This window comes from Helianthus annuus, chromosome 6, assembly GCF_002127325.2.
Source record: "Helianthus annuus cultivar XRQ/B chromosome 6, HanXRQr2.0-SUNRISE, whole genome shotgun sequence".
In the NCBI taxonomy this organism is placed as follows: domain Eukaryota; kingdom Viridiplantae; phylum Streptophyta; class Magnoliopsida; order Asterales; family Asteraceae; genus Helianthus; species Helianthus annuus.
In genome coordinates this window covers 106,833,072-106,905,160 of record NC_035438.2, presented here as the reverse complement: position 1 = coordinate 106,905,160, position 72,089 = coordinate 106,833,072, and the positions used below count along the sequence as shown (strand labels likewise).

Sequence of the window (72,089 nt, the reverse complement as noted above, 5' to 3'; positions counted from 1 at the left end):
AGAACAAGGGCTGGTTCGGTCAGAGCTTTCCAAAAGTAGAAAGAGTGACAATGACAGGACTATTTATAGGCTCCAAAAGAGGAAAGTGGTAACTGATCGGCCAGGATCTCCGTTCGGCTGGGCTGCTCGATCGAACAGCATGTTCGATCGGCTACTTGTTCGATCAGTGATTCCTGTTCGATCAGGAACCCCTTTTCGAGTGTTTCACGACGATTTTCGATATTTCGATTTCGATGGACGATGATACGAATACGATAGAGTTCCTAGTCAAATTACTTTCAGTCCCAACTACTATATCTAACATACAATCCTCTATAATTCACGTTTCGATATCGGTTTCGATTGAGTTTGATTGCTTTTCGAGTTTCGATTCGAGTTTCGATTGATTCGATTGAATACCACGCAAAACATAAAGTAAACACGCACAAGTAACACATAAGGCACACACACATGTAAGTATTACCACACCAGTTTCGCATAGTTCGAGTCTCGAGTTCGATTGATGAGTCGATTAACTTGATTATTGATTGATTAACTTTATCGCATTGTTGCTTCCTACTATTCACAGTCGTAAATCGGTCGCATTGATTAAACATTCGATCATTTCATTTAGACAACACTTACTCCACATAATACAAAAAGTAAAAGGAAACATTAACAGTCAAAGAAGTCCGAGTTGACTTGGACTTTGACTTTGACTTTGACATTCGAAAACACGGGGTGTTACAGCCTCCCCTTGTTTAGGGAATTTCGTCCCGAAATTAGGCTCGAAGCTGCACATCACCGTGAGTCGTTTACCAATTTGATGCTTCAGATCTATTTAAACAATTGCGGGTACTTGGCCTTCATGTCGCTTTCGAGTTCCCAAGTGAACTCCGCGCCTCGCTTGCCTTCCCATCGAACTTTCACGATAGGGATGCGTGAGCGCCTGAGTTGCTTGGTTTGGCGATCCATGATTTCGACAGGCTTTTCCACGAAGTGTAAGGTTTCGTTGACCTGAAGATCGTCGAGTGGTATGATTAGATCATGATCAGCAAGGCATTTTCGGAGGTTAGACACATGGAAAGTCGGGTGGACGTTACTGAGTTCCTCCGGTAGTTCGAGTCTGTAGGCGACTTTTCCGATTCTTTCCAGAATCTTAAAAGGTCCAACATATCGAGGCGCTAGTTTCCCTTTCTTGCCGAATCTGACTACACCCTTCCAAGGAGATACCTTTAGGAGTACGTAGTCGCCAACGCCAAATTCAAGGGGCTTGCGTCTTCTATCGGCGTAACTTTTCTGTCTACTCCGAGCTTTCTCCAAGTTGTCTCGAATTTGGTGGATTTTGTCAGTCGTTTCTTGTAGAATCTCAGGACCGGTTAGTTGCGAGTGACCGATCTCGTGCCACACAATAGACGATCGACATCTCCTTCCATACAAAGCCTCGAATGGTGCCATTTGGATGCTGGCATGATAGCTCTTGTTGTACGAGAATTCGACTAGTGGCACCTGTTTGTTCCAACTACCACCAAAATCTATGACACACGCCCGGAGCATGTCTTCAAAAGTACGGATTGTTCTTTCAGTCTGCCCGTCAGTTTGTGGATGGAATGCAGTACTCAGATTAAGCGACGTACCAAGAGCTGCTTGAAAAGTTTCCCACAATCGAGAAGTAAACCGAGCATCACGGTCAGAGATGATGTCGCGAGGCGTACCATGATTACAAATGATCTCGTCGGTGTAGATTTGGGCTAGTCGTTCCACCTTGTAGTCTTCTCGTATTAGCAAGAAGTGGGCTGATTTGGTCAGACGATCAACTATAACCCAAATACTGTCGTGACCTGATGGCGTGGGCGGGAGTTTCATTATGAAATCCATAGCTATACTCTCCCACTTCCATATAGGTATTGGCGGTTGTTCGAGTAAGCCAGAAGGTCTTTGATGTTCAGCCTTGACTCTTGCGCAGGTTAAGCAACTTCCAACGTAAAGAGCGATATCACGTTTCATACTCGGCCACCAGTACTTGTAACGAAGATCCTGGTACATTTTATTGGCACCAGGATGAATATCGGGACTTGTGGGCTTCATTCATGATAATCTTTCGCAGATCAGTTCGCCTAGGAATCCAGATTCGATCCAGGTAATAGAATATCCCATCTGCCTTGCTTACAAGCTGAGCTCCATCGTGGTAGATTCTTTCTTTCTTTAAAGTGCATTCATTAAAACACGCATGTTGGGCTTCGCGGATGAGGGCTTCGAGATTATGCTGGGCTTGAACGTTTCGGATACTGAGAACATAACTCTTTCTGCTGAGCGCGTCGGCAACCACATTCGCCTTGCCTGGGTGATAACGAATCTCACAGTCGTAATCGTTGAGGAGTTCTACCCATCGGCGTTGACGCATATTTAGTTCCCTCTGATTGAAGATATGTTGCAAACTCCTGTGATCAGTGTAGATTGTACACTTAGTGCCATACAGGTAGTGTCGCCAAATCTTTAATGCAAAGACAACTGCGCCTAGCTCGAGGTCATGGGTTGTATAGTTCTTCTCGTGGATCTTGAGCTGGCGAGATGCGTAAGCTATAACCTTGTCTCGCTGCATGAGGACACAACCAAGACCAAGGTTGGAAGCATCACAGTAGACAATGAAATCGTTGCTTCCGTCGGGTAGCGTAAGAATCGGTGCGTTGCACAGCATGTGCTTGAGGGTTTGAAAGGCAGACTCTTGTGCGGTTCCCCACACAAAAGGCTTGTCTTTATGAGTAAGGGCGGTAAGCGGCACAGCGATTTTGGAGAATCCTTCAATAAATCATCGATAATAGCCCGCTAGTCCGAGAAAAGAACGAACTTCAGACGGGTTCTTAGGCGTAATCCAACTTTTGACGGCTTCAATCTTCGCGGGATCGACGTGTATTCCCTGACTATTCACAATGTGACCCAGAAACTGGACCTCCTCCAACCAGAATTCACACTTGGAGAACTTGGCGTAGAGTTGGTTCCCCTGAAGTAGCTCGAGAACCAAACGTAGATGTTGTGTGTGTTCGGTCTTCGATTTGGAATAGATCAAGACATCGTCAATGAACACGATGACGAAACGGTCCAAGAAGGGCTTACACATGCGATTCATCAGATCCATAAAGACCGCGGGTGCGTTAGTTAGGCCAAAAGGTATAACAACGAATTCGTAATGGCCATATCGGGTTCGAAAAGCGGTTTTGGGGATGTCTTCCTCTTGAATCCGCAATTGATGATAGCCTGAATGTAGATCGATCTTCGAGAAACACTGGGCACCTTGCAGCTGATTAAATAGGTCGTCGATTCGAGGCAAAGGGTATCGGTTCTTAATGGTTAGCTTATTCAACTCCCGATAGTCGATGCACATCCGGAACGATCCATCCTTCTTTTTGATGAAAAGGACTGGCGCGCCCCAAGGAGAGGTGCTCGGGCGAATAAAGCATTTTTCAAGTAATTCCTGAAGTTGGTTTGAGAGTTCCCGCATTTCGGATGGAGCGAGTCGATAAGGAGCTTTGGCGACGGGGTTAGCTCCAGGAATAAGGTCAATACGAAAGTCGATATCACGACTTGGCGGTAGTCCAGGGAGATCATCAGGGAACACCTGAGGAAACTCACGGACCACTGGGACGTCTTTGACTTCGGCTTTCTTTTTCTTTTCCTTCTCCGCTACTACAATGTTGGCCAAGAAGGCTCGGTATTCCTTGCGTAGATACTTGTTGGCTTGAACGCATGACATAAGCTTGAGACCTTTCGACGCTGTTTCACCGTATACACATAGAAGATCACCATTTGCGAGCGAGAATCGAATCATCTTTTCAAAGCACACAACTTCAGCATGGTTTTCGCGAAGAAAGTCCATGCCTACTATGACGTCAAAACTTCCGAGTTGCATCGGAATAAGGTCGATTGGAAAGATGTGATTGTTGAGCTCGAGAGTACAATCACGGAGAACAGAGTTAACGAAGACAGTTCTTCCAGTAGCGACTTCGACTTTGAATGACGAGGACAGATAAGAGTGCTTACGACTAAGGAGCTTCTCGAATTCAAACGACACAAAGTCGTTATCGGCTCCAGTATCAAACAAACATGATGCATAAATACCCACAAGGAACGTACCATTAACCACGTTGTTATCCGCCTGAGCCTGACGGGCATTGATGTTGAAGGTTCGAGCATGGGCTGCTTGCGGCTGTTGCTGAGGCTGCTGTTGTTGCTGCTGGGGCTGCTGGGGCTCTTGCTTAACCACCCTGTTCGGGCACCTATTTGCAAAGTGGTTAGGATCACCACATGCAAAGCAGACTCGAGCATTGACTGCGGGTGCTTGAGCTGCTTGTTGGCCTTGAGGGGCGGGGAGTAGAGCTTGGTTGACTGTAGCTTGCACTGGGGCTTGACGGGGACCATAGTGACAGTTCGCAGTGAAATGACCGTATAGATTGCAGTGAGCGCAAAAGCGACAGGCTAGACCCACTGGATGGTGATACGAGCATGTCGGGCAGAGCGGGTGAGGGCCTGTGTATGCACGCTTCGCTGGCGGTGCATTGATCACTGGAGCTGAGCGGTGGTGCTGTTGCTGCTGAGCTGGTACAGCTTGTAGAGGAGCAGCAGTTGTTGCGGTAGCACAGCTCTTGTTGTTGGAGCTGTTGTTGTTGTGCTTCTTCTTTCTTCTTGATGACTTGGAGGATTGATCAGTGGCGGTGTCAGTGGATGCTGTTGCGGTAGCTTGGTGCAGAGACTTGGTTTGGTTATCCCAAAAGCCAGACTTCACTCGCTTATAATTGATCTCAGCGGCGAGTAGGTAAGTCTCTTCAATCGTTGCTGGCTTGGCGGCGTGAACAAAGTCGGCTATGCAATCGGGCAGAGCTCGAATGTACTTCTTGATGGTTTGATCTGGGGTCTTGACCTGATCGGGACATATGATGCTAAGCTGCTTGAAGCGAGCAGTGAGAGCAGCGTTGTCTCCATCCTTCTGCTTGATGGTCCAAAACTCGTCCTCCAGCTTTTGGCGTTCATGAGGAGGGCAGAATTCATCGATCATAATTGCCTTCAACTCCTCCCATGTTAGCTCGTAAGCTGCATCATTTCCGCGCTTGTTTCGTTCGGCTGTCCACCAGTCCAGAGCACGGGACTAAAAGACGCCTGTAGCATTGAGAGTGCGAAGATTTTCAGGACATCCGCTCTGGCGCAGAGTGACTTCGACTGAGTCGAACCAGTGAAACATGGCGGTAGGGCCATCTTCTCCGGTGAACTCTTTGGGTCCGCATGCTTTGAACTGCTTGAAACTGAAGGCAGCCTTGTTTGCATCTTTGGGAGCGTCTGTTCGCGATTCCTCAGACGACTTGCTGGCGTTCTCATAAACGTTGCTCACAGCCTTTGCTACACTTTTGGCGATGATGGCGGCGAGACGCTTGTCTCTCTTCTCCTGACGGGTCAGGTGGTGTCGGGATCCAGACGACGACATGGTCTGCAACAGACATCGTCACGAGACTCAACACAACAAAATCGAATCTCACCTCACACGTCTAGACTACTAAAGCTTAGGAACACGTCGAAACACATATCACATAAACACATAAGCACATAACCACAGGTTCACGTAATCACAGAAGCACATAGGCACGTAGAGCATAGAGTCACATAAACACAGAAGCACACATAGGCATCTAATCACAGAGGCAATTAAGCACGTAGTTCTCCTATAAGCACATAGAGTATTCTGACTGCCTCAAGATCCTATCATTCAAAGCTCGCGTGTTATTCGTATATAGTACATCGAGTAGTTTCGTACTATTTGTATAGCATGTCGAGTATAGTATAGTATAATCGTAGCATAGTATCGTCTAGAACTGTAGCGACTTGTTACCATTTTGAGATAGAAGAGCAATGCGAGTCGTGTGTGTTGATCAAAGTGGTAGCAAAAATTTAGCGAATCATCAAAATTAAACACAGGTAAACACACATAAAACACATAAAATCATTGAATCATCAGAGTCTGCGGTTGCGGGCTCAGAATCGAAACACATGAAATCGAGAAATAGATTGTCTGCAGCTACTAGACATCGACTACCCAAAGCGATTCGACTATTCGCAGTAGACTTGTCGTCACTTTTTGACTTTCAGGTTCGTGCTTCTGCCTCGATTCTTGGGCATTCATCACGCATTCCTTAGGTCATACTTGTGAGTTCAGGTCGTTGGAGTCCGTCGAATACCTTGGTGAGATGAAAATAATATTCGGAACAATTTGCCAAGGTTAGGGTTTCACCCGTGGCTTAGCAATTTCTTCCTTGTTTTAAGAAAATCTAAGGAGAATTTTCATCAAAATGGGGATTTCACTCCTGATTTGGTATAATTCTCCTCGTATGTTATTGAAAATATCAGGATAAGCATGAGTAAATGGATAAAATCATCATAAGTCAGGCAATTCAGTCGGGAGTTTGCGGTTTTCACTCCTATTCCTGACTGAATCGCTTGGCCTTAAACTGGAAATTCAGGTGCAGTGATAGTGAAGAATTGCAGAATAGAGCACATAAGCTTGGTCTGTTGGTTCCTAACTATAGACTAGGTCTCCAAGACAGCGACCCGGACTAGGTCGTGTCTAGCCTAATTCCCTATAGTTATGGCTCTCATACCAATCTGTCACACCCCAACCGATGGCGGAATCATCGGGGCATGGCACTGAGCGAAACAGATTGTTCAGAAGTTTCCATAACAACTATCTATATAATCCAGTTAAAGATACGTCCCATACCGTATCCTAAATAAACAAATACATTATTACAGATAACATCCAAACAAGTAGTTCTGTTCCGACAACTCAGATTTAAGTTAATACAAAACATAGATATTGTTCAAATGCTCCTAAAGACCCAGCCTGACAAGATCTACAGACAACTATGCCCTAGTTGCTTGTTCCTGACAGACAACTATTTGTTGGGGGCCTCTAAAGCTTTATTCTAGCTCCACTTCCCTAGCAAGCAGATATCTTAAACACCTGTCACATACGTTAAAATAAAGTCAATACATAAAATGTAAAGGTGAGCATACAAGTTTAATAATAGCATATAGAGTTCGAATAGTTTACGCATAACCAGCACATACACAGAGGGAAATGATGCATGTTAATTATCGACATGGACCTATCGATACCAACAACTGGGGGTTGACTGTCCGAGACAGTTCGCAATACATGATTACCACCGTAATCCATGCAAGTAATTGTCCTTAACAACCCCCGTGTGAACGGGTGCTGAGTCCAAACTATAGTACTACGTTGCTAAGGCAGGTAGACAGCATTCCACGTGTAAACATAACAACAAGCATACATTTAGTCACGTAATACATGCAATCGGTTAGCGTTCAAATAGTTTGAATAGTGTGTTCGATTGTGATTTTGATAAGTAACGTATGTAACACCCAAAAGTGCTAAAGCAAAAAGGGTTCGAGTATACTCACAGTGATTAATTATGGATTGAAGGGAGCGCTGAAAGTAGGGTTAGCCTGAATAGTTCGATAGTACAACAATGAGTAACGCGGAAATGTAAACAAGTTTATGAATGGATCGAATAGCCTGGCCGATCGAACAGCAGGTTCGATTGAACGGGCTGTTCGTTCGGCTTGAAAGTCCGTTTGGGCAGTCCTGCTCGATCGGCTGGTAGGCTCGATCGGCTGGACCATCCGAGTGGATTTTTTCTTCCTCTGATGTGTTTGTGTATGATGGTTTGAACTTTTGAAGTTTTCGTTGTAGCATTTGAGAACACTGAAGTGTTCTTACCTTTTAGGTCGATCGATCGAACGGTCTGTTCGATCGGCCGGCTTAACCGATCGGTTAGGAACTTCAGAAGTAGTCCTCAGCAGGATGTCACTCGATCGAACCGCCTGTTCGATCGGCTGGCATTCCATACTACGAATGAGTTGCAAAATCGATTAAGTGTTGAAGCATAGTATCTCATGATCCGAAGAGTAATGTTTACCAATCGAGTAGCATATTCGATCGAACACCACTTCGTCAATATCATACTTCATGAAGTTTTGAAAAGTGGGACCATGTGCTAGCCGATTTCGATGGACGATGATACGAATACGATAGAGTTCCTAGTCAAATTACTTTCAGTCCCAACTACTATATCTAACATACAATCCTCTATAATTCATGTTTTGATGTCGGTTTCGATTGAGTTTGATTGCTTTTCGAGTTTCAATTCGAGTTTCGATTGATTCAATTGAATACCACGCAAAACATAAAGTAAACATGCACAAGTAACACATAAGGCACACACACATGTAAGTATTACCACACCAGTTTCGCATAGTTCGAGTCTCGAGTTCGATTGATGAGTCGATTAACTTGATTATTGATTGATTAACTTAATCGCGTTGTTACTTCCTACTATTCACAGTCGTAAATCGGTCGCATTGATTAAACATTCGATCATTTCATTTAGACAACACTTACTCCACATAATACAAAAAGTAAAAAGAAACATTAACAGTCAAAGAAGTCCGAGTTGACTTGGACTTTGACTTTGACTTTGACATTCGAAAACACGGTGTGTTACAGTGGGGCTCGCCCGTACCCGATAGATCTACCCCCTGTTCCGTGGTCCTTAAAAGGATTAATGGTGCCTAAGTTAGCGCCTATTCGCACGTGATCCAAGAGTTCATTCCATAGCTTAATCATACCCTAGTTAATATGTATTTCAAAAGAAAAAAAGGGGACATAAACCCATTGGGTTGTCTCGTTGTTCGTACGCAGAACAACCCAGTCCCGTTGTAGTAACTAGGATATTCCTGTCACTAGTCATGAAAATCATGCACGTTTGCGAAAATACGCGTTTGTTTTGTAAAACCGGTACGTTTAGTATAAACCTTTCGTAAACCTTTCGAGTTTGTTGAAATTCATTTGCAACATGGTTTATAAATGTGTTTTCGTTCATTGAAATAGTGTTTTCTTTTGCAAAAACTTGCATGTCTTTCCACCCCCGAAAACATTTACAAAAATGTAAAACCGTAAAAACTGGGGGTTATGAACTCACCTGAAGCACAAGCAAATGTAGCAAAGAAAATCGCTAAAATCAAAGTCCGTGGACGCGTGACACGACCTACTTGTATCCTAGAATTCCAAAGGCACCGTGAGGTCAATGTATAAATTCTAGCATATGGTAATATGTATCAAGTCACCCAACTAGCTAAATGTTGTTCTTCTTATCTTTGAAAATGTACCTTGAAATACGCCTAACAATTAGTGAGACGTATATGTTTCAAGAAAAATATATTTTTAAATAATATATTTATTTATCATGCGTGTAACTCGTCTTGTATTCTAACATTGGAATCCATGCCGAAGATTTGTAAAATAAATACAACTTATTCAAACCTGAAAGTTGACAGGATTATTTTATGAAATAAATGTATTTATTATATATTTATTTTTAGGGAAATAATCCAATAAGATCTATCGTGTCTTTGTTTTGAAAACCGAAAGTGGTTGATCGCCAAATGTTTATGTACAAAGCTACCCGATAAGTTTATATGTCGGGTTTTTGTCAAACGCGTAAAAATAAACTTGTTTTTATTTTTACATAAAGAAGTTGCTCGAACTACGTACACATGTATAAATAGGAAAATAGCCCCTGCATTTAGTATATATATGATTTCTAAAATACATAAATATATGTAACTGTTTGTAGAATTAAGTGACCAAAATGACTAAAAAGGCTAGTTGATTTCTAGTAAAAATCCTTGTAAAATTACACAAAAATAAACATTTCGAAAACCCATATTATGTATATATAAAATAAAAATATGAATCTAAACCCTAATTTCTTTCAAATAACAACGTGATATTAATACTTCAAATTTTAAGAACATTTTCCAAAAATCCATGTCTTTTAAATATAGTTTTACAACTTACATGTGGAAACTAACTAGACAATGAGATGGTATAAGACAATAAGGATTTGAGACCATCTAGAAAACAGACATGATTATCTAGAAATGGTAAGTATGAACAACCAAGTTTTTAACTCTTTTTATATACTTCAAAATCTACATTTTTAAGCATGCATTATTAGTTTTTAATCTTTAAGTTATAAAACTAGTAGTATACGAATATGTTGGGTAACAAGATTTTGGTCCATGCTACATATAAACGAGTAAACAAGGTTTCTAGAATCATACCAATTCAACTGTGATGATGTAGAAACAGATGAATGGAAATGCCCCCAAGTTTATAAAGTCTTCAAATGAAAGAAATATGAGAATGTGTGTTTGAGGGTCAAATAATTCTTTCTAAAAAAATGATGGGGGTGGCATCCATTGTTTATAACCGAGAGAGAGAAGGAGAAAGAGTGTAAAAGTGATAAAAGTGGTGAGTGGGAGGTAAGGTTTGTGTACGGTCTTGCATGGGGAAACTAAGTGAGCATGGTTCTTAAGTCAAACAAATGATCAAGACAGTTTTCACATTGAGAAATGGTTTGGTGAGATTAGTAGTACAAAAGTAATAATATTTTGGCATGAGGAAGATGGTGTGTCATAAGCATGCCTAGATACTTGAAAAAGTCAAAAGAACTATAAATAATATAAAGATGGTTAAGTTGGTTTAGTTGGTGTCGACCAACCAAGAGAAAAGGGAAAAAAATTTAATTTTGTGTTTCAATAATAATAATACATAGGTGTAGCAACATGTGGGGATTTTGAGGACACCAGTAAGAATATGGATGGTGTGGTGATCGTGCATATTAGTGTGATTTGTTGGATAGAGGTGACTAAAAATGCTAGCAGGTGCTCACTAGTGTCAGGAGTTAAATATAAAAACATGACGTTTTTTTACATCGTATGTCATAAATGTTCGTTACGAGTTTTGCTTAAACGTACAGGAGTTTACTAAATTAAATACTTGGGATTTATAGTTGTGCATATCTGTATGTTTAAGTTATTCTTATAAAATTCGTATTTGTCGGCATTGTCAATATTTTGTACGGTGTCAGTTCGTTACCGTGTAATGTTTCGCAGATTTTTCCGCAGATCACCATACGCGTACTGTAATATCGGATAGACGTTCCTAGCCATACTAAAGGCCTAATTAAGTTAATTTGTGTCGTAAACACTATTTATTATCGCCTTAAACGTTTGTTAATCGCGTAATTAGAAGCCTTTAATTCCCGGTTGTCACATAAGTGTTGTTAATAAGAGTAATAGAATATTCAAATCGATGCGAAACGCTAAACGACTGTGAATAGTAGGAAGTAACAATGCGATGAAGTCAATTAATCAATAAACGAGCTAATATAATCATCATCGAACTCAAGACTCGAATTACGCGAACTCTGGTGTTAGTATACGTGTGTGTGTGCCTTATGTGTTACTTGTGCATGTTTACTTTATGTTATGTGTGGTAATCAATCAAAACTCGAATCGAAACTCGAAACTCAATCGAACTCAATCAAAATCGAATTATGATAATTGGTGGCGAAAAGACAGCGCGAGACATAGGTGATTGTATGTTAGATATAGTTGTTGGGATTAAAAGTAATTTGAATAGGAAACTCTATCTTATTCTCATCAATCGCAATCGAAATATCGAAAATCGTCGCACCGAACGCTCGAACCAGGCAGCTGAACGATCAGGCTCCCAGCCTATCGAATAGCCCAGCCGATCGGATTGCTGTCCGATCGAGTCCGATCGGACAGCCTGTCCGATCGGGGTGCCTGACCGATCGGCCGACCCTTTCCTCTTTTGGAAGCCTATAAAGACCCCTTGTCACTTTCAAACTTACTACTTTTGGAAACCTCTGACCGACTAGCTCGTGCTCCCCTTCTGTTCTCAAATTCCTTCTGATTCCGGTAAGATTTCATCCTAAATGTTGTACTTTCTTTATCTATACACACTCCTACACCTTTCTATCTTTCAAATCTTACTTTTTAACAATGAAATCATCGAGATTCAAGTGTTCAAGGGTGATGTCATCATGGTGTTCTTGAAGAACATCATGTTTTGGCTTCAATCCACCAAGAATAACTTGGATCTAGCCGATTTCCACATAAATAAACAAAGATCTATCATAGATCTAAACATTTACACGGTGAAAAGGATTGAAAGAATGTTTTCCAACTTTCTTTCAACTCTTTTACACTCAATGCCTTCAAACCGGTAGAAACGGAGTTTGAACCGACTCACTTATCCTCCTAGTAGTTGTGCGGTTCAAGATTCGGGTTCTATCCACGAGATTCACCAACTTCGGGTTAAACGTTAAACTCCGTTCTGAACAGTCCACCGGCCGGGTTTGGGTGATTCCTGTCTGAGCAGGAGGAACAAGTAAGGACGAGGGTTCTATGGTTCAACTCGATGTCAAGGTACCTCGATATAACGTCAAACAGCTAAAACAGCCAAGTGTTAGACGAACCGGCCGACCAGGTCAGGAAGCTGACCGATCGGGCTGGCTGTCTGAACGGACAGCCCAGCCGATCGGATAAGCCAGCCGATCAACCAGGCCAACCGATCGGCTAGCACATGGCCCCACACCGTAACAAGTTCATGAAGTCTAGTATTAAACGAAGTGCTGTTCGATCGGACTACGGTCTGATTTGAATTACTCTTCGGATCATGAGATACTATGCTTCAACACTTAATCGATTTTCAACTTGTTCAACACGTTGGAGTGCCACCCGATCGGTCGAGCCATCCGACCAGGTGACACCCTGATAAGAACTTGTTGTTGAAGTACCTAACCGATCGGTTAAGCCGGCCGATCGAACGGTCCGTTCGATCGATCGACCTGAAAGTTAAGGATACTCCAATGTTTTCAAATACTACAACGAAAACCTCAAAAGGTCAAGCCATCATACACAAACACATCCTTCTCAAAGGAAGAAACAATCCACTCGAACAGTCCATCCACTCGGCCCAACTGACCGACTGGGCAGACTGTCCGAACGGACTGGTTAACCGAACGATCAAGCCGTCCGATCGGACCTACCGTCCGATCGACCAGGTTGTCCGACCCTCCAACACTTGTTTACGTTTTACGCGTTGCTTATCGTTATGCTATCGAACTATTCAGGCTAACCCTACTCTCAAGTGCTCCCTTCAATCCATCAATCACTGTGAGTATACTCGAACCCTTTTTGCTTTAGCACTTTTGGGTGTTACATACGTTACTTATTCTAAATCACAATCGAACACACTACTCAATTATTTCAAGCGCTAACCGTTACCGCATGCATTACGTGACTAAATGAATGCTTGTTGTTATGTTTACACGTGGAATGCTGTCTACCTGCCTTAACGACGATAGTAATATAGTTTGGACTCAGCACCCGTTCACACGGGGGTTGTTAAGGACAATTACTTGCATGGATTACGGTGGTAATCATGTATTGCGAACTGCCTCGGGCAGTCAACCCGCAGTCATTGGTATCGATAGATCCATGTCGATAATTAACATGCTTCGTTTTCCTCTGTGTACGTGCTGGTTATGCATAAACTATTTCGAACTCTATTATGCTATTATCAAACTTGTATGCTCACCTTTACATTTTATGTATTGACTTTATTTTAACGTATGTGACAGGCAATTAGGATGCTTATCTGCTAGGAAGGCGAGCTTAGAATAAGCGTCTAGAGCATAGTTGTCTGTAGATCTTGCAGATCGAGTCTCTAGAAGCATTTGAACAATTTTTATATTTAAATCTGAGTTGTCGGAACAGAATATTTGGCCTGTTGTTATCTGTAATAATTTGTTTGCTATTTAAGGTACGGTATAGGACGTATTATATAAATTGAATGGTAATAATAATTGTTATGGAAACTTCTGGACAATCTGTTTCGCTCAGTGTCATGCCCCGATGATTCTGCCATCGGTTGGGGTGTGACAAGGGTGACGGTGTTGATTCGAGTACGCTGATCGGTGATTATGGTTCAAGAGGTGGCGTGCAGAAACAGATTCCGACGAAGGCTCCGGTTCCGGCGAAGATCCGGTAAGTTCCTTTTCAGGTCAGTGAATAATCTACCATAATATTCATACTTCATTTCTTACAGGGGCGGTTTGTTAAAGACAGAAAGTTGGTTGCTTCTGTTTGTGTGAAGAGTAAAAAAGGGGTGGTTTTTGTTCTTAAGGCAGGTATAGTAAGATGGATGACCATACCATTATACTTCACAATTTCATGTGTATAGATGAGAAAATGGAATCATTGGGAGAAATAGAAAAGAACCACATAGTATCAATTCTCTCACTAAGTATTCTTTAATTAATTCCTAGAAATCCATTTTTCAAATCATTGATGTTTTGTTCAATGTTTCTTTTTTTTTTTTTTTTTGGGTATTAGACTACCACATTATATTCCATTTGATGATTTTATACTTATTCGTCCACTTATAGATCCAGAGAGGTTTAGATTTGCAAGAGACACATTGTTTGGAAGAAAACACATGAACTTTTGGACCAAATCTCCCATTCTATTATGGATATCAAGTAACTTTTTAAAACCTGATTTTGTTCCTTCATATCGTCAATCATATGGTTCATGTTGTGCATATATATAGAGGGTCGTTTATTACTGAAAACCAATTTTATAAAAGACATGTATAGAAAGTGAGAAGAAAATTATCAAAGGTAATAATAACCCGAGATTATTATGCCTTTATTTCGAAATTGCATGCTTATTTCAAGATTTTTTTATTGAAGCAATTCAATTTATATGGTTTGATCACATCTTTGCTTTATAGTTGAACTAAATTTTTGCATAGTTGAACTAAATTTTTGCTATATGGTCGGCTAACTCTTTATTTTCTGGTTTTGTTCGGTGATGATCAACAATTTTAGGGTTTTTACTAATTACTCACATGTTTTTATTTGCAACGAAAAGAACCAGTTCCATGAAGGCCAATGGTCATAGGAGAGGAAGGAGACATAACATTAACCACTTCAAATAAATTTCACCTATGAATTTTATAGTTCCATCTATGTTGTAAACTTGGCTTGATCCGCCGCAACGCGCGGGGGCGCCAACTAGTTCCTATCAATTCAGAATGGACTAGAACACATTAACTAATTTAATTTATTGATTTGGATGAACAATTTATTGTTATCAGCCTTGATTCAAAACAATTTGGACGATTGGTTTATGGTAAGTGATTAGGTAATGAGACGGGTGTAATGTGATAAAAGCATGGTGGATACGTCGCTGATACTTCCTATATATAAGCGCTTTTATCATATTACATGTCGTAGCGTTATCTAGATCACTTGAACAAATGTTTTCAAATGATTGTCACGCAACGATGTTTATTTAAAGATATAAACCATACGAAGTTATCTTTCAAGACGATTTACTACTCGATTTTACAAAAGCAAATGTTTTAGTCAAGATTCATGGGAACAAGGTTTTCATAAACTTTAACCAACGTGTTTTAGTTGATTAATTATATTGCAATACCAAACACTTTTGATACAAGGTCTTCACTTATCGACTCTAGTAGTCGTACGAGGTATTGTAATATGTACTTAAAGCTATGAATATGACACACTCAAAAAACCTATGTACTCGCCAGCTTTTTACGCTGACTCTCTTTTCACAAATGTTTCAGGAGCTGTTGTTTGATACTATGATCATGCTTCACGTAGGATTGGACGTGGGCCTTAGTGACATAAAATACGGAAGACAATATGTTTGAACTTGTTTCTTATTATATAAGACAATGTAAAACACTTATTAATTCAATAAAACGTAACTTCAAATGCCATGTGTTGTGGAACAATTTATCCTGTGACGTGACTCCCCGACGTTTCCGCCGCGGTCTGTTGTTTTACGCGGTCGGGGTGTTACAACCCAAAATCGTTTTCGTCGTAAAATGCACTTTTGTGCATTTTTAACTTTTAATTCGTAAAATTTTGATTCGTCACTTCACCTACTAAACGTAGTAATCAAAGGTGCAATCGCAAGGGATTAATACATTCGTGATTACGATCACGTTGCAAAGTTCAATTGAACTTTGACTTGACCAAAAATGGTCAGGACCGAAAGTCAAACAGAAAGTCAAACTATTTGACTTTTGGCTCAAAATAGCCAAAATAATGAAAGAACTAGGAAAAACACTTACTTGTGTTGAAGAACACTTTCAGAACTCAAGATATGAGGCTTCCAATCAGCTAGAAACAAGCTCCAAGATGGAGAGAAAGAATTTTGGAAATGAGCAAGTTGAAATGAGGATGAACATGGCTATTTATAGTGATCAAAGAATCATCAAATCATGCCAAGTGTCCAATGAGGTGTTAAGGAAATGCTTAGTGTCCTCTCAGTGTCCAAAGCAGAAGAAAAATGTCAGAATTCGTGAGCTTGGAGGCCAAGGAAGGAGCAGGAAGCTGCCATGTGCATTCTGCTGTGCTGGGACCTCTATACAGACCGTATGGCATATAGGCTTACGGTCCGTAAGCCTTTGGTTGGGCAGAAGTTTCAAACTTTGGCAGTTTTGGCCCCTTGACTTGTATTATCGCGTTTTGTCATTTTTAACCCCTTTTAACCTAACATTTAGGTTATATAAAGGTGTTAAGGCATGTGTAACTCGGATTTTGTTAGGAATATGTCGTGGATATCATTTTGTTCGATTGTGAAGTTACGTGTTTCGTAAATAAAATATAACATTTTATTGAACACGAAAATGATCGAAATTGTTCAACGATTGAAAATGTACAAATGTCACAGCGAACACTAACATGTGCTATGGATTGTCATCATATTTCCTACGTGATAGCCTTTATAAGACTTAATTACGCAAAATTTAAGTCTAATGGATGAGATTATATAAAATAAGTAGTGATTAAAGTGTACAGAGTTACCGATTATTTGCCATTTGTCACAATTTCGAATCGAATTTGAAATTATAAATTCGTATTCGATTTACTTGACTTGAATTGAATTGAATTCGAATTCTTATAACTGAAACAAATTCTTGATAATCGAATTGAATTTAATCGGATTTCGAATTTTTCAAATTTGAAAGGAATTCTGAACACCCCTACAACAACCTATGACCGATAGATACAACATCAGTTGAATCTAAACAGACAATACCAAAACCTAACGATTCATACAACCCTGTTACTGATCAACCCCACCACAGAATAACATGTAATTGATGAAATTAAGTCAACAATCAAAATGCAAGCAAGTGGAGCTTAATTGTGGTGAAATTACAAGAAACCCAGTTGAAATTAGATCGAAATAAAGTAGATTAACATGATGGGAAGAGATAGATAGATACCTTTGTTCAACAATTCATAGCAATGTCTGATCTAGTAAAAGTCAAATTCACATAGCAGGAATCCATGTTATTATAATTTGTAGGAGCGACCAACAGACCTTAGAATGCGTGTTTGGACTTTGGTGAAACGGTATCCACGATTGAGACTTCAGTGACTAATAATAAGATTTGGAGATGAAGATGAAGAGCGAAGAAGAATAATGGGAGATCTGGATGAAGATAAGTGTTTGTGTTGGTTGTCGTATGGTGGTGGTGGTGGTGAAAGGTGGTGGTGGTGAAAGGTGGAGGCGGTGGAGGGTGGAGGTGGGGTTATGGAGAAGAGGATGCTGGCTGTTTTAGGTTTATACACGACGAAAAGATGATTTACCCTTGAGTTTCTAAGTAAAAAGACAAACCTACCCCGGTCAACTAACAGTTGACTAACAGAAATTTGAAGGAGGGACTTGATTGCGAGCAATCGACAACCACAGAAAACAGAGTGTTCGTTATTTTTAAATGAGAACTGAACATGTGATTGAGTGTAAACCACAAAAAACAGAGTGTTCATTCTTTTTAAATGAGAACTGAACATGTGATTGAGTGTAAACCACAAATTAAAAATATAAATGATTTACTTAGTTAAGATTATCGAAGATTTAGAAATTCTGGTAACTATTGTATGGACTAAGGCCATGTTTGGCTTAGCTTTTCAAAACAACTTATGACTTTTTGGAAAAGTTAATAAGTCACAATGGAGTGACTTATTAACGTTTCCTCTCACATAACAATTTCATGCCAAACACCTTTTTAACTTTTCAAAAAGTTAATAAGCTAATTTTTTTTGAACGGCTAATTTTTAAGCTTAAATACTTACACATCCCAAGGATTAAATATTGTTCTCCCCACAAAAGATAATTAATCTTGACTACTAGACTATAACCTAAATGGCAAGTCAATAAGCTAATCTATTATCTATATTAAAACAAAACATTTTAGTGCCACTTGGCATAAATTTAATCCACTAATTGCCACCTGGCAACTTAATACTCCTCACAATTGTGATTTGAGCGGCAATATACCTCATGTACGCTTCAATTATACTCTCTCTCTCTCATTAATCGTTCCTCATCTACTAGAAAACCCTAATCTCTCTCTGTTGAATAAGAATCCTCTGCGTCTCTCTCTCAGTACCATCGGCGACAACATTCTATCGAAATTGACGGATAATTCTTTGAGTTTAAGGGTGTTCAAGGTGATTTTTAGGGTTTCAATTAGTATCTTCGTATAATTTAGGGTTCGATTTCGTATGATTTCATATTTTACCATGTGTTTAGGGTTCGATTTCATATAATGCAGGTTCAATTTCATACGATTTCTTGAATAAACATTCGTTTAGGATCCAGCTGGTAAGATTTTCATCTTTTGTTTTTCGATTTGTAAATCTGTTTTGCATATCGTTTAGGATCCAACTGGAAACGCATATTGAAGCCTTATGAAAGGGTGTTTTGGAGATCACGTTTTTTTTTTTCAGGTATGGAAAAGTAAGAATGTAGTGGAAAGATCTATAAAATGTTTCTCATGGTTGTTAAATGTTTGATTTTCAACCTTAATTGTTCTTATCTTACCGGTATTGTTTTGTAATGTGAATTGTAAGATGGAAAGGTGTTAGATGCACTGCAACTGTTTGATGAAATGTCTGAGAGAAATTTCAATTTTTTGGGACAACTGTTAATTCTTCATACGTTGAATAATGGATTTGATAAAAAAAAAAAACGATTTAACAGGCTTTATTCAATTGAAATGCAATCTGAGAATAATGAACTATTAAGAAGCAACTCAAGTTAAACTAATGAGGAAATTAACAAGAATGATAAAAGGCATAGTAATCAAACTAATGAGGAAATTCCTTTCTTACACGTGTTGGATACTTGGATCCATACTTGGATATTTGGTCTTACAGGTTAATAGGTACGTGTTGTGAACTAAGGTTTTGGTTCAGCATTTTCGTTGGGGATTTGGGGGTTTGGGTTATTGCTTTGCGATTGAGGTTTGATTGGCGTGTCGTTATCTTTTTAGCTGTAGTTTCTGCATTCAACTCAGCGTTTGTCGTATTGTTATGCAGGTATGTTTTCATCTTTTGATTTTTATGTCTGCATTTTTATTTTTATTTGTGTTTGTTATGTTTTTTGAGGTTGTTTGATTCCAGTTCGTATTAGCCACCACCTCTAATTCAGGCCATTCTGAGTGTTCGGATACATATTGTGTTATAGCTGACATAAAAATGAGATAAGATAAACTGAGCGGGTCGGGTAACACGTCATGACCCGTTAATATTTTATATTTTTTTTTGAATTTTATATTTTCTTTTGATTCAATGTCAGTTTGTTGACTATACCATCTCCATTTTGTTTGCAGAACTCTTATTAATAAGCAGCTCTTACATTTGATCCTCTTGAAATATAAAAAAAAACCCATTAATGGTTAACATCAACAACCAATGTTTACATTGTATATATATAGGTTGGTTTTTAAATGTCTTATTTTGTAACTTTAGTACATAATTGCATGTTAATCAACGAATTAAAAATATGCAATGAGATGGTTGTTTTTATTCTTACACAGGTGGTTCTCACTATTGTCGATTTTGTTCGAGCGAGTTTGACTTCCCACGGGGACTATCAGCAACATTCTTGGTAAAAATGATAGTTTTAATAACTTTTTTTTGGGGACAATACATTAACTTTATAGATTTATGTTTTAAAATATTAACTATACCAGCAGGAGTTTGGTAATTTCAAGTCTCCAATGTACTCAAGACTTCCTCAGTATTGACACCACCGCTGCCATTGGTGATCGATGACGGTAGTTGAGGTAAACGTTAATGGCAATCTAATATCGATGGTTTACAAAAAAATACGTTTGTCACATCATCAATTGTTTTGGGAACTTTTAATACATATTTTTTAACTAAATTTTTGTGTACCTATTTGGTTATATTATAAGAACTTCGTTGTTCCTGTTTTCTCATGACTTTTTGATGAATAAAACATGGATTTTAATTAGCTTTGATTGTTTACGAATAGTCGAGTAGAAGATCAGGTGTGGTTCAAGCAACACTATCGGAGAGATGTGGGTATCATTCACAGGGAATTCCTACTCTTTTTTTCGATGCCATCAATTACCTAATTCACATGAAAAATCTATGGATCAAGGTAAATTGATATCACCATATGTTTAAAACTGAAGTTGCAGAAGTTAATTATTATGATTTATTGAGTTTTACTTGAGTTATTTTTAGTTTTATCTTTGTATAGAGGGTTAAATTTGTGGGTGTTGCTTCAATCAAGAGCTTTGTTTTGCTTGATTAGCTATAATTTAATATTAATTTTCTATATTTCGTGTCCGTTTGTATAATCATTGCCAACGACTATATTTAGGGATTTAGATTTCATCCCAATATGATAACACAAAATAGTAACTTGGATTATATTTTGTATGTTTTCGTCCCAATATAGATGAAGGAGGAGATCATTAGTGAGGTTGATAAATTATGACCCAATATTGACGTAGGGATAGGATATTCTTAGTTCCATTCTGGATGATGGTATAGAACCTTCAATGGCTGATGAGACGGGTGTTATGCCAACGATCAGATTATTTGCAAGCCACCGTTCACCATACTCGCTTTTCAGTTTTCGTACACTAATATCTGTTGATCGTGTTTCAAAGCATCTGAAACACATGTGTTTATTAAAAATTGTTGAAGTGTGTTGGTGTATTGTTACAGGTTGAATCAAGCAGAGGGCAGAACACGAAAGGCGCGTACACGGTTATTTGTTGATCATGGAAATTAGGAGAAGAAGGTGATGCAACTGGTCTGTCAATATGAGGTTCGTTTGCAAAGATACATAGCTATGATTGATATGCGGGTACTTTTCGATAAAACAAAAAGAAAACACATGGTTCATTAAACTGTTATGCTCATTTACACCAAATTATAATATTAGGACATGTATAAACATGGTTGAGTTTGATAATTTATTGTGTATCTTACCAGACTAATGCTTTATTATGAAAGATTGATGCCTCTTTGAAGCAATCATATGCCTTTTATGCTGCATTTGATGGAATTCCAGGGCTACAGGTAACTTTATTATAACTATTATTATAGCATTTCATTTCGTTATCTTTTTGTTATATTACCTAACAATTGTATATTTGTACATGTTAAAAAATGAGCCCCCTCATTAGGGTGTATTTATTTGTGTTAGGCATCTGGAGCATATATATTTTCCATCCAAATGGTAAATATTCTATTGGCTCTCAGAAGCAGGTATTCATTTTTTGTGATATTATTTAATAGCGTTAAACATATGACTCGTGAAGAGACATGGTAAAAAAATACAGGTTATTTTTCTATCGCAGATTCGTGACGATAGAGTTGAGTGGGATCTTGAAGTGAATCAACTTATTGCATGAAACTGTTATCCTTTTGTAGTGGAAATAATGGCTATTATTACAAATTTCCTCACAATAGACATTTAGACTAAATATTTTTGTGGTGTGAATAATGTTTCTTTGGTTTATGGTAGTGGAAATGTGGCTTCAGGATATATGGGAATGCATATGGTCAATAGGTCGGTGTTTTTTGACTTCTTAATTTATAAAATAATGAAGTCATTTGATCAAAGTCAAACCTAATGCTCAAACCTAATGATTTGTATGCGTTCAAAAAACTTGAGTTTTTATATCTATTAGCGCGACAACTAAGGTATTTTCATTTCAGAAAGCAATATCTTAGTATGCGGTCATAGAACACAATCTTTGTTTCTTAAAATCTTCGCATTTATGAGCGTATGATGTTACGTCTTTGAAGGTTATTTCATTAGGTGATGATTGTTTTTTCAACTGGTCTAAAACGAATTCGAGGTTATTGGTTACGAAACTCCAGCAAGCAGAAGTGTTAGAATAATAGAGTTTCAGTTTATATTTAAAACCCGAAAACCGTATTTCTTACATTTACTTTTCAATTCCCTTTTGTTATGTTTGTACTACGATGCTTCGTTTTTTTGAATCTTTAAATTCAGATTGCCATAATAAGTTCATGCGTACAGTTCGTTTACGATAAATAACATAAAACTTTTCTACCAAAAGTAATCGGTAGTGGCGGTATATATGATTCTTCAATTTGTGTCATTCTTTCGGTTATGATCGAGTATTGGAAAATGAAGTACTTACAGAAATCATATAGTGTTTAAGTACAAGTGTTGAGGAGAAATTCCAAGACTATGTACCTGGGTACTGTATGATTTTAATAAAATCGCCTTTCAATTTCTTTTTAAAAGTCGCTTTAGTTACATTAATATGCATACTTTTAATCTCTCATTACTTTTAATTGTTGCAGTTGCCATTGGCTATAACTGATATTGACACATGGACAAGGTGTTAGCATTAATACATGTGAAGACTGGTAACCATGTGACCTTAAAATTCGATACTAAGCATTGATTAGTGAAATAGATTTTGAGATCTATTATCTATTATACATGTATATTTGATAGTGAAACATATACCAAGTTTTATATTTGTATTTATTTGATGAACTTTATAACAAAAATATAATCTTTTGAAGCGTCCGAACACGTCATGCAAAATTAACCAGCTATGTCATTTAATGTGCAACAACACGTGGGCGAAAATACATGAGTGGACCGGGTAATAATAGATACATCTAGAGGTGGTAGTTTGACCTGTTTTTATTGTGTTTGATTGGATTGTGTTCTATTTTAACAGGTTAAATTGGTAATATTAGATAAATATTCAACAATGAAAGGGACGAAAGTTAGACCATAACATGAACATTTTTTTATTTGACATTAGAATTGTGATTCAACCAATGTAGTACACACTAATGAAGTACACTGGTCAATAACATATGTTATTTATTCGACTTAAACTATAAATCTTTATAAATTTATGAATTATATCGTTTTCTTTTATAACATGATAATATTAATATTAACATTTCAATAGTTAGTATTTCTTTAATTTATAAATATAATTATTTTCCCCCACATCGTACATTTTAATTAAATCATTACATTGTTTCTATATTTGAAAATTATTTTTAATTTTGAACAATTAAAAGTATTTTCATTTATTTAATTAAATCATTACGTTGTGAGTATTCACGGGTAATAACGATTACTTCAATAAATTAAACTTATTCATTTGTGTTTTAGTCCATCCGTAAACCTCGCAGGTTCTTAAACTAGTAACTTACTAAAATAACACCAATGGATGGTGGTAACACTTTAGGAGAAAGATCTTCTATTCAAGTCCCAGAATAAGAAAAAAAAAAAAAACTCACTAAAATAACAAAATCCCAAACACCCTATAGATGCGTAAACCTATATAGGCGTACGGTACTGTCAATCGAAAACCAATTATTCGCACAAGTGGGAAAATAGAAACGAAAAAAGAGAGGGAAAGAGACGAGTCTAGGTCTTCTCCGGTCACTTGCCGGCAGTTAATCTTCGCCGGAGTAAGTTATTCTCTGCTAACCCTAACTTATTATCTTACATTTACTGCAAATTTCTAATCTCGAAGAGTTGTTTGCTAGTGCGAAATTAGGGCAAATACTGTATCTCACTTGTTTGATCTACACATTTGAACTCTTTCCGAGTACAATTCGTTCTAACCAGTGCATATTTGCGAAATTATGTGCGGCAATTTGGCGTTGTATAGTTAGAAATGTTGTTTACGTGCTCAGTTTTGCTGTTTGGTTGCAGTTATTGTGCATAAGTTTGTAGAACGAGTGTACCGGAACATCTTAATTATGTTTGCTGAGTTAATTGCAATTTTTTCTCCTGTTGTATGGTTTAGGAGGTTGTTTACTTGGTTACTTTGGTGTCTGACTCAAAGTTGTTTATTTAGCCTTGAGTATACTTGCTTCTTCTCACTCGAGGATTCGAGTTATTTAGGTAGTTTTTGATTCAAACTAGGAGGAGCACCCGCTGCGTTGCGGTCGGGGTTCAACTTCATATCAGACGTTTGAGTAACCCAGTTTTAGAAAGTAAAATACATCAACCAAGGTAGGGTATGAGAAGGGTAAGATGTAGATAGTCTTACCTCTACACCGTAGAAATAAAGAGCCTGCTTCCAGTGAGACCCCGCTCGATAGCAGTTTTGCATCAAGCCTTGGACATAAGGCACAAAACACTCAGCAATTCGGACGAAAACCAATTAGTGCATGTACCCCCTGTCTTTCGGCTATCAACGCCACCACATGATGCATGATTAACCGTCCCCCGCTTTTTAACATTATTTTCACGAAATTAGTAAAATAACGGAAATTAACCGACCCATGGTTTCTTCAAAACAACCATACATATTTGAATACAAATGGTACAAACAATAATGCAAACATATATTACTACTTATTATTATAAATAATGCTTTTGTACAACCATTGAATGCACAAAACACCAACATAGCATGGTATACAACCTTTAATGCAACAAAATGTTGCAAATTAGAATATTATATAATTATATAATATATAATATGTTTACAAGTATAACATCTTTTCCGCTGAACTAAGCAGTCAATAGTGGTGGGATAGCGGTTATCGGGCCTTCCAAAATAGCGGTGTCAAATAGCGCTCCAGAGTTGCAGAACCGCTATTATTGGCGCTATTGACCGCTATTTGACCGTTATTTTAGACGCCTTGGTTAATGTGAATTTTCAAATATTGGTTGATTTCGGACCACTGTAACTGCATAGCTGCTGAATTGCAGATATTTGTGTTTATGTAGTGGGTTGGTTTGGTGTATTTATGTTTTAAGTAACCTGGTTGTCTTCTGGTTCAGGTTGTTTGAGCACTTCTGAATACGATTTCTCACAAGTCTGGTAGTTTTGTAGATAATTCTTTGCTTTATTTTGTTTGAAAGATTGTGCTGTATACTATGTTACGTTTGCTGTCTGACCCAAGGTAATTTAGGCAGTATATTGATCACTTTGTGTTTATTTTATGTCATATGTTAGTTGTCCCATGCTTGATTTTGATTTTGTGGCTTTGTGCGTAAAGGAGTTCTTTATATAGTTTTGATGGTTAATGTGTCCAGGTTAAGTTACATGATTAATTTGAGTATTCTTTTATTAAGAGTTAAGACCATAGACTCTTTTTTGTATTTGTGCTCAATCAAGCGTTGGAGGTTTTGAGAACAGTTTTTTACTTGGTTATATATACGAGTCTGACCCGCTTACCCTAGGTACTTTTTTGAGTAAATTTGTTAAAACCGGATCCTTTTACAACTGTTTGTGAGTTTTTTTTTTTCTGAAAGCTGTATGCTAAGTTGATTACTACAAGGCTTATACTGTGCTTGATGTAGTATTTTGAAGAACTCAAAGGTTTTTGTGAATTGCAGTCATAGAATTTGACTAGTGGCTGGTGTTTGAAAACATTATATTGCTTGGATCAATATTGTATTATTCTATTGCATCTTCGGAATTCTCTTCCTTACTTTCATTCTCATGCTGTTTTTTCATATTAGCTATGTTATGTTGACACACTTTTCACTATGATTTTCTGTAGGTTTGAGCAAGCTAAGTGTATCAGAATGTACATAAAACAGGTAACTGTGTTGGTTCCTTTGTTTCTAACTTCTATCTTTTTGTGTTACTTCTTGTCTTGAATTATTCTTTTATAAATTGTGTATTCTTTCTTAACATCTGCATTTGCTTGTGGGGCTGTACTACAGGTCATAATCGAAGGGTTTAAGAGCTATAAAGAACAAGTTGCTACTGAAGACTTCAGTCCCAAAGTTAATTGTGTTGGTATAATCTTCTCTTATGCTTTTTTTGACCAGTGTTTCTATTTTCTATATGTTACGGTGGCTTTTAGTATTTTGACCAAGTAAAAGTAGGTATTCTTTTCACGATAACCTTTGCACTATGATTATAATGTATTCGAATTTCAACTGCAGTTGGTGCAAATGGATCTGGGAAGTCGAATTTTTTCCATGGTATGTGTAGCTCAATAAGTTTTAACCATCTATTTTTTCTCACTTTCCGCCGCGTATACTGATCTAATTCATGTCTGCAGCAATCCGTTTTGTTATAAGTGACCTTTTTCATAACCTGCGCAATGAAGATAGGCATGCCTTCCTTCATGTATGTCGGCCATGTTCTTATGCTTAATCATATCAATTGGTTTGTGATATTAAATAATAGTTTTTGGGTGAACATTTCTCAGGAAGGAGCAGGACACCAAGTTCTATCAGCGTTTGTTGAGATTGTTTTTGACAACTCAGACAATCGTATTCCGGTAATCTTCATCATCTATTAGTTTACAAAATCTTTTCTTTGTATGCGTGTAAATCATTATTTATTTTTCACATTTTTATGATCAACCTTGGTAAAGCAGTAAGGTTGCCAATGTTGTAGAAATCGTTTTTAGGCGGCGATTAGTCGGTCATCGGAGGTCTGCTGCTTGAATTTGGCCAAATCCGCCAATCAAGGCGTTCAAAGTCAAAATTGGCCCAAAATCGCCCAAAATTAGGTCAAATTGAACCAAATCAATCATGTGGAACGCATTCTTACCTAATCTCGAACAAAGATCAATGCAATGAACGGTCAAAATTGGGGCTAGGGTTTGTATTTTACTGTGCGTATGGTAGGTGAAGGAGGGAGAGGCCACGTACGGGATGAACTGATGGGAATTAGGGTTTATTCTGCTTAAATATTTAACATTTAACCCCCTACATCGTTACTAGGTTATATTTAGTCCCCAAACTTATAAATTTATACATAAAAAACATAAACTAATGTTATATATATATATATATATATATATGTAAATTTGAAAAATTATACATTAAAAGTTCATTCCGATTAATCCCTATTCATCTCGATTAATCCCTAGGTGGTACCTCACCGCCCGACTAGCGCCTTCTACAACATTGAAGGTTGCTCACAGTATCGATATTGCACTCATGCTTAAAAGAGATGAATTGATGTAGAAAGAAACAAAGGACATGAACATCAAGATGTGGAGAGATAATACATAAAACTATAGTGACTGACAGGACGAATTAAGGAGATCAAAACGTTTATCTTTGTGAGTGATTAATCATGAAACAATAGTTAGTTTTTTTAGATAAAGCCTAAAAGTGAACTATCATATCTTTTTACATTCTATAGTAAAACTCTATTTTTAGTCCAGATTACGTTACTCATAAAACTGGACAAAGTTGTGGAAATAAACAGAAAAAAAGATTTTATCAGAAAAAAACTCCATAACTTTTAAGTAGTTGATCAAAACACAAAACTAGACGCTTATATTATGCAAGCCACTTCTGTGCCTGAAATTCACACAGTTTTTTTAACGGTTACACAATATGACAGACAGTAGGGACTATTAACAAATTAACAAGAACTCAAGCAGGTACACTGGAATATGTTTTCATAATTCACACAGTTTTTATGAAACTTCTGCTTTTTATTGACATATAGTATAATAGCATATGCACATATTAAGCTGTTTCACTGTTTGCATGCTAGATGACTTGCTGTTTAGGCTGGTATAGTCTCAAGTTTTCATTTTGCTTTTGTGAATTTTTATGCATTGCTAAATGTATTGTGTTCCATCGGCATGGAATTATGTTCAGTTTCTAATCAGCATTTACGGTTGCTGCATTTTATTTCTGTGACTCGAAGGTTGATAAAGAGGAGGTGCGCCTGCGGAGGACAATTGGTACTAAAAAAGATGAATATTTTTTGGATGGGAAGCATATAACGTGAGTATCGCCTAATAAAGTTTGTTTTCTTCTGTCCTTTTAACCCACCCTTCTTCAAATTTTCTTATTATCTTGTTGGAAATGCATCATTGTAGGAAAACTGAAGTTATGAATTTGTTGGAAAGTGCGGGGTTCTCCCGTTCTAATCCATATTATGTTGTGCAACAGGGGAAGGTATGACGTCTCTTTCGTCTAATTTTGATGGGTGAAGTGTTATTATTAATTATTAATATAACAAAAGAGGGTGTCTTAGGAATAGTACCTAAAACACAACCTCTACTTTTTATTGTTTTTTTACCATATTTACAACATGTTTTTTTTCTTCTTTTTTCTTTTTTTGTATTCATCCCTTCAGCTTTTAGCATTGCCACTTACACCTCCTCAGCTTTTTAAAAACTTTGTAAAATGTCATTTTGACCTTCTCGAGTTTTACATGCTTATTTTTATGTACGTGGGTCAAATATAAAACGTTGTCGTGCTTATTTTTATGTACGTTTTTGGTTGGTCTACGTTTTGTTCGGAAAGAGTCGGGTCAAATATAATACGTTTTCGCTAGGCGGTATAAATTCGAGTTACTTTAAGCTTTGACTCTGCCGCAACGTGTGGTACCATTCTTTAACGTAAAAACACTATTTTCTTACGTGCTTATTTTTAAGTACATTTCATTATAAATCCTAGTGGTTTACGTTTCGATGTAAACTTTCTCGGTAATGAGTCAGGTCAAATACAATATGTTTTTGTGCTTATACTCGTGTGTTTCAGTTGGTTTACGTTTGACGTAAATTTTGTTTGAAAACGAGTCGGGTCAAATATTTGATGGTATAAGTTCAAGTTACTTTAAGTTTCAAGGCGACGCCGCCGCAACGCGTGGCGGGTCAAAATACTAGTGCATATATAATATTATTATTAATAATAATGCATTTTTTGTAGATAGCGTCATTGACCTTGATGAAAGATTCAGAACGACTTGATCTACTGAAGGAAATTGGTGGTACTCGAGTTTATGAAGAGCGCCGCCGTGAAAGCTTGAAAATCATGCAAGAAACTGGCAAGTGATTGTTAAGTTAGTTCTTTCTAGCGTTTAGTGAATTTTTTTTTATATTTTTATAATAATATCAGGAAATAAGAGAAATCAGATAATTCAAGTTGTGCAATACCTGGATGAGAGGTTGAGAGAGTTAGATGAAGAGAAAGCAGAGTTGAAGAAGTATCAGCAGCTTGACAAGCAGAGAAAGTCTCTAGAGTACACCATTTATGATAAAGAAGTTAATGACGCACGTCGTGAATTGGCTGAGGTAATTTGTTGGATGTGTTTCTCATGGGTTTTGTATGATTACGTCATTATGTCTTAACGTAATTGTGTCGTACGAAATTCAGGTGGATGAGGAGCGAAATGCGATTTCTGAGGAATTAATAAGAAAGTATAATACGTCGGTAGAGGAAGAGGAAGAAGTGAAGAAATTAGACAAGTTATACAAAGATATCACTAGAGAGGTACAAGGTTTAAGCCGAGAAAAAGAGGCTATAGAGAAGCAGCGCACAAAAGCTATTAAAAGGCACACAGAAGTTGAGCTTGACGTCACAGACCTTGAGGAGAGAATCATGGCCAGTAGTAGATCTAAGGTATTGCGACCTCGTGAATATATTACAAAGCATCCTCGTTGTTAATGTGCATAGAATTAGATTTGTCAACTGTGAACATGTCAATTCGGGTTATTATCTATAACATGTCAAATGGATAAAATTTATGGACTAGAAAAAAGGGTCATGTGGCAGATTTAGAACACACACGGTATGCCGTTTCAGGCTTAAGGGTATGCATAAGTAGCTATTTCTGCATGATACTTTTTTAATCTTTTTAACATTATTAAAACACCTCAAATGTTCTGTAATTGCATATTCTTTCTTAAGTCCGCCCCCTTAATGGGTTGGACAGCACGCTACTTGTAAATCTTAATGCATAAACCTCCCGAATTATTCTAATAAAAATTGGAGTATTGTTAAACTTTAATGGTTTCATTTTCATATTTGACAACCGAATTTATTTAAAAGTTCAAAGAATTATTGGGTTAGAAAATGTTTTGGGTCTGATGTAATTTTTTATCTGAAAATTTATGCTGTAGGATGAAGCTGGAAAGCAACTTGAGGTTCTACGCAGAGAAATTCAGCAATCCACAGCTGAGCTAAACAAAATCAAACCTTTGTACGAAGAACAAGTCCAAAAGGAGGATGAAATCACGAAAGGGTATTTATTTAGTATTCAGGACACCAAAAACCTGGATATATGTGTATATATGTGTGTGTGTCACTGTGCCACTTAGTATTCAGGACACCAAAAACCTGGATATATATATACACACACACACACCCTATATAGGTGAATTATAGGGAGAAATCCCATGTGAGTTGCGAAAACTCTGAAAACCTAATGGGTGGGCATAATGTTGCCACGTGTTACACTTTTTTGCTGCAACATTTTTACTGACATCTGCAACATTTTCTGACACTGACACACTTTTTCGTAACAGTGGGGAGAGGAGAGAGAATATGTTGCATTTTTTCAGCTGTTCACATTTTTTACAACTCATTTGTAACACATTTTTATTGTGTTTTGACATCAGTTTTTTAGATTATATAAAGTGTATGGATTTTAGAACTTATAATTTACAAAGTTTTTATTTTGTTATGTGCATAAAAACATGTCACATTTTTTTTTACAGCGAGTTTTTTATGTAACAATGCAGCTGTCACATTTTTTGTGTCAGATGAGAGAAAGAGAGAGAGAAAAGTGTAAAACTTTATGCTTTTTGTGAGAATGTAACATTTGTCTGAAAAAGTAACTTTTTTGTACCTTTTTAATATCCACCATTGATCAAATGAGATGGATGGTGGAGATGAAGTTTTCTGGGTTTCTTTAACTAAGGTGGGTTTTCGATTTATCCTTTCCCTAGAATGATAGTTATAGTCTCTCTCTCTCTCTCATATGCGTTTTAACTTTTTTCTTTTTTTCCTGCTGTTTTAAGTTATATAAATCAGCTGAACTTTACACAATTTTGTTAGCAGATACTCTCCTAGATAATTTGAAAGTTGTACTGTTTTTTTCTTTTTAGTCTCTACTTTAATTCTTACTTGACGTTTTGAAATGCTTCTATGATAGAATTATGTCAAAGGAAAAGCAGCTTAGCATACTCTATCAGAAACAAGGGCGTGCGACCCAGTTCCGTTCTAAAGCTGCACGCGATGAATGGCTTCAAAAAGATATTGATAAGTATGACAAAGTTCTGTCCTCAAATGAGAAGCAGGTAATCATTATATTGCGTATGTTTTATGGAAATGTTATATATTACATACTTATTGCATATTCTTTTGTACATTATAGGAAAATCTACTCAAGGATGAAATTGCTAAGCTTGAAAGAGATTTGGCAGCACAAACTGAACATGTCAAAGTTCGTGAAGCAGAGATAGCTAATTTAGAAGGTCGTATATCAGGTTATCGCATGGGTTTCAATCAGCATAAGGCGAAGAGAGACGAGCTTCATGATAAGCGAAAGTACATCTACATTCTTTTTTCCATTTTACTTGTCATTAGGTAGGGGTGTGCGACAGTACAATATCGGGCCGAAACTGACAAAATTGTGTAGTGGAACTCTGAACCGACTGTATACTACTAGCGGTTCAGTCCCAAATCAGGGATGAACCAGACTGAAACTTTGGGCTAGTGATTAAAGCCTACTTACATTGTTTCTTATATTAGAAGGAAAAATAAAACGGTTTCGGTCTGGAACGGTACTGAACCGGATGGGGTTGGAATCAGTTCGAACTGAGAACTGAACTCTTACGTTTTTGTGTCATAATAGATGAGATAGATCAATTGAAAGTACCAGATACTGAAGTTCATTATCTCTTCAGGTCTTTGTGGGGGACAGAAAGTGAACTTAATGCTGAAATTGAGCGCCTTAAAGCAGAAGTTGTGAAGGCAGAAAAAGCCTTAGATCATGCTACTCCTGGGGTATGTTAACATGTTCACGTATTTGTTTGATGCAATTTTTGACCCCTATTTAATGGATCTTTGTCTCTTGAAAGGTGTTGATGTCGTATTTTTGAAAGATCTTTTTATAAGGAAAAGTCTAATTTGAAAAGTTTTTTAAATGTTAATTAGGCACGTGACATATTTATTTTAAAACATGATTCCTGTTTTAAGTAGTGTACCTACTTTTAAAATATGGGTAAAGTTCTTGTACAAATAATCTTAACATACTAAACATACAAATTGAAGGAAAACTCAAAAAGACAAGGTGGCATTTTTGTAATTATCAATAACTATCAAAGTTACTCTACAAATATACCTAAAAAAACCTAACCACTCCCCCCCACCCCCAAAAAAACCTAAACCCCCACCCCCCCACACCCCCCAAAAACCTAAAAAAACCTAACCCCCCCCCCCCCCCCCCCCCCCAACCCAAGCTAAAATGCTAAAAACTAAACCCCCCAAAAAACCTAAAAAAATAAACACACAAATTATTTTATTTTATTTTTTTAACATTTTTTATTAAAAAATCGCTACTTTTAGTAGCAGCAAAAAAAAAAAAAACTTTTTTTTTTTTTTTTTTTTTTTTTTTTTTGCTAACGAAATGTACCGATTTTTTAATAAAAAATGTTAAAAAAAAATTTGTGTTTTTTTAGGTATTTTTGGTTGTAACTTTGATAGTTGGTGGTAATTACAAAAATGCCACCTTGTCTTTTTGGGTTTTCCTTCAATTTGTATGTTTAGTATGTTAAGATTATTTGTATTTGATCTTTTGCCTTTAAAATATACTCGTATGAAAGAACAAGGTGTATTTTGCTGGTGATATACTGATATCTTGACTATGGCACCATAAACAGGACATAAGAAGGGGGATCAGTTGTATCCGGAGAATCTGCAGGGACTACAACATATCTGGAGTGTATGGTTCAATTATAGAGTTGCTTGAATGCGATGAAAATTTATTTACTGCTGTTGAAGTCACTGCTGGAAACAGGTATGCGCGAGCCTTTGACAGTCATCTTTTATTGACGCAGAGATGCCTAAATTGAATTAAATATTAACGATATCTTTTATTTATTCAAATTTTAATTTCCTAATCTTTTTATTTTGTTTCCTATTTGATAAGTCTTGTGGTTAGAACTATAAATAGGGGATTTAGGGTTTATTGTTATTTAGTTTTGGATTTGATTATTATAAAAGAACTTTGTTCTTAGAACCTTTGGTTCGATTTATCGTCTTTGATTATCAATAGTTTCTTGAGCCATTTGATCGCACGCGAAGTTGCATCAGGTGGTATCAAAGCTTTGGTTTTCAAATGGCTCGACGTGATAGCGATTACTCTCATGTCCGTAGAATCGCCGACCGAGGCAACGGAAGAGATGGTCTCAGTTCACGTGCTCGTGGTGAAGATCGACGCCCTGTTCGTAGAACCGCCGACCGAGGTAACATCGGAGTTGATCCCGACCCACGCGATCTCAAGATCAAGCGACTCCGGCAACGAGTTAGGGATCTCGAGTTACAACACGAGATTAGACAACTCAAGCAAAGGATCCAAGATCTTGAGGACTCTTCGTCATGGAAGGAAACGGAACCGGAAGAACTCGTCAGGGACAAGTTATCCGGGGATGAGGAGAATCCTACCAATGATGACACTATCTTTGATTCTTCTCCTACGTATGATGAATACAAGGACGAGGAATGGTATTCTTGGGCATCCAGTGATGGTTCAAATGAAACAGTGGGATTTGGCAGGAAGTCTCGAGCTAAAAATATATTTGATTATTCAAAGATGAGTATTGCTGACATTATTAACGAGAATTATGGTGATGAAGCGATTTCCAAGTTTTGTAGTATTGAAAGTATTAAAGGTGGTGGTTCTACGATGGTGATGGGTGGTTCGGCGACTACCTATTGGATTCGATGTGCTTGTACGGTAAGTCCATCCTTTATGCCGAAAAAAACTATAGGATTGGATGTTGACCCAAGGATTTTGGGATTTCAAATGGAATGGGATTTTTCGAATATTCAAAAGACAGGGGTGATATTATGCGATCACGTACATGTAGATAATATCCTTAAAAATGGTGGGGCATACACATGTGAAAAGGCATTGATTTGTGGACTGCATGAAAAAAGTCATGAGGTTTTAAATTTGGTGATGGGGCCTCATGCAAATAATGATAAAGTGGACATGGGCTTATTTGTGAATGTATTTTTTGCTAACAACAATCGTCTAGTAGATTGTGGGCCACAAGATCATATGGTAAGAAACGATTGCGAGGGGCCCATTACTACTACTTTGGTTGGGATTAATTCACTGACTTCAAAAATTGCCACAATTAATTGTTTAGTTGGAGTTGAATTGTTTGAGCGGGTCAAATCTATAGCGAACAACAAACATCCTGATGTTCCCTTTGATCCAGGTGGTACAAGTGTGGAGTCGGGCGGAACGATTCGTGAAGTTGAGCTGTTTAGGTGGGGTGTGATGATAATAAATCGGAATCGGGTTGATGTTCCTTTTGATCTGGGTGGCTTTCGTTCGAAGACAAAACTCGAGGACGAGTTTTTTTGAAGACGGGGAGTATGATGCAGAGATGCCTAAATTGAATTAAACATTAACGATATCTTTTATTTATTCAAAATTTTAATTTCCTATTTGATAAGTCTTGTGGTTGAACTATAAATAGGGGATTTAGGGTTTATTGTTATTTAGTTTTTGATTTGATTATTATAAAAGAACTTTGTTCTTGGAACCTTTGGTTTGATTTATCGTCTTTGATTATCAATAGTTTCTTGAGCCATTTGATCGCATGCGAAGTTGCATCATTTATATTTGCTTGCTTACATTATTATACCAAATTTACACAATACCTTTTGAAAAAGGGGTGTACTGATGTATGCCATTATTTTACTCTATACATTTCTTAGAATCTTAGTTATCTGTTATGTTATAACGCAATTCTAATATACTATTAAGATGAGCTTTTTATAATTCAGCTTATTTTATTATTGTGCAGCTTATTCCATGTGGTGGTTGAAAATGATGAGATATCAACCCAAGTTATTCGACACCTTAATGCAGAGAAAGGTGGTAGAGTTACATTTATACCCCTTAATAGGGTTAAGGCTCCTCATGTCAGTTATCCAAAAAGTTCTGATGTGATACCTCTTCTTAAGAAACTAAAATATTCCTCCAATTATGATCAAGCATTTGGCCAGGTCAGCATTCACCCATGATTTTTACCGATTGACCAGATTACAAGTTGATTTTGCCAACTGAAATTAAATATCAGCAGTAGTGTTCATAATTTTAGCTGCTTTTTTCCCAGCGGAATTTAATGCCTACATCATAGCGATGCATAGCATTTCAGAGCATTGAATATTGGTAGTATTGGCCATTAATTTTTATGTCAAGTGCAATGTACACTGTTTGCCACATTTAGAAGGTGTATAACTGACCTGAATACACAGCATTACACAAATTCCTGATGAATTTACTTCATATGAATATAATAATATATGAATTACCATCTGGTAATCTTCATCTATTAACTATTAACATTAAATGAAACCTCAAATACATAAATAGAATCATTAAGTTAAAAACAGTCTGTGGTCATTTACTTTTGATTGCTATGTGAGCCAATAATTCTGAAGGAAAAAAAAAAGAAAAAATTGAAATTTAATTCAAAAGAGTTTAAAAGATAATAGTTGGTGATTAGATTATTAATTGTTTTAATTAGTAGGGTTATTGGTAGCAGCTTATCTATTTATGTAATAGAGTTTGAATTGGGTGAGATGTAGTAATGGTCACTGGTCAGTATGAAATATGAATAGAGGGTTTAGGGTCAATGCAATGTGGGATTTTGTGCTTTCCGGTTCATAATAATTAATAATAAAAGAGTTGAACATGTTTGTTCGTTCGATCAAGGGCCTGATTTTCCAACATGCTATTCATGAAATTGTAGTTTACTATTAGACATTTTATTATTATATTATATGAAATTATAACCAGTATGGTTATAGGAATAAAAGCTACTAATAAAAAAGAGATTAAAAGGGGTAAGCTCCAATTTCTAGCACATGTAGACTTCAAACCAGATTTTGTCTGTAACAGGAGACTCATGCTATATAGGTGTGTATGATGCTTAGATATAATGATATATACAGTTTATGGCATGTTAACTGGTATTGTTATTGAAGATTATGTTTTGTGGGGTTGACAAGTTTGGTAACTCTTTCTTATTGCTGCCTATTGTACCTCACACATATATGATACAGATGTACAAAGATACTAAATCTTATTGTATTCGGATGTTGCCCATTTTACCCCTCAGGTTTTTGCTAGAACGGTGATTTGTCGAGATCTTGATGTTGCTACCCGTGTTGCTCGCACTGATGGTTTAGACTGCATTACTGTTGAAGGTTTGCATTTCAATTCTACTGCTTTAGTCCCTGCCTTTGATTTTATTAAGTTTATTCTTTATCTTTTACAGGTGATCAGGTTAGCAAGAAAGGTGGTATGACAGGTGGATTTTATGATAAAAGGCGTTCAAAGCTAAAGTTTATGAATATCATTCGGCAAAATGCCATGGCAATCACTGCAAAGGAAAATGAACTCCAGAATGTCAGATCTGAACTTCAGAATATCCTTTATACGTCCCGTCACTCTACTTAAACTAGTTTATTACATATTGTTCCTGAATCCATTTGACTCGCTAGAGATAGATCATAACCTACGTTGACCAATTCGTATAAATACAACAACAACAACCATACCCAGTAACTCCCACAAATAGCAAAGCTACCTATAGGGTCTGGGGAGGGTGGGATGTAGACAGACCTTGCCTCTATCCCTAGGGATAGAGAGGCTGCTTCCAGAGAGACCCTCGGCTCCAAAACGAACAGCATACCAACACACCAAGTCAAAGAATATAGAAATAAGAAGTCACCAATACCAAGAAAGTGATCAGACACAATATAATGTAACCAATTCGTATAAATATGGTCAATTTTTGTTACTAATACTCCTACTATTGAGACATATGTAACTGGTTTGGCCTTGACGTTTTGCACCTATAGATAGGGAAATTAATGAAATAATTAGTGAGCAGCAGAGAGATGATGCTGTGCTGGCACACGAGAGATCGGAACTTGAGCAACTTAAGCAAGATGTTGCTAATGCTAACAAGCACATAATGAACATCTCTAAAGCTCTTGAGAAGAAGGTTTCAGAGGCTTTCTATTGCCAGCTTGTTGAATTATGTCAATCTTCTGATCTAACTGGATCTAACTGTTTTGATGATTTGTAAAATTGCAGCTGAAGTTACTTGCAAACGTACAGACTCAAATTGATCAGGTCAAAGCTAATATTGCTATGAAAAGAGATGAGATGGGAACAGAACTTGTTGATCATTTAACCCAGCAGGAAAGGGAGTCACTGTCGCGATTAAATCCTGAAATAGCAGAGCTCAAAGAAGAGCTCGTTGCCTGCAGGGCAAACCGTGTAGAGGTTTGCCAATACTTGTTACTTAAATTCACATAAAATTAGTTTCTATTAGAGGTGGCAAGATGAGTTTTGTAGTTTTACTGGCTGGTCGGGAGGGTCTGGTAACGGGTCAAAACAAGTTCTGCTTGATTTATAATTTTTTTTATAAACATTAAACGCTTTTGCTGTGATCATCATTGAATAAAATGATTTAGAATGTTGTTTTGACTCTCAACCTGTTTGCCCACTTTGATCGTTTCCCCTATCAGCTAGTTTGACCTGTTTGAGATAACAATATAGGCCAAACTATGTGTTACGTATGTAACATACACCAATATACATTCATTGTAGACAGTGTTTCATTACCTACCACCTACGACTGGACAAGTAAATGGGCAACCTCTACTTTATAGTATATCGTATATGTAGGCTGATTGTTTATAAATTGGTAGACTGAAACAAGGAAAGCAGAGCTTGAGACGAATCTATCAACCAATCTTGTTAGAAGGAAACAAGAACTGGAGGCAGTGAAACAGTCTCCAGAAACCGACATGTTAAATGGCGAAGCAGAAGCAAAGAGGCAGGAACTTCAAGATGCAAAGAAAGCTGTTGAAGAAGTGAAACGGCAGCTTAAAAGTAGGGAGTTGTAGATTTTTTTGCATCTAGTTTCTAGTAGCACTGATCGGTTTCCTTGACTAAGCTTCGTTTCTTTTTTTCTCCGTTCATCAGGAGTGTTAGAAAGCATAGAAGATCGAAACAAGGAACTTAAGAAAATCAACAAAAAGAAGAGCGAATTGAAGGTAAAACTTGTTTTTAAAAAGGGATTGCAACTACATATGACTGTGATCGTCAATAGCTTTACATTTCCTGCAAGTGTAGGCTCGTTTGGAGGAGTATGAAAAGACCCGTCAAAATGAAGATAAAAGAGCAGAGCAACTTATTAGCAGAAAAAACATTTTACTTGCAAAGCAAGAAGAGTACTCCAAGAAAATCAGAGAATTGGGTCCATTATCATCAGATGCATTTGAAATGTAATCCTATCTAATTTATCGTTATCAAATGTCATATACTTTTCTTCTTAACATAGTTAAAAATACAGGCACAAGAAGAAGAGCATAAAGGAACTATATAAAATGCTACACAAGTGCAACGAGCAATTAAAGCAGTTTAGCCATGTAAACAAGAAAGCACTTGATCAGTATGCAAACTTTACGGATCAAAGGGAAGAACTCCAGAAACGACAACAGGAACTTGATGCTGGTGATGAGGTAACTTAATCATCTGCGTTCTAGTTTGGAAAACAATATATAAAGGAATATGAAAGAATAAAGAAAAGAAAGGGTAGTTAAGTTTTTCATTTTACAGTGTTATTGAGTTAGAAGAAACGAAAAGAATGTGTTACATTTATACCTCCTTTTTCTTTGCATTTTATATTTTCAAAAAGAAGGAAAGAAAGTTAGCAGCTCTTCTTTTACGATTTCAGTAAAAACCCATTTTAATTTTTTATATACAGAAAATCAAAGAACTTGTATCAGTACTGGATCAACGCAAGGACGAATCTATAGAGCGTACTTTCAAAGGTGTGGCTAAACATTTTCGAGATGTATTTTCTGAACTTGTCCAAGGCGGTCATGGATTTCTGATCATGATGAAGAAAAAGGTTTGTTTTTATTGTTTTTTTTTACAAAGCAGTTTTTTTGACTTGTGTCATTTTTAACTGCTTGTGGCTTTCAACAAAGCAGGATGGTGATCCCGCTGATAATGATTATGACGATGATGGGCCTCGGGTTGATGCTGAGGGGCGTGTTGAAAAATACATCGGCGTGAAAGTCAAGGCATGTGTTTTCCAAACCATTTTTATAGTTATAGTTGGAACCTTTTCTCGTCTAAACTTGAAAGTTTATTATTAGTCATAACTAATTATGTTTTTGACCCGTTTGAGTTCACTTGGGATTAATGTCAGGTTTCTTTCACTGGACAAGGGGAGACACAGTCCATGAAGCAATTGTCTGGAGGTCAGAAGACGGTGGTTGCATTGGCGCTGATATTTGCCATACAGCGATGTGATCCTGCTCCATTTTACCTGTTTGATGAGATAGATGCAGCACTAGACCCTCAGTATCGGACTGCAGTTGGAAGTATCCTGCCACATACTTGAAGTTTTGTTATTGTTTTAGAGGTGGTAATTTGGGCGGGTTGGTTAACGGGTCAATACAGAAGTAAAAGTGTAATATGGTGTTAGTCAAATAGATTGTTGACCTCGAGTAGCATGTATTGCCTTGTTTGTAATGTATTATTTGCATCCTTGACAAGTTTTTTCTAGATATGGTTCGTCGTTTGGCAGATATGGCAAGCACACAGTTCATTACAACAACCTTCCGACCTGAACTTGTGAAAGTTGCTGACAAGATCTATGGTGTGACTCACAAAAACCGGGTCAGTCATGTAAATGTTGTCACCATGGATGAAGCATTGGATTTCATCGAGCATGACCAAACCCATAATGCTGAATGAGGTGCACATGGTACGTCAAACTCAACTTGTTAAGTCTCACACGGGCATCATCTATGTGCTGCATTCAAGTTTTTTTTTTTTTTTTTTTTTTTCATCTTATTTTATAGGTCATATAAATCCTGGCTCTAACAAATAGTAATATTTTTTGGTATGGGGTAGACTTGGGTTGACCAAAAACCTTTTTTTTGTCCAAAAGTTTTAAAATTTTATATTATAATTGGTGTGCTAAATTTGATTACAATAGGTATGTTATTTCCAAAATAAGATGATGTTTTACGTAAGCTGTTATAGGAGGATTTTGAACAGTTACCTTTTTGCAGTTTTATCTGTCTCTGTTAAAGAGAAAACCCAACTCCAATAAGCCCAGTAATACTTAAAACAGATGGGGCGCCCTGTGTGTTTCGGGTCCTGGGAAGTGTCACTCTTGATCAGCAAAGCCAAAATGTGTCGATATGATTACAAAAGTTATGTCCTTAACAATGCTATTTTGAATAAAAAAGATTTAGGAGGTTTTATTTTATGGACTAAAATTACGCTTCTGGGTGACTTCTTACCGACCATGTTTTTCTTTTTAGGTAATATTTTTATTTGGCTTATCAGAAGTAAAATGTAACCGACGCTAACCGGGATTTGTGTATTTTAGGTGTAGTGACTGAAGATGGAGCACAGAGGATTTGTGCTGTGAATGAAGAAAATGCATAACTTTAGTAGACGGTAGGTTTATAAATTTAGTATGAACTGGGTGTAACATCCTGGTGTGTGTAAACAGGAAACTTGGATTTCTTCACTGTAGTATGCTATTGTTTTAGTTGATCTTGGGGCGTTTGATGGTATTGGATAACTTTAAACCTAAGATACTTGTGATTGAAAATTACCCTGACCACATTCTCTCCGTCTTGATTTGCAAACTGCTATTAGAATAAACGTCAAGAGATTTTTACTTAAAGCTCTATGCCTCACATAATTGCCAAATTTAGAAGAAAAAAAAGGACAAAGTCATTAAATAATATTAGGTGATTTATTCCTTTTTTTGATCTAAAAAGTATATAAGTTCTAATTTTTGTTTCGTTGTAATTTGTTTTCATGATCTTTTAAATTGAGTGCCCAAATAGAAAAATTATGAAATTTCATTATTATTTAGTGTTGCAACATAATCATATTATATGTTCTGAAAAAGCAATTGGGTTTTATATATGTTCTGATTAGGTCACTAAGTTTTATATTTTGTTTAAAGTTCATAACATTTATAGAAAATTATTATGGTTTGTGGTTAAACAAATGAATAAGTAGGAAAAAAAAAACTTGGCTACAAACTATGAAAAAGAATATGTAAAAGAATGCTAAAATAATGTAAAAAAGGTCAAACAAACAAGTGTAGTTTCAATGCTGTTAGACTAAAGGGAGTGGGGCAACCTTTTGAGTGGGCGTCTTGCGACACGTGGCGCCACGTCATATTAGAGGATTTTGAGCAAAAAAGGGGTAGTGGGGCAACTTTGCTGGATAGGGCGTCTTGCGACACGTGGCACCCATTTAATTTTGATTTTTTTTATGTTAAAAATATAAAGTGTTATATTTTTTTATAAAATTATTGATACTCATTAAATAAAATAACCAACATACAACTTATTCATTAAAAAAACATACAACAATACACGTCTACTACTCATCGTCACTAACGTACTCGTTTAGGTCGAGGTCGACTACATTGTTATTATCTTCATCCTCGTTATCTCCTTCATCCTCGTTAACGAATCAACGCGCAGACTTGGCAGACATTCTCAGGTACTCGTCAAATGAATCAACGCTTGTGCCATATGCAAGTTGTCGGATGGCCACAGTACACTTTTGTAATGGAGTAAAGCCAAGATACCCACGAGCGTCATACTTTTGTTTGAAATAATCATAATCTTCCTTCATGTCGTTTGTAATACGGGTAAATAGACGTTTACTCATGCGAAAGCGACGTCTAAATATCTTCGCGTCATATACCGGCTCCTCCCCGAAATAGTCTTGCATCAGCCGTTGTTGTCCTGCGGCACGATCCCGCATAATATGAGTTCTTTTTCTAATCAGTTGGTCATCCGTTTCATTGTCCTCGCTAGCAACGTGAACCATTAAATTGATCGTTGTCATTACCGCCTCGTTGATGGCTTCTTCAAATTCATAAGAACTAGATGAAGTTGTATCGTCGTCGGACGAGGATGACGAAGGGACGTTGAACTCCATTTGTGGTTCCAAAAAAACAAAATGGTTATGTTGAAAGAATGTATTTGGTGTTGTATATTTTTAGAGTGTGTTGTGTTGTATGGTGGATGTGTATATATATATATATATATATATAGTAATTTGGTTAAAAAAAAAAAACAAAAGTTAGTCAACATATCCGTTGGAGAGTGCAAAATAACGGCTAGTTTTTTTGAAGTGTGTGGAAAGTGGGCGACGAGAAGAGGATGGGCTGGAGTGGGACGCCACCCAAGACGCCAAGGGGGGCGGTGTTCCAGGCGATTCCGGGCGACTCGGGAGGGGGAGTCGCCCCACTCCCTTCAGTCTTAATGGTCACAATGTTGCTGCCTAAAAAACTAATATAAACCAACATTTCGGTTGCAAACCTTCAAACCCCATAAAACTATATATATCCTTATAAACATCACAATAGCAGTACACAGATTTCTAAAGAACACAGGATGTTGATATAAACAAATAGACGTATAAAGGTAATCATGGACACTTATAACTTCAATCATCCTCGTTGGTGGATAACTGTTATCTTCAAAAATTTGTCCATGTTAATTAAGTAACTTTAGACTTATAATTAATCTTTGTTAAGTTTCTTCAAATTCACCCGTAACATTACATTATGCCTCCTTAGTAAACTATTTACAAGGAACATTATGCGGCTTGGTGAGAACATTCATATTGGTATTCCTATACCATCGCAAACCATATAAATAATTTTTTTAAGTTACCAATTTTTGCACTCCATCCGAATCCCTAAAACAGAGAATAAATATATGGATTGCATAATGAGTATTTGGATCTTGTACAAAACTAAAAATTGCGGTGACAAGTTTAGCCATTGATCTCCCAAGATCAATGGCTCAAAACTAGGCAATGAAATTTTCATAAATCTTAGGTTCAAACAATTGAAGAAACAAATAGAGAAAGAGTATCCTGGTTCTTTCCCACTTGAACTTTTTCCTTGATTTTCAGAGGTTAAAAAAATAAACCTTATTAATGAGCACTTCATTATCTTTAATTCGAGCAATCTATTACTATAGTTTTCTTAAAAAAGAATTACAGGATTTTGAATGCCCAGCATATGACTACGTAATTTTGAATATCCATTACGTGATTACATATTTAACATAAACCATTACGTGATTACACATTCAATATAAATCCATTACTTGATTACATTTCATTATGATTTGTTATAACTTATAACTGATGTTATTAGAATTATGCTTATTACGTGATTACACATTCAATCATGAAATGAGTATTCAAAATCACGTAGTCACATAATAATACATAGTCAACTATTATTACGTAATTATGTAATCACTTAGTGTGATTTCACATACTATAATGAAATAACGTAATTACGTAATGGGTGTAACAACCCGACTTTTCGGATCGTTACCTGTCGCTGTCTTTTCTTTTGTAAACGCTTGTACTCTAGAGATTTGATTAACGTTATGGGCTAAACTTTATTTTCAACGCATTTTAAACGCCTATTACAACGCTTACTTAATCACGATTGTCGCAATTAAACGCTATTTATACCGCTTGTTACTTAAACGCTATCGCAACGCAAACTCAACGCAAACTCGATATGCGGATTGTTTATATTATGTGTGTTAATTGAATGATTACTTGTTTAGAATGTATGTGGTTATCAACGCAACGCTTATACGCTCGAACGCTCACTCGCAACTCGATTAAACGCAACACAACGCTTAACAAACGAACCAAAGTTGGAAAACTAACAAACGCAATGTAACAACCCGCACTTTCATGCGTTGTTACTACTCGCTATACTCGTTACGCCTAGCACCAGAGATTCGGATCATAATGTTATATCGCATATATCGCTAATCGCTAATCGCAGTATTTTTAGCATATTTCGCATACATTATCGCTAACACATCACAATTGCACTGCTGACAACCACGATGATGTCAAGTGAGGACCAATTCTACCCTCCTTGATAGCCGTGACGCGTCGCAAAGCAACGCAATACTCGAAAACGCACTCGCAGGCACACGTAACTCGATTATCGCAGGACTCGAAATATGGATACGTATATACGACCTTTTTGTGATTAATTATAATAGATATATGAAAATATGGATAAAAAGGTGTAATCAAACTATCGCAATGTTTAACAGCCGAACGGATGGGCCAGCCGAACGGACTGCCAACCGAACGGACGGGCCACACCCTCCCTCCTCTCCTTCTTGCCTATAAATACCCCCACCCTCCCATCATTTTCTCTGATGTCGAGCTCTCATTCGACCATCACGATTTGGAGTCTTTTCTCTCGATTTCTCGCGATTCTTGTAAGTTTTCACTCAAATTCTTGTACTTTTATGATCTACACGCAATTCTCCATCTTTCTATCTTTTAAATCTCGACTTTTAACGATGAAATCTACCGATTTGAGGTGTTCTAAGATGATGTCATCAAGAGTTCTTATAAACTTCAAAGTGTGACCTCATTTAACCATAAATAGCTCAGATCTAAGTGATTTCCACATGTTTTATAACTATCTCACCTAAAACTATGCCACCTAATCAAAGAACATGTGATTTCGGATTAAACAAGGGAAAGACCGTCAAGAACGGTCAGATCTGATGGAACGGGGTGGTTCCCGGCCGTTGGAACAAGTCGGACTTGATGAAATTTAAGTACGAAGGCACACCGTTCCGATCAAAACCGCCGAAGAACCTTCAAAATTAGTCGAATATCAGTCGGACAGGCTGCCAGCCGATCGGACAGGCTGCCATCCGATCGGGCAGCAGCCCCTCCGATCGGGCAGCAGCCCATCCGATCAGACAGCAGCCCATCCGAACGGGCCGACATCCGATCGGATTATCACTCACTTCTTGGTTCTCTCGCTGCCATTTAACGCGCTATCCAACGCTCACACAATCGATCTGTGATCAGGGTAATCTCAAACACTTTCCCGCCAATCCAACCAAGCTGTGTTAGCTCGCTGAATACGCACAGTGAGTATACTCGAACCCATTTTAATCACATTTTGGGTGTAACATACGTCACAATCAATTTCAATCGAACTAATCAATTGTTTAATCTATTTTATGACTTGCGAATGGCTGAATTACATATTTATACGTGATGCTAGTTACATAAGTGATAGGACTCTTACTCACGAGGTCCCGCCTTAACTAGTATAGTACTATAGCACCCGACGGGGTCTAGCTAGGATGTTAGCAATCGAAATCGCAGCTCGAGTGACTTAGCTGGTAGTAATTGTCTGGTGTTTATGTGATAGCATATCCCGTTTATGTAAGAAGTATTCGCAACACTTTTAAATCGCTACTAATCTATTTTTCGCTACTATCAAAACTTGTATACTCGCCAATACTTTTGTATTGACGTTGTTTTAACGTATGTTGCAGGTTTAAATCGCAGACTACATCAAATCAAGCTAGGAAGTCTAGAAACACACCTAAAATCTAGGTTGTCGGATTTGAATTGTTCGAGAGGACAAGAAATCTGTGATGACTTATGTGATTGTATTATTTGTTAGTATGGGATAACAAATGTAATAAATATTATCGCAATATAGTTGTTATGGATTCTCTTGAGCAATCTGATTCGCCTAGTGCCACGCCCCGATGATTCCGCCATCGGTTGGGGTGTGACAGATTGGTATCAGAGCCATAATTATAGGGAATTAGGCAAGACATGACCTAGTCCGGGTCAATGTCTTAGAAACAACCTAGTCTATAGTTTAAGTACCAACAGGCCGACTCGTACGAACCCAGTAGGGTTTGTATGGGCCTACTTGATGCTCTCGATCGAAATTGCTAAAAAAACTACAACTTTATGTGAACACCGCGTACTACAGCTTCACACGAAGAAGCCTTTCCTAAGGCTGAAATACTACTTAGCCTTTCCTAAGGCTGACACAATGCACACGTTTTTGAAAATACTCGCATAACACAACAGAGTGATCCAGTCGAGACCAGGTGTGAAAACCAAAAACTCTCGATAGGATTGCTTACTCAGCGCATTTTTCTAGCACGAGAACTTTCCGATGAGCTAGGAGTGACATCCGAATCTCAACGAAAGTCTCCATCTCAAAATCCAGTGGAACTTCTGAATTTATTCGAAGAGCACGACCACAGCTAGGAGCGAAGTAATTAAGTCAGGGGTGAAACCCGTATCTTAATAAACCGTTCCACTCTCTAAAATGGTTTTCGAAAAAGCTCTCACCAAGGACTCGACCATAACGATGACTCGAGCCACGCGATGACTAGGAGGACAAATGCCACGAGCTGCATCCTAGTGGAAGCATAAGTCTTCTAGGTCTACGCGCGTGCACGAACTTGTTAAGTATAGTTGGGTTACCTTGGGTAGTCGACGCCTAAACACCCGAGGCACTCCGATTATTTTACTAAGCCTACGACTCGCTGGTTTTATGCCTTAATGAACTTAATTACGCTTTATGTGTTTATTTTACGCCTTACCGATTTCTCGATTTATCAATTTCCGCTCCTTGTTTTACAAAAAGCAGAACTCGCACAACCATCGCAATCTAAAACGAAGACCGAATGATCGCAACAAAACTAATGTCTAATTACTCGCTTACGCTCTCGCTCTCTCCCTCCCATCGCATCCTCGCGTATTCTACACCGATATGTATGTGGGTAAGTATAAACTACAACTATTTATATGTACAAAACAAATCATTGTGTGAAAACTTAGGAATCTCGTGTCTCCTATGTGGCTCCTATGTGAAATCTAATACATTATACGCTATAAGTTTTGATCGCGCTCAATCGCATCGCAAACTCAAAAATCATTATGATCGAATCTCACTCCAAATATCTCTCTGTCTAGATGCCTTCCAACAACCCTACCTCGAGACGAACAGCTAGGAGAAGAGCCAAACAAAGCGCCGATAAGAGGATTGCCTCGCTTGTGGCCAAAGAAGTGGCCAAAATCATTCCTCAAATTGTTGCTCAGGTGCACTCTCTCACCAACTCTCGAACCTCGGAAGACTTCAAGACAGAAGCGCCGCAATCTGCTTTCCTCTACAAACACTTCAAAGCCTGTGATCTGATGGGATTCACGGGTGAAGGAGGTGTGTCCCAACTACTCCAGTGGTTCGATTCTATCAAAGTTACCCTTCGTCAGAGTGGGTGTCCTGATGGTTTTCGTACAACTTGCACAACCAGAGTATTTCAGTTACAAGCACTCGAATGGTGGACTGCCGAACGTAACAAACGTGGAATCTCCGCAGCTTACGCTCTCTCTTGGGATGAGCTGAAAGAGCTCATGAAGAAAGAGTACTGTCCTCCTCACGAAGTCCAGAAACTAGAAGACGAATTTTGGAAAATCAAGCAAGTCGAATGTCACACCCTGGCTTTTGCGGAAGCGTGGTTTATTTCGTGTGACTTCTTAATACCATAGCAATCAATCATAACAATGCTATATGATAAAAACACGAGATGTTTATCCATTAATAAAGTTTAGAAAATGCCACATTACCGTTGTCTGAAAACATCAATACCAAATTAAGTTACAAACCATGACATGTTTAAACGAGTTCACAAAGACTCAACAAAAGTACTTAAATAAAACCCGAGTTTAGAAACGTGTATCCCGTCCAGGCATAGGATACAACCCCTAAACTCGACAACCATGGATAACATCTTTTATTTAAACGCAGACTAGTTCCCTGAAATACATGTAGTTTGAAGAATCAACAAAAGTTGAGCGAGTTCATGTGTAAGTGAGTATGAATAAACCTTTGTAAATAGTGTATGTATGTATGTCCCGGTATGAAAGCAAGCAAGGAAAATATCACCAATGGTTTGCAAGGCCACTGATATGTGTGACGGTGTAGGAAGACTCAAACCTAGCAAAGTTGTACCGGGCTCCCGGCTGGAAGACATAGTCACCACAATGGGCCACCCTGGCCACATGGGTGTGGGCTCGCTACACCCAAATAGATCTATCACTCATGCCCCTCGGTCCTGATACGAGGATTAATGGTCCCAAGTATCTGCCTACCCTATCACATGATCTATGGTTCTTTCCTAGGCTAATCATACCAATAGTATTGTAAGCAATCCTTTGTAACATGTGTTTCACCCCCGAAGTAAGTAAACAAAACAGTTTAAGGAAAAGGGGGACATGAACTCACTGTAGTGCGTCTTCAGTATCGTCAACTCAAACTCTGTCAGCTACACGACAACCTACAACGTACTAATGTCTATTAGATGAACGGGCCGTGCCTTGGCTTAGATTTTAATGTTTTTGAGTTGTGTTTCTTGTGTCTCTGAATATTATTCCAAGTTATAATTATTTGTTAAAACAATTATTTTAACTTTAAATTATATTTTGTTCTGGAATAATTGATTAAACAATATTCTGCATTAATACTTTTTAAGTATTTTAACTTCGTATTTCCTTCCCAAGGATGGGGGTATTTATACATGTATATTTGTAGTTCCGAAATAATATATTTTTAAGTCCCACTTAGAAAATATGTAACTTATTTGCCAAAAATAATGTATTCCAAAATATATATATTTTCCCAAAAATAATATATTTTCACTCCTTGTATCCAAAACAATATTTACCAAAAATATATTTGGAAGAGTATTTTCCGGAGTATTTCATAAGTTACGTTTTTGCGTTTGGTTTCACAATATCGAGTGTGTAACTGAAATATTTATTCCGTGAGATTTTTGGTATTATTTTGGGGTTGTAATTTCATGGTAATTTGTAAGTTATATTATTTTTCCGTAAAATAATATAACTATTCCATATAGTAAACAAATATTCACACAAGTGTCTTAATATAAAATATATATTCTAAATATATATTTATCCATTTCTATTTACGAAAACCAACCTCCGATACTTTGTATTTTTGTAACAAAACCTATGGCGAAGTTTATTTTGAAAACAAAGTTTAAAATATACTTGTAACCACTTGTTAGAAAATATTTTCTAAGTGTTGGAATTTTAGAAAAATTTCGCCATAGTTTTCTTTGTAAATGGAGGTGTCCATGCTAAATAGCATATCATTTTCTTTTCCAAAAATTATTCAAACAATCAACAATCACACTCTAAACAATATTACACTTACCAAGTGCGAAAACTATTCCATATACAATACAACATAAACTTGATTTTTTCTCAAAAACGCGTAGTATCTTGGTAAAGTGTTTAGTGGGTTTAGTTACCCTCCAAAGTGTGTTTACTTCTTTTAAAATCTCATCCTTGCAAAGATTTGGTGTTTACAACTTGTAAACATAATTTACAAAAATGTTTATTTATCACATTTTCTTGTTTCACTAATGTTTACACACTTGTCTTTCCACTAAAAATGGTGTAGTTTTAATAAAAACCATGATCCTTCAAGAACCATCTTTTTAAACTTGGTTCCTTTAGAAAAATCATTCACAAGTCTTGGATCTTCAAGTTTACTAGTTCACTTGGTTTGTTACTTTGTAAGAAAATCATTTTTACTTTCAAGTTCATGTTTAGTCTAGAAGATGATTATTTCATGAAAACACATAATCATCTCCTAACTTGTTAAACCATGTTTTTAATCATACTCTAACAAGTTCCATATGATGATCAATCATCATATCACTAGTAATCATCAAGCAAACATCATACACTCACTAAACAACATCATATCAACCATATTTCATCATGTTTCATCATGTTTCATCTTATTTAAGCTTATGATTCAAGATTCAAGATTCAAGTCTTTTAGTATTCTAGTTATTTCATCATAATAAATCTTTTAACCACTAAGAATATGAAATAAACAAGGGTTTAAAGAAGTCTTACAACTAGCTTAAAGCTAGGGAAGAACAATGGAGAAGATTGAGTGGATAATAGCACACAAGAGAGGTCCTTGATGATCCATGAGTTCCACACTTCCTTATTCACCTTTGTGCACCTTGTAGTAACCTTGGATTGGATTGGATTGATCGAAAATGATGGTGGTGTGAGGATGATCGTTCAGCCGTGAGTTGGGGAGAAGGGAGAGGAAGTTGTGAAGTGGTGATAAGTGTTGAAGAAGATGATGGTTATTATAAACACAATTTCTAATATCCAATGGTTATGGTGTCATAAGAAGTACAAGCAAGATCATATCACAATCTTTGAGAGATTACATGGGGATTTAGTAGAGATTTAAGAAATCTTATGGTGGGGGCCACCTATGGGCCGTAAACTTGCAAGGGGGGGGGTAAGTTGTAAATTAGATGGCAAGTAGGTGATTTAGTAGGGTGTTAAGTGTAAGTCTTGAGTTTAGTGTGTTACTTGAATTATGTAATGTGTTATAGTGCTTGGGAACCATAACTAGCTCAGAAAAAGCGAAACAATGTTTCTGGTAATATTTTAGTGTTTCGGGTAATGTCCGGTTGTTCGGTTAGATACCGTTCCGTTAAAGTGCTAAGTTATACCGTATAGTGTCCTTTATGTAACTTTTTGTGACACTTTTAATTCCCGACACTTAGGAAAGCATACAGGACCATTTTGCCATATTATTGTACATTACTAGCATGTTAAAATGCTGAATTTTGTTAATTAATGCAGAATTCTGCACTTTGAGTGGGTTTTGGGCACTTTCCGGCACTTAAACTATCACCTAGTGACGCAGTTTTATGGTCCTCACTTCCCTACCCTCCATACTAGTGTGATACCTTGTCTCTGGCTCATAGTGGGCCTCAAAACATTGTCTGTCTATGTACTGGCACTGTCAGTATATTTCTGAGTTATCCGCTCACTGTGCTAACTGTGCTTTGTGCATCAACTATGTCCCTAAAGTTTGTATGTAATGAATGGTGTGACAGTATGAAATGTGATGCATATGTATGTATGATACAGAATTCAGAAAGCAGTTTAAGTCATAAATTGTAATTCAGTACAGTCATTAAGCATAAATCATTATTTAATAGTTGTACGGAAGCATGCAAATTTGACAGTTGTCACATCGAAGGTGACAATGCTGGCTACACCGCAAGGTTCAAACAGCTTAGCATAGTCTGCCCAAGTCAAGTCAACACTTCAGAAAAAGCCATCCCGAAGTACATTCGCGGCTTGCCTGAGTGTGTGGATGATTTTGTCGAAGCTGCAAGACTTGCTACCATCAAGGAAACCTACCGTTTGGCCACAGAGATCAACGACAAACGAGTCCTGGACGGATTCTTCTCCAAGAATCCTGTCAAACAAGCTCATCAAGCAATCATCATCAATTCTTCTGACGATTCTTCCAGCGAATCTACCGACGATTCTTCTGAAGATTCCTCCGACGATGTCTCCAGCGAATCATCAGACGAATCCGCCGACGACACTGCCCTATCTCAGGAAGCTCAGCCCAGTCGTAAACGAAAGACCATGAGCCCAGACTCTTCAACAACTGGACTGTCGCAACTAAACCTCTCCGAGCAGCTCCAGTTCACTTAAAGCGCGCCTACAACGGAGCTCATCCCCTGTGTCTCACGTGTACGTATCATCACCCGCCAAAAACTAACTGTCGCTATTGCGCAAATTGCAACTGGTATGGTCATCTTACGCAACACTGTCGCACAGGACCGCAACCATGAGGAATTTCAGCAGCAACCGCAGTCCCACAGAAGTCCTCCACAGCAACATTATTTTGCTTCTAATGTTGTTGTAATAATACGACTTATCGCCGTCAATCTCTTTTATGTGTGGAACTTATTCTATCTCTTGACGCATGTGGATTCTATTTCTCTCTTATGCTCACGTACAATATGTATGCTAGCACTAAAGTACTATATAATGTATTTTACCCCTACTATGCGTTCTTGAGATAAGGTACGATAAACGTGCAAGCATCAAATTAATCATGGGTGCACACGGGATTATTTTGGTTAGTGCACGGAGATCGTAGTGAGTTTCAATGATGCCTCAACGTTCAGGGCATGGTTAAGCGTGGTGGATACGCCGCTGGTACTTCTTATATATAAGCGTCTTGACCATGTCTGACGAAGTGTGACACCTATTCATGGAACAGAGGCGCATGGTTGAAATATGACGGTGTTTTGCTGTGCCAACCGAAGTTTTGTGAAGAAAGTGCCATGTGGAGTTGGAACGTAGACCTATTATGCTATTGTGGTTATTTTCGACACACTATACTACATCGCAAGGCGTAACAATCTTAATCGCAACTCAAGCGTGTGATCGCAAGACTTTACGTAAGTCAACACGCTCGCAATCGCATTATCGCTCGAATCTATCACGCAAATCACAATCGTTTATCATGTGTCTCGCGCTATCACTTATTGTGTGTTAGCGATCTCAATCGCTTATTATAAGGATCGCTATCGCTTATGGTGTTTTCGCCTAATCGCATATTTGGTATGTATCACCCTATCGCTTACCGCTTACTGTGTATCGCTTGCTGTGAATTGCGTATCGTGGATCGCTTGACGAGTACCGCTCATCGCTCATCGCTCTTAACGCTTCTCACACCTATCAAATCGCTTCGATACTCTTATCGCTTATCGCTATCGCTTATCGCTATCGCTTATTGCTATCGCTTATCGCTATTTGTGTTATCTGTGTTATCTACGTCATGTTAGCACTCATGACCCCGCTTCATGAGACGAAACTGATAGGGTTAAAACATGGTGGATACGCCGCTGGTACTTCCTATATATAAGTGTTTTAGCCGTATCAGCAGACATTCGTGGAAAAAGGGCCATGTGGGCTAATGTTAGTTAAAATTTTGGTGTAGTTTAATCTAATCAAATCAAATCGCATGTTTCCAACGCCTGCCACGCATCGACCATCGCTTATTGCTCAATCGCTTTTCGCTTCTCGCCGTCTCCTTCGCTTGTTATGTTGTGTTGTGTTGTGCTATCGAATTTTTGCGTACCGCTTATCGCGCTCGCTCGCTTCGCTAAACTGAGTTCGCAAACAACCTCATCACTCAATTCGCCTTCCAAGACTTGATTTAACCCTTTTCCCGTTTGGATCAAGTCATCGCAAATCCGTCTGTACTATGTCGACACGTATGACACGGCCTCATGAGACGGAAGCCATATGGCTAAAACATGGTGGATACGCCGCTGGTACTTCCTATATATAAGTGTTTTAACCATATTGTCGAACTTTCGTGGAAAAGTGCCAGGCGGGGCCGACCTTAAAAAAAATTAAAAATTAAATTTTAATATTATTAGAAATCTTTGTTTACCCAAAGTTTAAACCGACCTTCTCTTACAAAACTTTTTCTAAAATTTGATCAAAACCTTTGGATAAAACGAGATTATCTTGTAATGATTGGTGTGACAATCGACTCAAGTTACTGCCGCGTGACGAGAAAATTTTTGTAAAGCAAGTTTTAAACAACCTAAAATTCTTTTAGTATCCTAAACCCTTCTCATAGCGCTGATGTGGACATCAAAATAGTTGACGCCGCACTGTGAGAAGATTTTCATAAACAAGTTTTTCCTAATTAATCGACTTTTCAAAAATTTAGAAGCGCTTCGGAATCGCATCCTCGTGTGTGTTATCGCTTTTGGTTATTCAAATCGTATTTCTCGTCCCTCTCGCTGGTCTCCGCAGGGCTCTCGCATAGTAATTCTCCACCGAACGCTCGCTATTCTCGTCGCTTTTATCACTACTCTCATTCGCATCAACGCTTGCAACCCTACTGGTGGATTAATTTTGGGACAAAATTTTCTAAAGCAGGGGAGACTGTAACAACCCGCACTTTCGTGCGTTGTTACAACTCGCTATACTCGTTACGCCTAGCACCAGAGATTCAGATCATAATGTACTTATCTCGCATATATCGCTAATCGCAGTATTTTTCGCAAATTTCGCATACATTATCGCTAACACATCACAATTGCACTACTGACAACCACGATGATGTCAAGTGAGGACCAATTCTACCCTCCTTGATAGCCGTGACGCGTCGCAATGCAACGCAATACTCGAAAACGCACTCGCATGCACGCGTAACTCGATTATCGCAGGACTCGAAATATGGATACGTATATACGACCTTTTTGTGATTAATTATAATAGATATATGAAAATATGGATAAAAAGGTGTAATCAAACTATCGCAATGTTTAACAGCCGAACGGATGGGCCAGCCGAACGGATGGGCCAGCCGAACGGACTGCCAACCGAACGGACGGGCCACACCCTCCCTCCTCTCCTTCTTGCCTATAAATACCCCCACCCTCCCATCATTTTCTCTGATGTGGAGCTCTCATTCGACCAGCACGATTTGGAGTCTTTTCTCTCGATTTCTCGCGATTCTTGTAAGTTTTCACTCAAATTCTTGTACTTTTATGATCTACACGCAATTCTCCATCTTTCTATCTTTTAAATCTCGACTTTTAACCATGAAATCTACCGATTTGAGGTGTTCTTAGATGATGTCATCAAGAGTTCTTATGAACTTCAAAGTGTGACCTCATTTAACCATAAATAGTTCAGATCTAAGTGATTTCCACATGTTTTATAACTATCTCACCTAAAACTTTGCCACCTGATCAAAGAACATGTGATTTCGGATTAAACAGGGGAAAGACCGTCAAGAACGGTCAGATCTGATGGAACGGGGTGGTTCCCGGCCGTTAGAACAAGTCGGACTTGATGGAATTTCAGTTGTTTAGCACGAAGGCACACCGTTCCGATCAAAACCGCCAAAGAACCTTCAAAATTAGTCGAATATCAGTCGGACAGGCTGCCAGCCGATCGGGCAGCAGCCCATCCGAAAGGGCCGACATCCGATCAGATTATCGCTCACTTCTTGGTTCTCTCGCTGCCATTTAACGCGCTATCCAACGCTCTCACAATCGATCTGTGATTAGGGTAATCTCAAAAACTTTCCCGCCAATCCAACCAAGCTGTGTTAGCTCGCCGAATACGCACAGTGAGTATACTCGAACCCATTTTATCACATTTTGGGTGTAACATACGTCACAATCAATTTCAATCGAACTAATCAATTGTTTAATCTATTTTATCACTTGCAAATGGCTGAATTACATATTTATACGTGATGCTAGTTACATAAGTAATAGGACTCTTACTCGCGAGGTCCCGCCTTAACTAGTATAGTACTATAGCACCCGACGGGGTCTAGCTAGGATGTTAGCAATCAAAATCGCAGCTCGAGTGACTTAGCTGGTAGTAATTGTCTGGTGTTTATGTGATAGCATATCCCGTTTATGTAAGAAGTATTCGCAACACTTTTAAATCACTACTAATCTATTTTTCGCTACTATCAAAACTTGTATACTCGCCAATACTTTTGTATTGACGTTGTTTTAACGTATGTTGCATGTTTAAATCGCAGACTACATCAAATCAAGATAGGAAGTCAAGAAACACACCTAAATCTAGGTTGTCGGATTTGAATTGTTCGAGAGGACAAGAAATCTGTGATGACTTATGTGATTGTATTATTTGTTAGTATGGGATAACGAATGTAATAAATATTATCGCAATATAGTTGTTATGGATTCTCTTGAGCAATCTGATTCGCCTAGTGCCGCGCCCCGATGATTCCGCCATCGGTTGGGGTGTGACACGCAAACCCGACCGTCCGAATGGCCATCCGCCCGGATGAGGCCCATCCGCCCGGATGGAACCCATCCGTCCGGATGGAGCCATCCAGACACCGCCACTCGCACACCAACTTAACCTTTCGCCCTCCTCTATAAATACCCGCCATACACCCTCATTTCAACACTTTAACACTCCCATCTGCTCCCAAGTCTCATACGTGATTCAAGGCCTATTTGTAAGCTTTTTCTCCCAAATCTTCTTCAATCTTCATCTCTATTCACTTCTACTCCCTCTTCTACATCTAAATCACACTCACGCACACACACACTATAACTTTTTCTCAAAAACCCTTGATTCCAGCCCTCTCAAAGATCGTTCCCACTCATTTTGCTTAGGTAAACTGTTGTGGAGCATCCTTCACCCGGAATGGGATCAAGTTATGAAAGGTTTCGACGTTTTTCAACATTTTTCTACTAGTTTTGAACTTTTCTACGGTTTTTACACAATATTGATGGAATCGGGACTCCGTCCGACTCTCGACTCGTTCCTTAGTCGAAAGCCGGCTTGAAAACTGATTTCCACCGAAGAGATGGACCGAATAACGGGTCAAACATGAATCTTCATTGTCTCACCCAACCGATGGCGGAATCATCGGGGCGCGACACTGAGCGAAACAGATTGTTCAAAGAAATTCCATAACGACTAAATTACCAAATAGTTTAAATATCACGTCCCATACCATGACCCATAAAATAATCTAGTTATTACAGACATAGATATTCTTCAAACAAAACATGTCCCGACAACTCAGATTTCAAATAAAAATAAATTGTTTGTTTGTTTCTAGACTCCTCCTAACTTGATTTCACAGAGCAAGCATCCTAGCAAATAACGTCCTAAACACCTGTCACATACGTTAAAATAAAGGTCAATACACATAGTGTAAAGGTGAGCATACAAGTTTGGTATAGCATAATAGAGTTCGAAATTGTTTACGCTTAACCAACATGTTTAACGTATAATGTGAAGCATGTAAATTATCGACAAAGATACTATCAATACCAATGACTGCGATTTGACTTCGAGTAGCGAGTGCGCATCACATGTTCACCATTGCGAACACGTGAAGTAATATCCTTAACAACCCCTGTCCACGACAGGTGCTGAGTCCAAACTATAGTACTATCGTTGCTAAGGCAGGTAGACAGTAATCAATGTGTAAACATAACAAACAGGCATTCATCGAGTCACGTATAACATGCATTAGCGGTTAGCGTATAAATAGTGTTTGCGTTGTGTGTCGATTGTGATTTGAATATAGATAACGTATGTAACACCCAAAAGTGCATAAAGCAAAAAAGGATCGAGTATACTCACAGATCGTGCTTAACAAGTAAACACTATCTTGGATTGAAGGGAGCGCTGAGAGTGATTAGCCTGAACAGTTAACGATAGCACAAACGATAAGCGGCGCGTAAAATGGTGCAAGTGTCAATGGATCGAACGGTAATCTGATCGGATGGCAATCCAATCGGGTGGCCGGTCGATCGGATGACAATCCATTCGGATGGTCATCCGATTGGGTGACCATTCGATTGGGTTGTCATCTGATGTGTTTGTGTATGATGGTTTGCCTTTTGAAGTTTTCGTTGTAGCATTTTGAAAACAGAGAAGTATCTCTACCTTTCAGGTCGGTCAATCGAACGGCGGCTCGATCGGACGACGATCCGTTCGGCTAGACATTTCTCAGAGAACAAGTTCACAGCAGTGTTGTCACATGATCGGATGGTCTACCGATCGGATGGCAATCCGTTGGAACTGATAATGCATTGAACATGTTGAAAATTGTTTAAGTGTTGAAGTCCAAACATCACATGGTCGGATGGCAATCCGATCGGACGGCAATCCGATCGGTCGGCAATACGTTCGATGTTCAAGACCTCAAAAGTTGAAATAAAAGTTAAGTGTGGGACCAAGGTGTAAGCCGATCGGGTGGCTGTCCGATTGGGTGGCAATCCGATCAGATGGCTGTCCGACCGGACGACAATCCGTCCCAGTCGACCCGATCGTCTTTACACTTGGTTGTTTTGATAGTTTGTGTTTTATTCGAGGCAGTGTGATAACGTGCTAAACAACAGAACCTCGCCATGGCTCAAGTGACCCGATCGGACAGGAATCACCCTAGTCCGACCAGCTATCTGTCCAAGATGGTGTTTCATGTTTAACCTGGAATCGGTAGTCTCTTGGATATAATTCAGACCCTGAACCAACACCTCAACAAGAAGGAGTAGAAGATCAGAACAAGCTCCGATTCTATCGGTTTTGAGTGCATTGGGTGTAAAAGAGTTGAAAGAAAGCTTGAAAACCATCTTTCAATCTTTTTCACCATGAACATGTTCAGATCTTTGCAAGATCTTTGTTTATTTATGTGGAAATTGTGCAGATCTAAGTTGTTCTTGGTGGATTGAAGCCAAAACATGAAGTTCATAAGAACACCATGATGACATCATCCTAGAACACCTTGAATCTAGTGATTTCACGGTTAAAAGTTAAGATTCAAAAGATAGAAAGGTGTAGGAGTGCGTGTAGATCAAGAAAGTACAAGATTTAGGTTGAAAACTTACAAGAATCGCGAGAAATCGGAAGAAAAGTGGGCTGGAGCGAGCTGGGTCAAGTGAGAGCTGTCACATCAAGTGATGTGACATATGAGGGGTATTTATAGGGTTTCCCAAAAAGGAAAGTGGGGAAAGTGGCTGGTCGATCGGTTGGCAGCCCGATCGGGTGGCAACTCGATCGGATGTCAACCCGATCGGATGGCAATCCGATCGGGTGGCAACTCGATCGGTTGGCCACTCGATTCAAGTGTTCGGTGCGACGAGTTTTGCTGTTTTGATTCGTGTGTTGAGCGTCGCGATGCGATAGAGTTTCCCCTTCAAATTACTTTTAATCCCAACTACTATATCTAACATACAATCATCATAATTAACTTGCGTTTAGCGTCTGCGATTCGATTGCGATAGGGTTGCGATTGCGTTTCGAGTAATCATCACAACATAAACATAAATAAACATGCACAAGTAACACATAATTAGTACACACACGTAAACCAATATCAAGAACTCATAAGTCGGGTTGCGAATGAGATTGCGATGCGATAAGCGATAAAGCGATAAAAAAAGCGATAAATATCGATCAAACTTCTTCGATTATTAACATGTACTCCACATAATACAAATAACGTAAATAAATAAATAGACTATCTACAAGTCAAAGAAGTCAAAACAAGAGTTGAGCAAGGAGTGACAGATCGCAATTAGCAATTAGCAATCTTTTCTTCCTTTGACTTTAATGTTGACTTTGACTCTGACTTTCGAAACACGGGGGTTACATTCATCAAGAACAGCACGTTTGTCCGAATGGGCTGGGCCCATCCGGCCGAATGGACTGGATTTGGTATTTTCCGTTGTTTGACACATCGTCACGCCGTCTCCGTTAACTTAAAAACATTTTGTTTAGAAAAAATTACAAAAAGTTCAACCACAGACCATCCGCCTGAATGGCCATCCGTCCGAATGGAACCCATTCGTCCGGCTGACCTGACCTGATAATATCCGTTGTTCAAATTTTGTTGCCACGACTGTTAAAAAAACATTTTTAATCAAAACTTCGAAAATTCTAATGGTTCATAAGTAAATACAGACTATCCGCCCGAATGGCTACACGTACGAATGGCCATCCGTCCGAATGGACTAAACCCATTCGTTCGGGTAGACTGTTGAACGCTTAACCTGCTTTTTACCCCACTCGACACTCTGATTTTCGACCGTGTCAGCACCTTGAGGACTTATGATTCTGTTCCCGTACGCAGGCTGATCCGGCGCTCCCTTCTGTGACACCCCCAAAATACCACATGCGGAAACCCCGCGGGAAGTGTGACGTACTAGGATCCAACCATCAATCATATTGAACTATAACAAGGTATTAAATAAAAGTTTCTATTTAGTACTTGAAGTAATTCCAAAACGTAACATAAACCAGTACGTTCAGCGGAAGCTTAAAGTAAATGGTTAATCAATTGTTTCAAGACCAATGTACGGAACAAATAAACATGTCATGATTATTCAAGAGACTCGACCCACGACCACTCCAGCACTCCTAGATAGCAAGTTCCAAGTCCATGAACCTAACGTCCCGCAAGCATGCAGACAAGTGTATCAGACAACGCTGTTGAGTTCAAAGTTTGTTAAAACGTTTAGTTACCCAGTATAAGCTTAAAGCATTTCAAAATACAATGTTGTTAATAACTCGATTAACGCAAGATGGCTCCAGATTATTTGCCCTTCCCCAATGCTCTATCAAACATTGATCAAGTGGTTAAGGTGATTAGTTCACGCCCGTCCTCTCCGGTACGGTGTGAGGGTGCCAATCCTAATAGCGCTATCAACTAATAACCCCGTTGCCTCCCTGGCAACCAATTCGGTATATGATGGGACTTAAGTGATTGATATGAGTGTATTAACCAACATCCCAAGTTTAACATTCCAGTTAAACCCATTTACCCAATATTCCTCCCCGGAATATTTACCAGATGTCCCTCCTTGGGATGCATGCTTGAAAAAGAGCAGTGAACTCACCTTAGATTTGCTCGGTAAGACAAATTAAACATTCAAGTTAATTAACCAAGGCCTATAACGTTTACACATACCCAATCAGTTTGTATGCAAATTGCTTATCCATGGACATATTCTAGCATTTCACACTAAGCACCCATGTTTCACATTCCATACACATATACACAACAGATAGCATACAATTCAACCCAACACCATGCGGCCCATTTGATAAAACAGGGCCCACGCGGCATGAGGCCCAAGGAACTTGTACGATCAGCTTGGTCTTGTGCGATCGGCTTGGTCTTGTGCGATCAGACCCTGATTCGCGGCCCAAGACCATTCAAGCCCAATGCACTTGTGCGACTGACCAATCAGGCCCAATACACTTGTGCGACTGACCATTCAGTTGTGCGATTGGGATCCCTTGTGCGATCCAGGACCTCTTGTGCAATTCATGTGTGGTCCGGCCCAACAGGACTGGCCCAGCAACAGATTATGCGGCCCTATTCTCATTCGCACAACTTGTGCGATTGGGTGCACTTGTGCGATCATACACCCTTGTGCGATCCAAGTTCTGTTGTGCGACCAATTTGTGTGGTTGGACCAGTCAACTATATTCCTTAATTTTAGCAAACATAAATCCCCATTCATTCCACCCCAATCATGGATCAAAACAGTTACACATCCCTAAAATTATACAACCGTAATCACACATTCTATGATTAACAATACTAATTAACACAACATCATCATACAAGCGGGTCAATACATATGATTATCACAACGAATCCCCCATTACTAACAGCCCGAATCCATCCATTACTAGCAAAGATTTTGTCATAAAATCAGTTTCAAGCATCATACCAACCCGAAATCCCATGCCCACACATCGAAGGCTTTTATCATGCAAACCTTAATTTCGATTTCAACATAATCTACATGATTCATGAATTGTTCCTAACCATAATCATGTCACACCATTAACTAGACCTTAGATCATGCTTTGTTCTCAACCATGACAATAAAATCAATCAAACATACTGTCACACCCTGACTTTTGCGGAAGCGTGATTATGGTGTGACTTTCTTGTTATCATTGTAGTCAACCATATCAAACAACTATATGATAAAACCAAAGGTTTGCCATCCATAAAATGAGTTTAAAACATAACAACATTGTCCAAAACATAGACTTCAAATTCAAGTTTTACAAACCATAAGAATTGTGTAAAAGTTCACTAAGGACTCGTCAAAAGATATTAGTTGCAATCAAAGTTTGGAAGACGTGACTCGTCCAGGATTATGACACACTGACCAAACCCAAAGACCATGGATGACATCTTTATACTTAACATGACTTGCAACTCCAACGCCCGCCAGATCCATACTTAATTTCCTGAAATACATGTAGTTTGAAAAACATCAACAAAAGTTGAGCGAGTTCATGTGTATGCGTATGTGTATGAATAAGCCTTTAACGTATATCTGTATAAATGTATGTCCCTGGTATGTAGCAATAAGGAAAAACAGATCAATTAATGTGTAGCTAATACATTAATAAGTGACATGGCCTAGGAAGCACTCAAACCTGTATGCGTATTTCGTACCGGCCCCTCCGGCGGAACGACATAGTCACCACATGCAGCCACACGCAGGCCCATGGGTGGGGCTCGCAACACCCAATAGATCTATCACTCATGCCCCTCGGTCCTTATATAAGGATTAATGGTCTTAAGACAATAGCCTACCCATTCACGTGATTTAGTAGTACATTCCTTAGCTAATCATACCATGTATAAAACGTTTGTAATCAGTATGTAACATGTATTTCACCCCCGAAGTTGTAAAACTGAAAACAGTTAAAAGAAAAGGGGGATATGAACTCACTGTTTTGCGTTCTTCGAATCCGTCTGTAACTCAAAGTGTCCTCTGGTGTACACGACTACCTACAATGTACTATGGTCTTATTAGACGAGCGGGTCGTGCCTTGACTTAGTATCAATTAGTGCCTTTGAGTTACGTTTCCAAGTGTCTTCATCATTATTCCAAGTTATATAATTAGTTGTTAAAATAATAAATATTTTAACTTGAATTTTTGGAATAATTTGTTAAACAATATTTTTGTAGTACTACTTCTCATGTATTTGTATTCGTATTTTTGTATGTGTGTCTTTAGCCATGTATTGGCTTCGTATTCCGGTGTATTATTCCAATTAAAAATATACCGATATATTCCCAATATATATTTCCAAAACAATATATTTTCAAGTCTCACTCAGAAAATATTTATAACTTATTTGTCAAAAATAATGTATTCCCAGAAAATATATATTTTTCCCAAACATCATATATTTTCTAAATATACTTAGGAAAATATAATTTTTAACTCCCCAAAAATAATATATTTTCTCTTTTGTCGAAAATATGATATACTTGGCAATATGTACAAAAATCATATTTTCACTCCTTTCGTTTCCAAAATAATACTTGCCAAAGATATACTTATAAGAGTATTTTTCGGAATATTTCATAAGTTACGTTTTATCGATCGGCTTTACAATATTAAGTGTGTAACTTATATTTCATCCATTGTGATTTTTGGTATTATTTTGGAGTCGTAAATTCTTGTTATTTGTTAAGTTATATTATTTTACCCTAAAATAATATAACTAGTCCACAAAATATACAAATATTCATACAAGTGCATTTAGTATAAAATATATTTTATTTACAAAAACCAACCTCCGATACTTTGTATTTTTGTTACACAATTTATGGCAAGGTTTATATTTGAAATACATAGTTCAAAACACACTTGTAAACACTTGTTTAGAAAATATTTTCTGAGAGTTTGGGTTTTTAGAAAATTTCGCCATAGTTTCCTTTGTAAATGGAGGTGTCCATGCTATTTAGCATATCATTTTCTTTTCGAATATAATCACAATAACCATCAACAATCAATCTTTAAACACTTCACATCACCAAGAGCAAAAACTATATGCTTTATATAATATTCATGAACTTGATATTTCACAAAAACGCGTAGTAACTTGGTGAGGTGTTTAGTGGTCTCAGTTACCTCCCAAAGTGTATTCATCCCTTTAAAAATCTCATTTTTGAAGAATCTCGGTATTAACAACTTGTGAATAAATTTTACAAAAATTATTCTTTTGAACTCTTCTTGTAAATAAAGCGTCCTTACACATATTTCATTTACAAAAATGGTGTAAGTGCAAGTAAAAGTCATGATCTTTTTGCAATAATCTTTTTAAACTTGGTTTTCTTTAGAAAAATCGTTTGTAAATCTCGGATCTACATGGTCACCAACTCGTTTTGTTTTACTATATTTCAAGACATCATCTTTATTTATCAAGTTCATATTTTTATTAGAAGATGATTATTTCATGTAAACACATAATCATCTCCTAATCTTGTTAAATCATGTTTTTAATCATCCTTTACAAGTTCAATATGGTGATTAACATCACATTACCAAGAAATCAACAAGCATTCATCAACATATTCAAAATAACATCATACTAACAATATTTCATCACATTTCATCTTTATGTAAACATTAAGTTCAAGCTTTTAGTTTATGTTCTCTAGTGTTCTTGTTATTTTTATCATACTACATCTTTACCCATTAAGAATAGAAGTAAACAAGAGTTATGAGAGATCTTACTACTAGCGTTAAGCTAGGGAAGAAACAAGTTGAAGGTGGAGTGGATAAAAGCTATAGATGGAGGTCCTTCAAGATCCGTGAGTTCCACACCTTCTAATCTTGCTTCTTACACCTCAAAATGAGCTTGGAATGCTTTAACTAAAAATGAAAAATGATGTTGATGTTGAAGGGGGTTGGGCCGTAAGCTTTAATGGGGGAAGAGGAAGATGTGGTGAAGTGTTGTAATGAGGGTGAAAGGTTATACTCTTTTATATAAATTCCATTATCAAGATCTTCTAGCATATCTATACAAATCTCTAACATATCTTCATGAGATCCTATGAAATCAAATAAAATCACATAAGATTATGGTGGTGGTGGTGAGCTTGTTTGGGCCATAGGTTAGAGAAGGGAGGAGAGAGGTGTTTTTGTGTTGAAGATGATGATGAGAATGGGGTCTAGATCTTATATAATCTAGTAAGGATCTTTATGGATTTCATAGTACATTCAAGATCTTGAACAAATCTCTACATATCTAAGTAAGATCTAATGTGGTCTTGTAAGATTTTTGGGAGGTGGGCTATACTTGTGACCGATTATATCAAGGGGGAGGGGGTCTATGTGCAAATTTGATGGTAAGTAGGTAATTTAGTGGAAGTTAAGATGCAAAAGTCTAGTGTTTATGTGTATCTTTCATTATGTAATATGTTGGAGTGCTCGGGAATCATAACTAGCTCAGAAAAATAAAAACAATGCTTTTAACAATATTTTTGTGTTCCGGGTAATGTCCGGTTGTTCGGTTAGATACCGTTCCGTTAGAGTGCTAAGTTATTCCGTATAGTGTCCTTTATGTAACTTTTTGTGACACTTTTAATCCCCGACAGTTAGGAAAGCATACAGGACCATTTTGCCATATTTTTGCACATTACTAGCATGTTAAAATGCTGAATTTTGGTAATTAATGCAGAATTCTGCACTTTAAGTGGGTTTTAGGCACTTTCCGGCACTTAAACTATCACCTAGTGACGCAGTTTTATGGTCCTTACTTCCCTACACTCCATACTAGTGTAGTACCTTGTCTCTGGCTCATACTGGGCCTCAATATATTGTATGTCTATGTACTGGCACTGTCGGTATATTTCCGAGTTATCCGCTCACTATGCTAACTGTGCTTTGTGCATCAAGTATGTCACTAAAGTTTGTATGTAATGAATGGTGTGACAGTATGAAATGTGATGCACATGTATGTATGATACAGAAATCATAAAGCAGTTTATGTCATCAGTTGTAATTAAGCACAGTCATTAAGCATAAATCAGTATTAATTAATTGTACGGATACATGCAAATTTGACGGTTGTCACACATACATGCATGAATAAGAATTTGGAACAAGTTGGTTCAAATCATGATAATGTTACTAACCACAAGAGGGTATGCGCACAAGGATGCTTGAATACTCGATTGAATTGCGATAGTACGCCGAATGAAATACAAGCGAATCTGGTGTATTATTGTAGTTGCATCAGGGATGTTTAAATGACAAGCCAAACAAAAGTATGTGTAGTTTTGTGTGGAACGGTTGACCATGATTAGCACAAGCTACAAGTTTGTAATGACACCACAAGGTGTCGTTGTTGACATATTTCAATAATAGCGGTGGCCGAACAAGTTCACCGTGTTTGAAATCAAATGAAAGTGCACTAGAACAATCTGAAGATTTGATTTACACAATGTCACAGAGTTTTCAATTGAACGTGGAATATCAAAGTACCACTATTCCCGATCGGAGATGAAAAGGTAATGTGTACCCCAAGGCATTCAGTCAATCAAGGAAGGTATCGTTAGGGGGGTACACTGCGTCATGAAATGAATATAGGTACCATTGTCTTAACACACAACTGTGTTGAGACTACTTTAATTGTGATGAACAAAATTGATTTAGAGCAAGTCAATAGATAAGCAACTAAATCCGTGTATGAAAGGCGTAACCAAATCAGCGCAAGCTTTAATTTTTGTGTAGGTATCACCGCAAGGTGTCAATACCAACAACGATTTAGTGGAGTCGTAGACCTACTATGATTTGAAACAAGAACTTTTGTAAAATATTTGAATACGATGCTCCCAATACATCATATGGCATTTTAAATTGAATATGCGAAATGGATAAGTTCAAGCAATTGAACTTGGTAACCTGACAATAAACGTATGTATCAACGAGGGTATCCCAGCATGGTTACGAAGATAAACCATGAGTGTAACTTGAAAGAAATGAAGTCTCAAGAAAGTGTGTTGGCTTGGTAACAAAAGAGCCAAAAATTACAATAATGCAGGTCATTCGAATCACAAATCGGTAATTAGAATTAGCAAAACAATGTTTGAATTTCAATGAAGCGTTTGTTTGAATCGAAACCACATGCGTAGCAAATGGTGCATGTGTGTCATAAAGGTTTCCGAGTCCTGAAATAATGAGTATTTGCTAAAATGAAGAAATGACCAAGTATCGAAGCAAATATGTGTTTGCTCTCAGTGAAGAAAATTGGCACGATGCAACTACCATCAGGGGAGTAGAGGTGCAAACATCTACTCGCTAGAAGCAAAGTGATGATCTCAACAAAAGAAATTTAAGTACTTTCTGTTTGTCTGACTGAAATGGCATATATGTCAGGTTAATGGTGTTTGATTGAGTTAATAGATGTGGTTCCTAAGTAACAACCTTTACGAGTTTGGACCTGGGTTCCCAAGACCCTAAGTACATGTTTGCTAGATTCTCAGAGTTTCGTATTTTGTGTAAAATTGCTTTGTGCATCGTGCAGGAAACACCATTTTTGTGCGCGTTGAAAACAAGTTATTGTCCCACAATTTCCCCGGTATACTTTCTTCCTGAATTCTCGGCTAATGATACTCGATCATTGGTTGGTCGTGAAATGGTAATTGAATCCTCGTAGTTAGTAGAGTAAGTAATTCGCTAATCCTTAGCAAGAGTCACCGACTCTCGTTGGTTGGCTCGTCCGGCTCCTGGTAGTTTGATGTTCGTACGAAAGCTATCGTCCTTCATCTTGACGAGCAAAACTGGGGTTACCCAAAGCGGGAACTTGGTCTGTTATCTTCCTTCTCTATCAGCTACTGAAGCTACACTGTCAAACCTTGCACCTTCGAAGGTGTATGTAGTTAAGGTGCATTAACAGCAGGCGCGGCGCCCAGAATCAAATTGATGCGAAATTCGACTTGTCGTCGAGGAGATAATTCTGGTAAGTCTTTGGGGAAGGCTTTAGGGTATTCCCTTATCACAGGGATATCTTTGAGTTTAGGTTCCTTGGTTTCCTTGTCCACGACATGAGCCCAGAAAACAACACATCCTTTGTGCGAAAAAGAAAACTTCCGTATCTTCAATGACTGATAATCTGTAGGGGCATATCCTGCTCCATGAATTATGATCGTTTCTCCGTTTGTCATCGGAATGCGGATAACAATCTTTGTTTGATTGCTTGACAGTCAGTCCATCCCAATTATCACATCAAAGCTTTCCTTAAGCTAGTTCTACCGAATACTAGATATCTATCTTGCTTACTATTAAAACAAGTATATTCTGAAGCTAAAATTTGACAACAATATCAAATAGCACAGACGCATAACATTGACTATTATGAGGCGTACCGATAGCCATGTTTGGTTCATGGCGTGCTTCCCTAACTCCGATGTTAGACATTCTTCCCACGATTTTGTTTAATCTCCCTTGGGCAATCTTTCCTAAAGTGCCCCATGTCACCGCAGTTATAACATCCTTGACCTTTATTTCCACGTTTCGTCTCATGCCAACACGTCTCCTTGCTGTGCCCCACTTTGCCACAGTTGTCACACTTCCCATTTTTACATCGGCCGGTATGATGTCGTCGACACTTGTCGCATTTAGGTAGTTTACCCATGTACTCTTTTCCCTTTTTGGCCTTGTTGTTGCTATTCGTCTGAGTAACCTGCTTGAAGTTTGCGAACTTTCTCTTGTTGTCTCCAGATGACTCCACATGAGTCTCCTTTTTCTCTTCAGAGATTGAAAATTTGTTCAACCTGATTACCTCTTCAGTCAAGGCCACACTTAGATCAATGGCCTCAGCGATCGTTGCAGGCTTTGATGTCGTCACCATGCTCATGATTTGGGGTGCCAATCTCCAAATGAAACGCTCAATTTTCTTAAACTCTGGATCTACCATGTAGGGAACAACTCGCGACAGAACATGGAATTTCTCCACGTACTCAGCTATCTTTGGTCCTTCCATCTTCAAGTTCCAAAACTTAGTTTCCATCTTCTGGCTTTCCGTTCTTGAAAAGTACTTCTTGTGCATCAGTTCTTTCAGTTGGTCCCATGTCAAAGCATATGCGGCAGCCTCGCCCATCGTCTGAACCTGGAGTTTCCACCATGACAGAGCCCCATCTTGGAACAGTCCGGAAATGTACGTGACCTGATGCTCAGGGGCGCATTTGCTCACATGCAAAACAGAATCCGTCTTCTCAACCCAGCGCACGAAGGCTACGGCACCCCCAGTGCCGTCGAAATGCAGGGGCTGGCACCCCAAGAACTGCTTGTAGGTGCAGCCTGCGATATAAGTAACATTATTCGCGTAAGGTAATAGCAAAGCACTTGTGGAAATGTCCAAACGTTTTGTAATGTGTCTTAAGGGACTAAACATTACCATTGGGTGGGTTATTCCCTAAGGTACCTCCGCTGCGCTCGGAGCGAAGGGCCTCGTATTGTGCGATGACCTGTAAGATGTGTTCTTGAAATTCCGCCTCTGTCGTTGGCAGAGGTTGTTGGTATCGGTGTTCCCTTGAGTCGACATCTTCCTAGAAGAAGGTCGGTTAGGTCAGGTCTTATTAAGGACACGAGCACACAAGCCTCTACTTAACGAATAAGACTTCAGAGGTGTATTTACATACGTACACAAGCAATCATATAACGGCATCATTATAGTATAACTTGTAGGTAGGAACACATTTAATGAGAACACAAGCAGCAAGCACGTAGCATTACAATTACTGTACAATCATGCAAATCAATAACGTGTCTAGTGAGAATATAGCGACTGAGCTTTCATTATTTACCAACCACAAACACATTGTCTACAAAGTGCATCACATCAAATGGGACACAGGGTCACCCTACCCTTGCCCAATAAGTCTGTCAGTGTATCAAAATCACGTGGTCAAAAGTAGTCTTTTAAAAAAAAATCTCCGCAATCTCAACTTATTTATAGTGTCTTTACCCAAGAGTAATGTAATCCGCATAAATCCAGAAACCAACTATACTGGTGATGGAGGTGGAGAAGGGAAGAAAAGCAAACTGGTAACATGTGCGAGTTCTTCCTCGAGCTTGTATATACGTCGAAGTAATTAACTAGTCTGCTGCTGGACGGTAAGGAAACGATCGTCAACACCTAAGAAAGGTGCAAGAGCAGCAGGTGAGAGCGCAAAAGAAGTCTTTGATAATTGTGGAGGATCAAAGTATACTGGCATTAGACAGGTGGAGGTCGTGGTGTCAGCTCAAGCTTCAAAACTTTGCGGCTTATATCCCTAAGTTGTAGCTGATGTTGCAGGAGCACTCACCCCGTGTGTAGCCTCCATAATGTGAGGGATGGAAAGGGTCTAAAATCAGTATAGTGTATTGTGGGAACCATCGGAATGGCTCGTCCAGCGTTGTAAAGGTGAATGTAGCAAACGGTGCGGCCTGTGAGGTTGGGGAAAATGCTGCTGTAGCAAAAGGATCGTTATGCGGGTGCTGACTTGGAGTTCCTTCCCGGGGTGCGGGTATGTCTTGAAAGAAAGCAATAGGTAAACTGGTGCGATGGACTTCGGACTCCACAGGAGGAAGGGAGTAACATCAGCGGGTGTGGGTGCAGTGGCAATTGTCCCTAAAGGAAGATCAACAGGTGCAGGTACGGGTTCAGGTACAAGGGGCGCAATGCCTGTTAAACCAAAAGGAATAGGGTCATGATTAAGCAAGAGCGTAGGATCAGTAAGTGCAACATCAAGCTGGCCCACAAGGAACTGGAGCTGCCTCAGGGGCAAGTTCTTGGTCGTGTGAGGGTATGCGATCTTGAGCAGGTGTTAGTGCAGTAGTCAAAGCGGCGTCGTCATCCGTGTCTGTAGAAAAAAAGCGGTAACCTGCCTGTCTGTAAAGGCGTAAATGTCACAGACTCAAAGGAGTATGAAATCGAGTGTATACTAGAATCAGAGGATAGCTTGATAACAGGGATCTCAAAACGTAAAATTAGTAACAATGTTCTCATCTATCTTTCCATCATCCTGGGTGTCAACGGGAGGATCATCAACAAGCAAATTAATGTCGTCATCAAACAATTTGTCAAAGAGGCAAATCCTCGGGGGAAATAACCACGAGAGGTACGGCGTCGAGGATCGGAGCCAGGAGGTGCTCTCCACCGAAGTGTCCAAATGGTGAGGTGGTCGTGGACCGAAACAAGAATGACACGAAGATTCTCATCAAGGAAGCCATCAGCAAGGGTAATTCATCGTCAAAGTCTGGCAGCACGGACGGTTGGAAGTCATCCTCGTCCTTGGTCAGCATGTCAGGGTCACTCTCAGTGTCTGACGTAAATATCTCCGGCGCAGGTACGGTCTCATCATCTGTGGCGGTGGCCATAGGGTCGTCATCATCTGACAAGTCGTTCCCTGAGGAAGGTGACGTGTGTGCCGGTACATAATAGTCATGGCATGCATATTCATAGTAATCATTAACACTTTGTGTATTGCAAATAAAGATAATTCATAATGTAATCATGTATTCACATTTTCGTCCTAGTCTTCCCAGACTATCCCACCAAGCCTCTCAGACTGAACTCCCTAGTCTCTCAGACTAACTCCCTGGTCTCTAAGACCAAATCTCCCCAGTCTCTAAGACTAACTCCCTGGTCTCTAAGACCAAATCTCCACAGTCTCTAAGACTAACTCCCTGGTCTCTAAGACCAAATCTCCCCAGTCTCTAAAACTAAATCCTAGGTCTGTAAGACCAACTTTCCCAGTCTCTAAGACTAAATCCCTGGTCTCTAAGACCAACTTTCCCAGACTCTAAGACTAAATCCCTGGTCTCTAAGACCAACTAATTCTCCCCAGTCTCTAAGACTGATCCTCCCTCAGTCTCTAAGACTGAACCTCCCTCAGTCTCTAAGACTGAATTATAAACATAAATTTTGAAATGTGCATTTGTGCCTTTTGTTTGTAAAAATGTTTGTTCCCTGGATCTGGACGTTTTGTGTATGCAATGAAAACATGTCGTAAAACATTTTTGTGAGAGCCCTAAGGATCGTAGTCAAGACTTGTGACACCTGTGTCACTGTGACCGTCAAACAAATGCCAAACCAATGAAATATTGTGTTTCATACTTGGGATTTGTGAAAATATGTGTATCATTTGCACATATCAATTCTTGTTTGATTTCTGGCTTTAAATCGCTTTCTGGAAGGTTATACGCGATCTGATGCGTAAATATAACCAGTTTAATGCAACAAATGCTCCGGAATACTGACATAGGCTTAACATACCTTAAATAACCTTTACATAACTTAGAAATAAGTTTTGGATGGTTTGGTATGCGGAAATCAAGTTTATTCGCTTACAGGGACTAAATTCGACAAACTGCGAAAGTATGTCGATTTGTACTGTAATGAACAATCTGGAACTTGACCATAAGTTAAACACACCTTAAATATCCTTTACATAGCTTAGAAATAGGCTTTGAGGGGTTCGGTGTGCTAAAATAAACTTTATGCTCATTCAGGGACTAAAAGCGTCAAAAAGTGCACAAGTTTGCATTTTCGCGCATCCATTCGTCGCTCAGTTTGGATCGTTTTTGCATTCGTTACGACTTCCATCGTAATTAACCGAAAAACGCAACCGTACGACCAAAAGAATCGACATCCGAGATATTTTTGAGCATGTTTTGAGTTCCCAATACTTTAACTTCATTT

At 38.2% G+C, this 72,089-nt stretch overlaps 3 protein-coding genes and 1 long non-coding RNA gene across 6 annotated transcripts; 3 read left to right on the top strand and 1 right to left on the bottom strand.

Moving 5' to 3' along the window:
• Nucleotides 1-19,846: 19,846 nt before the first annotated feature.
• LOC110864095 lies at nt 19,847-21,840 on the top strand. Of its 3 annotated transcripts, none has more exons than XR_002549618.2 (7): nt 19,847-19,920; nt 20,009-20,098; nt 20,311-20,439; nt 21,015-21,117; nt 21,285-21,371; nt 21,499-21,560; nt 21,653-21,840. It is a non-coding gene; the product is annotated as an uncharacterized LOC110864095 (long non-coding RNA). The 3 variants fall into 3 exon arrangements; XR_004861151.1 differs by having other exon boundaries at nt 20,006-20,098; XR_004861152.1 differs by having other exon boundaries at nt 20,006-20,098; nt 21,015-21,156.
• A 1,790-nt stretch (nt 21,841-23,630) lies between these two features.
• LOC110865710 (structural maintenance of chromosomes protein 3) lies at nt 23,631-40,942 on the top strand. The gene is made up of 30 exons (XM_022115035.2): nt 23,631-23,771; nt 25,824-25,863; nt 25,990-26,065; nt 26,215-26,253; nt 26,334-26,401; nt 26,484-26,555; nt 27,947-28,026; nt 28,122-28,200; nt 28,957-29,074; nt 29,146-29,321; nt 29,404-29,649; nt 30,150-30,271; nt 31,184-31,328; nt 31,406-31,578; nt 31,938-32,037; nt 32,913-33,049; nt 35,073-35,274; nt 36,393-36,480; nt 36,552-36,701; nt 37,132-37,283; nt 37,376-37,567; nt 37,996-38,179; nt 38,273-38,343; nt 38,423-38,574; nt 38,643-38,811; nt 39,057-39,203; nt 39,286-39,378; nt 39,507-39,681; nt 39,867-40,067; nt 40,701-40,942. Exons 2-29 carry the CDS (start codon nt 25,849-25,851, stop codon nt 40,055-40,057), a joined length of 3,612 nt encoding a protein of 1,203 aa, XP_021970727.1. The 5' UTR covers nt 23,631-23,771; nt 25,824-25,848; the 3' UTR covers nt 40,058-40,067; nt 40,701-40,942.
• On the top strand, nt 33,284-34,836 carry LOC110865711. The gene is made up of 2 exons (XM_022115036.2): nt 33,284-33,988; nt 34,479-34,836. The coding sequence occupies exons 1-2, from the start codon at nt 33,371-33,373 to the stop codon at nt 34,539-34,541; spliced, it is 681 nt and encodes a 226-aa protein (XP_021970728.1). The 5' UTR covers nt 33,284-33,370; the 3' UTR covers nt 34,542-34,836.
• Nucleotides 40,943-41,809: 867 nt separating the features above from the next.
• LOC110944905 lies at nt 41,810-42,283 on the bottom strand. Its single transcript, XM_022186549.1, has one exon. It carries the CDS (start codon nt 42,281-42,283, stop codon nt 41,810-41,812), a length of 474 nt encoding a protein of 157 aa, XP_022042241.1.
• Nucleotides 42,284-72,089: the final 29,806 nt, after the last annotated feature.

What these genes read in the sequence shown, in the direction of transcription:
- LOC110865710 (XM_022115035.2), top strand. An exon ending in ACTCAGACAATCGTATTCCG is followed by an intron (nt 26,556 to 27,946) that starts GTAATCTTCATC and finishes TGTGACTCGAAG; the next exon opens with GTTGATAAAGAGGAGGTGCG. An exon ending in TCATCAGATGCATTTGAAAT is followed by an intron (nt 38,575 to 38,642) that starts GTAATCCTATCT and finishes TTAAAAATACAG; the next exon opens with GCACAAGAAGAAGAGCATAA.
- LOC110865711 (XM_022115036.2), top strand. Translation starts at nt 33,371, where the DNA reads ATGGCTCGACGTGATAGCGATTACTCTCATGTCCGTAGAATCGCCGAC. An exon ending in GGATTCGATGTGCTTGTACG is followed by an intron (nt 33,989 to 34,478) that starts GTAAGTCCATCC and finishes CCTTTGATCCAG; the next exon opens with GTGGTACAAGTGTGGAGTCG.
- LOC110944905 (XM_022186549.1), bottom strand. Translation starts at nt 42,283, where the DNA reads ATGGAGTTCAACGTCCCTTCGTCATCCTCGTCCGACGACGATACAACT.